Source organism: Euprymna scolopes, chromosome 14, assembly GCF_053919585.1.
Source record: "Euprymna scolopes isolate OS-2025 chromosome 14, ASM5391958v1, whole genome shotgun sequence".
NCBI lineage: Eukaryota > Metazoa > Mollusca > Cephalopoda > Sepiida > Sepiolidae > Euprymna > Euprymna scolopes.
In genome coordinates, this window is record NC_136495.1 from 5,607,984 (window position 1) to 5,680,072 (window position 72,089).

Below are 72,089 nucleotides of genomic sequence, written 5' to 3' on the forward strand. Positions count from 1 at the left end.
GAAAATGTTTTTTAAAATAATATATAAAGTAAAATTATTATAACGAAACTTTATTTGAAAATTCATTATTTAAAATCAAAATTAAATGTTCCGCAAGAACTTTTTTTTAAAACCTAATAGTGTTTTAGCTCCTTATATCAAGTGGCTTTTTGCTTTGTTTTGATTGATTTCCATTTAAAAAATACTATTTACGATTATTCTGTTAAGAAGCATCATTGTTCCTCGTCCTTTTATCATTTTACTAGGGGCCAACCAAACGAAATGATTGGCTGTGTTTTAATCTAGCACATAAAGTCACTTTGTAACAGTTTAAAAGTTTTACATAAATAGCGCTTGAGCAGACTATAAAATTTTGACATTGAATATGACAGTTTTTATGCTGTTGGTGCTGTAATAATGTAGTTTGTAAAAAGAAATATTTATCCCACTCGGACAACTGTTAATATGTAAACATTTTTCAATTATGAACTAAAGTTGTAAATCAACAAGGGGAATAACTACTATTTTTGTTTGAAGAATGTAAAAGACTTGTTTACTTTAAACGAAACGTATTTCATTTTTTTGTAAAATTTAAAGTTAAAAATTATGTGAAAATAAAAATGAAAACTAAATAATTTTACTGCATCCAAGCAACGCTGAGTCGATTTAATAGACGTTTACCTTTTTTCCTGACATGTTTAAGCTATTTTTTCTATTGGCAATGGTCTTTTTATCCACAAACGATCCTTGGACGATGACTATCAAAATCGCAGGAGAAAATATTCATTAAAGATATTCTATCTACCCATTCTTAATATAAACAACATTTAATTTTAATTTTAAACTCAATTTTTTAAAATAGAGCAAAACATTTTTCAAAACTCCCTCCCTGCTGGCCAAAACTTTGATACTTTTATTCCATTGGGTGTATGTCTACAAATATGTATATGCGCACGGATGTGTGCATATACTTGAAAGATGTTTTTGTGTATATATGTATGTGTGTGCATATACTTGAAAGATGTTTTATGTATATATGTATGTGTGTGCACGTATTTGAAAGATGTTTTTGTGTATATATGTATCTGTGTGTATATTTTGAAAGATGTTTTTGTGTATATATGTATGTGTGTGCATGTATTTGAAAGATGTTTTGTGTATATATGTATGTGTGTGCATGTATTTGAAAGATAGTTTTGTGTATATATGTATGTGTGTGCGTACATCTTCATTTTCATACAATTAAAAAGATTTACACTTTCAATTTCAACTAGTCTGATAAAATGTGGCAAACGGGTGGTCGCCGACAAAAGAAACAAAAAAAATGCACTATTATTCTACTTAAAACTAAACTTCTGAACAGTAAATAGTAATAATTTAATTTACTTGTTATATTTTTCTCTATATTCTGTGCTATCTACTCGTTTAAAACTGTTTCCAGATTTCTGTCTCTCGAGTCATAGATAAAACGTGTAACTATTTTCTATCATTAATTACTTTTGGAAAACGAATTTGAATGTTTTGAAATAGTATGAGAAATGAAATCAAAATTAAATACAAAAAAAAACTAACGTCAACTCTTGAAAAGTACGCACATGGCTCTTAAGGCATCCTACTCTTATACAGGGTGACCCAAAAAAAACAAAAGCTAAATGGAGGCCATCTAGAACATATGCTGTGGAACGGAGAAAAAAAGACCAAAGACCCTAGTGTTTTGATGTGATGTTTTGAATATAATAAATTAGTTATGACCAAAGTTTCATTTTATTCGGCCAAAACACTAAAAAACGGGGCCTAATTAGAGTTGGACCCGTTTTTTTGGGGGGGGTCACCCTGTATTACTGTTATAAATAGATAGAAATCTTTGCAGTCCAAATCATTCCACTTCGAGACACTGATGCTTTGTAATATCTTACATTGTCAGGTACTTATTAATATTTTATTATTTTATTCGAATATTAATTACTAAAAGATTTTCTTGTTAGCCATACTTAACGCACACACGGTGTCATAAGAGGATATATTTTCCTCTTACGATATGAAGAAATGATGATTTATTACACAAAAGATATTCATTTGTAAGTTTTGAAATAGTATGACAATGAAATCGAAACTTATTTTCCAAATTAAATACAAAAAAAAACTAACGTCAACTCTTGAAAAGAACGCAGATGGCCCTACTCTTATATTACTACTCTAAAATCCTTCTTCAATAAGAGAAAAATCCAGGTTGTCCTCGACGGTCGTACATCTAAACAATATGATATAAATGCGGGAGTGCCCCAGGGGTCTATCCTTGGACCTCTACTGTTCCTGATATTCATAAATGACCTCCCCGACAAAATTGCCTCTGAGATGGGTATATATGCTGATGACGCCACACTCTATAACAGGCACGACAGGAAAGCAAATGAACATATATCTAAAGAAATGGCAGAAACACTAGAGGAAGACCTCCAATCAGTAGTGGAATGGGGACAAAAATGGATGGTCACGTTCAATGCTGCCAAGACTAAACTAGTTTCATTCAATAATTACAAGAAACCCTCTCTACCACCTATAGCAATGACCAACGACTCTTTATCTGAGAGTACGTCTTTCAATCTCCTTGGCCTAACGTTCACAGGAAACATGAGCTGGAACAATTACATCGAGAGCATTGCCAGGAGCGCTGCAAGGAAGGTGGGCTCTCTCTACCGTGCTAGAAAACTACTAACACCCGAAAGTATCCTGTAGCTCTGTAAGGCAATCATTCGCCCATGTATGAAGTATTGCTGTCATATTTGGGCCGGTGCATCGGCTACTAGTCCCTCGCTCCTTGACAGGGTTCAAAAGAGAGTCGCAAATCTGATAGGCCCTGAACTGGCATCTAAGCTTCAGCCTCTGTCCCATCGACGAAACGTTGCATCCCTCTGCCTGTTCTACAAGTATTTTAATGGAGAATGCTGATGAACTGCAGACACTTGTGCCCCCACGATGTGAACACTCTCAACAAACACGACAGGCAGCTAAATCCCACCACCACACTGTAGAGATCCCTAGATGTAAAAGATCTTTCTACTCCAGTAGTTTCTTCCCCAGAACTGCTAGATTTTGGAATTCCATTCCAGGCCACTGCTTCCCCAACTGTACTGACATGCAGAAGTTCAAGTGCAACGTGAACCAACATCTTGCTGCACAAATCCCAACATAGTACCCCAGTAGTTGTTGCCCCTGATAGTAGCCCCTACACCAAAGTGGCAATGTGCCTTGTTTGGGGTGAAAATGTAATAAAAAATATTAAAAAAATAGATAGAAATCTTGGCAGCTCAAATCATTTCAGTTAGAGACACTGGTCTAATAGGTCTAATAGGTCTAATAGAAGCCCTCATTTTTGGGTCGATTGAATGGACAAGCAAGTTTAGTTCCGTGTTGTATGCAAATTATGTAAATCTTATCCCATTTCTTTTTATTTCTATGCTTTGTAATATCTTATTTTATTCACAAATTAATTACTAAAACAGATTTTCTTGTTAGCCATACTTAATACACACACGGTTTATTCTTAATATTAAATTAATCTTAATATTAAATACATCTATCTTTAATGTTAATCTTTCTTTTTAGAATAGAGCAAAACTCTATTTAAGCATGATACTTAATATTCTCATCCATGCGGGGTGCAGAAACACCTTGTGTAGAAAGCAGGCGCATGGTTACCCCTCTCGAAATGATCCACCCATAGAACTTCTCAGATCATCCATCTAGGAGAAAGAAAACTGATATTAAAACTGTGGGGGGCCTCCTTAGTTATGTTCGACTACCTTCCTTGAGCTGGTGACTCGAACAAATTCTCCGGTTTGCAAACCTTATTTTAAAACAAATTAATTACTAAAAGCATACTTGATACAATACACAGTTTCTGCTTAAGTTAGAGGAGAAAATCTATCTTTAATTTTAAGCTTATTTTTTAGAATAGAGCAAGTATGACACTTTATATTTTTATCCAGGCGGGAGCGTACAAATACTTGGTGTGTTAGTTTATTTAATGAAATTATATATCTATGGACAAATTGTTTAGTGTCTATTCAAAATGATAAAACCATTACTGTTATTTTTTATGCGCTTGGGATCACTAGGAATCAAATTAGTGCAAGGCGGCGGGGGAGGGATTTTCAGTTGAGGATAAATGGGTCGTATTTGGATTATTCAGATTACTTTTCCCAGTGTTAATATTATTTCACAAAATTACAACCAGAGAATAACTATAATTATTTGATAAAAAAAAGTTAAGGTTTTCAAAGTAAAAATTTGCTATTCGTAAAAATATCCGATAGAGGACTAATTAAAAGCATTCGCATCGCGCAATCAAGACAATAAGAGAACCGGATAAAACAGAGTGGGCGAAATGACCGAGTAACGAGTTTCATTTTAACCTGACACAGCATTCCTCCAATGTTTCGCTAATAATCGCACACCAATCCAACAAATTTTAAAAGATGTCCCAGATACCGCCAGACTCAAGTCCCGAAGGCCCTCAAACATCAAAAATTTCGATCCAGCCGAGACATGGAAAGAAGAAACAATACTCCCAACTTTGTGCTTCTTAGGTTTTACTACAAATAGTAGGAAGTAGTGGGTAGCCACAAACCAGATCTTAGCAAGACGCTGTAGGGCTGCAGTAAACAATCTGCCCAAAGTGCAAGGAAGTCCCCAGGATATAGACCACCTGATCCTATACTGTCCAATCATCCGACTGGAAGAAGACTATGCAACAGTCAGTCTACCTGAAGACAATTTCTCAGACTGGATAAAAAATAGCGGTATAGAGGTCTAACCTACTACTACGAATACCCACACACATACACACACATACACACACACACGCACACACACGCTTACAACGATATACACGATCGAATTCTGTTTTTGTGTACTTGCATCCATAAACAGAAAAACGAAAAACTGTTTTATTTAATTCGGTTTGTTTGTTCTTTTTTTATATTAAATTGTTTTGTCATTGCTATTGCTTGGTAAAACGTGCAGATTTTTGTCAAGAAAAATATAAAGGGCAGGGTGATACGAATGGTTCGTAAGATAAAAGAACTGGGAACTCTGCACGGTGTTTTCTTGATAATGTTGAGTGTAAACATTGCCAAGAAAAGGTCAGACACTCAATACAACGAATAATTTCTTGCAACCGTAAACGTTATATTTTGTTCGAGTTAAGAGAAGGATTTGGACTTAAAATTGAGATGAAATTTCGAATTCAATCCGGATATGAACAGGTGTTAAACTGTCATTATTTTATGCGAATACACAAACCATATAAATATATATATATATATATATATATATATATATATATATATATATATATGCATATAAATATATAAATATATATATAAATAAATATATATTTATATAAATATATATAAATTTATATATATATATTTATATATAAATATATTTATATATAAATATATATATAAATATATATATAAATATATATATAAATAGAAATATATATATAGAAATATATATAAATATATATATAAATATATATATAAATATATATATATAAATATATATATATAAATATATATATATAAACATAAATATATAAATATATATATATAAATATATATAATAAAATGAAATAAAAGAAAAGAAATTGTTAAATCCTACCCTCTGACGAGAAAGAAAGTATTTCTTCGAAACTCCGCGGATTAAGGACTATCCACTTATCAAGTATTTTTTTTTTTCAGATTAAATATGTTTTTAACTCTTTTTCAAAGTGTTTTTAACATGTTTTATTAACTGTTTTCTCGTATATAAATATATATATATATAAATATATATATATATATATAAATATATATATATATATACATGTATGTATACAGGGTGTCCACAAAGTCTGGCTACATTATGTAGCCAGACTTTGTGGAAACCCTATATATATATATATATATATATATATATATATATATATATATATATATATATATATATATATATATATATACTATTAATATTAACATTTTATTATTAATATTTACTATTAATACAAATATAATACAATAAAACAATAGGACTGTATAGTAACTTTACGGACACCCTGTATATATAAATATATATATATATAAATATATATATATATATATAAATATATATATATATAAATATATATATAAATATATATATGAATATATAAATATATATATAAATATATATAAATATATATATATAAATATATATATAAATATATATATAAATATATATATATATATAAATATATATATATATAAATATATATAAATATAAATATATATAAATATATATATATATAAATATAGATATATAAATATATATATATAAATATATATATAAATATATATTATAAGGTAAAATTAAAAGCCAAGAACAATGCGAGATTTTTTTTATATAGAGTAAAATTAAATGAAAACAAAAGAAATAAATTTCTTTTTTGTTTTGTTGTTTGTTTTTTTCTTTTTCACACAAATTTTAACTCTAAACAACAGTCTTTTTTTTTTGTTGTATTCAATGGTGTTATAAATCTCAATATATTTCAGACCTATTAGTCCTTTTTCAAGAGAAGACAGCGGAAGAGTGTTCAAAATTGGAAAAGCAGCCGCAGAATTTGCCACGTGATACCGCGAAATATAGAACAGAAAATGACGTTAAGAGAACGTTAAAATAAATCAGTTTGTGTTTGAAATACTTGTTGCGTTTGTGAATCAAGGGAGATGACTATTCAAGCAAGGTGTTTTTTGTTTGTTTTTTTATTATTATTTTAATTATTGTTTTTCTTATGTTTTAAACTTATATTATAAAAGCGGAGCTCAATTCCAGTCTATTGTTTAGTGTGGGAGTATTTTTTGAAATAATTAAAGATTCGAGGATACGAAGTTGACCTACGTTTCTTGAAGAAGCAAGAATGTTGATGTGAAAATCTGGTTCTGAATTAATGCAAGTGCGAATATGTTTATAGAACGACGAAGCAGTAGTGTTTAAGTGCTCTTTAATGCGGTGGTGAAGCAATCTGGTAGTGCTTCCGATGTAAGATGCACTGCATTTAGCGCATTGTAGGTCGTAAACAACGTGGTTCTTAAAGCATAAACCTGTGTGTGATATTGGGCAATTAGAGAGTGAACAAGGGGAAGGTGTATGCGATGGATGTTTTCGGTTGAGCTGTTGTCTTAAAGTAGATCCAGTGTGGATGAGTTGAATGTTGAGTCCCTCGCTGTGGATGGCTTTTCGGATTGAAGATGAGATTTTGTCACTGAGGAAGGGTAGTTTTAGAAAACAATTGTTAGAGAAGGGTCGGGTGTTGCGTTTTTTCTTTTTAAGTGAGGATAGGATCGTATTAGGGTAGCCGTTTAGTGAGAGGGTCTGTAGGAAATTGTTAGTGTGTGTATGTTTGTCGGAGATGTTAGTGCATTTGTCTTGTATGCGTGAGATTTCGGCATGTGCGTGGTTTAGTTTGTCCTTGAGAGGTAGTGCAGATTTGAAATGTACGAAGAGGCGTTTGCTGGCAGGTTTTCTGTAGAATTCAGTGCATATGGCACCATTTTTTTATTTGTATTTTAAAATCAAGTAGAGAAAGAGATTCAGAAGAGTCTGGGTGTTCTATAGTAAATTTTAAGTTTGGGTCGGCGTTATTGAATTTGTGGAAAATGTTAATAGCTTCTTCGCGGGAGTATGTGATAATTAAAATGTCATCGATATATCTAGTAAAAAGGAGATAAGAGTAGCAGGTACTAAGGGTATATATATGCTGGCCTTCCTGGATATACTCATAAAACGCACAGTGTGGGTTGAAGACATCTGTGTGTCGCAAGCCCACCTTCACCGGACAATACCAAAACTTCTCCCATCACCCATACAGTGTCGAATATGGAATCGCACGCTGTCTACAACACCAAGCACAGACAATAAGTAGCGTCAGGCGGTAGCAGCAGGGACGGCCTGACTGGAACGAGAACATGGTACTCCCGTAACAATAAAGGGTTGGCTTCGAAATTCCAAAAAGACAGTTCCCGAGTTCGAGATACACCTGAAGAAGGCCGAAGGAATATACGACCGAAACGTGGTGGAAAAAACCCTGAAGATGAGGTAGTGAGTCCGAAAAACGAAATACATAATGAAATCACCTCATCCCAGAAATATAGACAGTTAATATATATATATATATATATATATATATATATATATATATATATATATATATATATATATATATATATATATATTTAATGCCATTTTTTATAATATAAACGAATTCTCTTTTGTCTATAAACTCTTTAGATGTCGGATAAAATAATACCGATCTGGTGAAAATCCATGACCCATGTGGAAAGTTTTTGCGAGACATACAAACACACATACATACAAACAAACACACACACATACATACAAACACACATTTTAGCTTTTATATATGAGTTTGAATATCAATATTCAATTTTTTTCAAAGTTTTTAAAAAAATTCAATATCGCGTAATCTATCCATCTATCTATATATATATATATAGATAGATAGATAGATAGAAAGATAGATAGATAGATAGATAGATAGATAGATAGATAGATAGATTACGCGATATTGAATTTTTTTTTAAACTTTGAAAAAATTGAATATTGATATTCAAACTCAGACGCGCATCTGTTATGGTTTTTTTCACCTACAACATACAACCTCCATTACAGTGGACTTTTCTTTATATACGATTTGTTGTTCTTGCTTTCTTAATTTTGAACTCTGAACCAAATATATACTTATAGATCTCTTTGCGTGCTCTTATATATATATATATGTAAGTATATATATATATATATATATATATATATATATATATACTAACTGTACCCTACCACGCGTTGCTGTGGCTCAAATTGGCGCAATGGAAAAAGTTCCAAAATGAGAAAAAGCATGTTTCTTATAGGTTTAATTTTCCATTTTGCATGGGTACACCGTTTTTGTTGTTCCATTTTCTTAGCTGATATAGAGATTTTCCGGTTTGGTGACTCTTGAATACGTAATATAAATTGTCCATGTGAAAAAAACAGTCAGTGTGTAACTGTAAGGCCCACAATTGTCAAGATTGTTCCCTGTGCTTTGTTGATGGTTATTGCAAATGACAATAAAATTGGAAAGTGCAATTTCCTAAAGTGTAATGATGTAGCCGGTGGAATCATAGGAATGCATGGAATGAAGATATATTCATCTGTGAAAGGTCCTGTTAAGATTGTTGTTTCTATGATATTGTTTGTTAATTTTTTTTTACTGCAAGCTATGTGCCATTGCAAAGCTTGGATTGGTTTATATTTCACAACATGATAATTAGTACACCAAATTTCAGTTGCAATACATGCAGTGGCATCCCTGGCAAATATAGCTGTTGGATAATTAACCACTTTATCTGCTTTCACAACAGTGTCGATGGATTTGTATTTGACTACCTCACTTGGAATTTTACATTAAATAATAGCGTTAAGTTCATGGGCATCTTTGTATTGACCTGCAAGAATAGCTCATTCACTCAGTCAAATGGAATTCTTATAATTTGAATATCTGCAAAAACCTTTTAAACTAACTATTCTTTTGATGAAATAAAATTACAGAAATTACAGAAGTTAAAAGTCAAAGAATTTTGCCCTTAACTCTGATCAGCTGGCACGTTTTCGTACCCAATTTCCCACAAGTGATGCAAAAGTTTTTGTGCGGATCGAACAGTCGGCAACTGGACATGCATATTTTGAGTTAAGTTTAATGTCTTCACATGGAACAAAAAAGTAGAGTATTTGAGGCAAGCATTTATTTCATCTGCTGGTGTTGATTGAAGAATAACAGGTAACATTTGTCTGAAATCTCCTGCAAGCAATATTGCTGCATTCCCAAATGGTCTGACATTGCCACGCAAATCTTGTAAGGATCGACTAAGTGGCTCAAGTGATTTTTTGCGTACCATTGTGCATTCATCCTAAACAATAAGTTTGCATTTCTGCAATATTTTTCCCCATATTGGATGTTTTGGAGATGTCGAACATGAGATTTTTGGAAAATTGAATGTTTTAAAGTAGAATAAATAATTCTTCTACTTGGCAGCAAGGTCGCAGGTATTCCTCATGCAGCAAGGGCTAAGGCTATGTCATTTTGTTACCAAATGGCTGCCAAAATCAATTTAATTAGAAAGGTTTTACCAGTTACTTCTGGTGCTGTTCAAGGTAGCAGTAATTTCTAAATAACTTCTATTCTCACAGTCAGTAAATTAGGTGACTAAAATAGGATTTATCCATGTTTTGACAATGCCTTATTCACTGTAATTAATTTAGGAGACTAAAATAGGATGAGGGATTAGAGATGGACAGATAGAGAGGAAGATATATAGATAGGAAAGAGAAAGTGAGAGGAAAATAGAGAAAGAGAAGGAGATAGAGAGATAAAGGGATTGATAGATAAACAGAGAGAGGGGGCGAGTTAGAAACAGAGAGGGATGAGACAGATGAAAGGAGAGAGATAGAGGGAGTTAGAGAGAGAAAGGGACTCAGAGAGATGGAGAGGGTGATATAGAGAGAAAGATAGATTGAGAGAGGGAAAGGGAGAGATGGATAGAGAAAGATATTAAGAGAGGAAGAGAGAGGGGGAGACAAACAGAAGGTGAACTACACTTCACCGTTTGTTTCCTCGTTCAGTAGAGAAGAAATCTTTCGAGACTGAGGCAATTTTAATGTTTTGTTATTATCCAGAGTACCCCTTTTGGGGGGGCTAGATTTTCCTCACATTAGAAACTGAGCGGGTTATCTGTACTTTCACTTAACAAATTAATAAAAGAAAAACATATTGTAAAATTTGAATTTAACATGAAAATACTATTTTAAAAAATAGCACGATAACATAAGTGCATAAGTACCACTTTAGGTACTCCTTGGGCGTTGAGTTCCATGGCGACCAGCATAATTATTTAATGGTAGCTCCCTTAGCCCCCCCTAGCAAGGCTAATGCATGCGCACATAACATTTTTTTATTTACTGACGTTGGCTTAGTAACTAAACGATTTATTGATAATTTCGTAACCCTTAATCGCATGTCGGAAGATTTAAATTGGTCCATTATTGTTGTAATGAAAAAAAAAGTTTCATTCAACACAAAACCAAAAACACATATTAATGATAAATGATTTATTATTGTATTCATTGAAATTTACTAATTTTTAAATAAAAAAGTAAAAAAAAAGTTAATAAAAAATAGTTGCTTATGTGCGCATAAAAAACTTTTTTTTTAGATTAGGTCCACCTTGGAATCCCCCCCAACCTCCAAATCTTAAGAATAGTTTCCGGAATAAACACCCCTTTTGGAGGGGGGTATATTTGCAAAATTTAACTGATATTTGTTGTCAGCATACCCACCCGAAAATACTATTTAAAAAAAGGAGGGATTCAGTGCCCGTGGCAGAGAAGTAGATTTATTTATCAATAAAAGCTGCGGAGAAGTAAATTTATTTATCAATAAAAGTCGCCATTTAAAAAAGAAAATTGTGGAGGTGGGCAAAAAAAAAGTCGATAAAAGTCGTCATTTAAAAAGAAATTTAAAATCAGATGTTTGTAAAAGTGAGAAATTATTAATTTAATAATTATTAATAAATGTTTAGTAACATTTTTCGGTGCTAATGCAGAGAGTGATCCGCGCTATTTTTTAAATGGTGTTTTTTTTTTATTCCAACCAATCTTATATCGAAAAACAAAAAAAAACTCAAAAAGCAAGCGACAAACGTTTTTTGGGCCTCATATAATAAAGAAAAAATGTGTAAATTAAAAAATTTGGAAGATAAACAAATGAATTATGTTTTTTTTTGTTTTTGTTTTTTACTTACTAAACAGAAAATGAAATCTTTCGTCAATTCGTGGCTGTGAAATGAATCGAACCGGAAATTCAGTTTTATCAACAGAACAGATTCGCACCACAGTCAAAAAATATATTTATTTTATTTAATATTTTAATAATTCGCGAGGTAAATTTATTTTAATAACATAAAAACATGCCTCGACTCTAAAGATGGGTTGTCTGAAAATTTCAAATAAATTGGTAACGCAGAAATATGGTTTTATTCGTTTGGAACGAACCAAATTTACATTTTTATATATATAGATATATATATTTAATGCCATTTTTTTTTAATATAAAAGAATTCTCTTTTGTCATTATAAACTCTTTAGATGTCGGATTATGTAGGTGCAAAGGAGAATGTGCGTGAGGACATTTCTCAATTTAGGTATTCCACGAATTTCTAATCTACAGACTTGAAATTTTGTATATACGGTATGTAGACATGGAAAAAATTTTAATCGGTTTTCATCCGAAAAAAAAAATGACTGCTAAGGGGTCAAAATTGAAAATTTGATACTTGGGAGTCAATGATTTTTATGTTTATTAACTGTTTCATAAATGCGCATGATATCTTCTTTATGTTAAGAATAAGTAGGTTTGAAACCGTTATTTAAAGGATGTGTCAAGCTGACCTAATGGTTATCGCACTTGGCTAACTGTATTTTGGTTTGGTTTCGATCTCAGTGCGAGTATTTTTTTTTTACTTACAAGAAGTAAACTTTTTAGAAAAAACATAAAACTAGCATGCACATGTCTCAGTTTCTTTCCGTTTTTTTTTTTACTTCATTTTTAAGGAATTTAAAGTTAAGTTTCATACTTACGGTATTTCTGTTTATAATAAATAAGACATCTGCATTACAAGTGGACCCTATCAAAGCGGTTATTGAGGCTGAAGGCGGCTACATTGAACCGATGCCAACTCTACTAGATAATCAAGTTACCTGAATTGATTTTTTAATAAGTTTGAAGCTAAAGCTCTAGTGGGGTTTTCTTTAGGGCGGGAATTTTATCGTTCTATCCTTTAGTTCGTGATGCAACTCATAAGAATGATAAATAACAATTTTTTAAGATTTAATTCCAATCCTTGGTACCGACGACACTAAGAATACAAAAAAAATTAATACTTCTACCCGGTCCTGGCTGACGGAATGAGAGAAATTAATCGAATAAAATGAAAAAACAATAGTCCAAATAACCCAAATAATTTAACTTTATCATTCATTATCAAAAACATTTTTTAAATCCAGGTCCTTATCAAAATGTAAGCTCTTATATTTAATTTCATTCTGAAAATTAATTTGAATTTTCATAAAATGCTAATATTTTCGCCATAGCTTGCAGCATCTTCATTCTTGTCTTTACGGTCCAATCCTTGAAAAAGAGTTCCCTACACACATCGTACGCACACATCGGCAACAAAAGGCGACAAAACAGATTGGTTTAAAGAATATTCATTTATTAATAGTTTGTCTTCACAAACAACAACAAAATAAAATAAACATCAAATTTTATTAAGATTGGATATTCTTTGGTTTTTGTACATATTTTTTAAATCAGTTCAAGTTTCGATTTTTGATTGAACACAATACCTATCACTTTCATGCGCGTCCCTATATAAATCTATTAAGAAATTCCTCTTGCAGAACCAAAAACAATAAATCTCTGCCTTTTTATTACTTACACTCTTATATAAAAGTCACTTTGTGTGTGAAGTCCTTCCTCATAGGTTCCGAAACGGCTGAGCCTATCTTTTGCAAATTTCACACAAAACTAATGTATATGTCTGGCAGTCCTTAGATATGTTTTGTACAGAAATCCATCAGATAAGTATCGAAAATCAAAAAAATTCGATCTTAAAATTAGTCTTTTCTCTCTTATAGATAAAAAAAATTTTACATGGGAATATTTTATGTTAAACAATAAAATCTCAGCTAATTATTTCTTCTTAAAAAAAACGATTTGTTTGTCATCTGGAGATATACCTCAGTGTTAGAGTATTCGACTACAGATCGAATGATCTCCCTGTTCAAGCCTGGGTGTACCTCACCATTTTATTTTTTTCTTATTAATGAGTTCAATTGACAGTAAAAGAAGAGGTACCATTTAAAATCACCGCAAATCATTTCTTCGTTTGCATATTTTAAAACTAAACATTAATCAGAAATGACATTTCCAGGGCATTCATCGTCAAACCTAAATATCAGCTGACGTAATATTGTAAACAAACACAGACGGAATTTGATGGACGGCATTATCAGTGTGTGTGTGTGTGTGTGTGTGTGTGTGTGTGTGTGTGTGTGTGTGTGTGTGTGTGTGTGTGTGTGTGTGTGTGTGTGTGTGTGTGTGTGTGTGTGTGTGTGTGTGTGAATGTGAATTAGTCCACTGGACAAATTATTCCTCGTATAATCAATAGAGGATTTATTCTACAATAATACCTACGCAATCTGCATAAATTAAAATATCATATTTAAGCGTATTGTACGATCGGGCAACGCCGGGCGTCTAGCTAGTTCTTAAGATGAATATAGAAATAAATATGTCGAATGATTTTGTTCAAGACACAAAGTTCTCGTCGAAAGAGTCATTGATTCTATGTGAGATTGTAAGACAATCGCACAGACAAGTTATTCTCGTGCTTGTGTCATGATATCCTAACGTTGGCTAATGTGGCGTCAACAAATTTTGGGCCGTACACATGTGACACTAGCACTGATTAGATCCACGCTTGAAGAAATCATGTGAGGTTGAAATCTCTTCATTAACTGGACGTTAACTCTTTCCACGTTATGTTTGTTTAATTGGAAAATACGGTCAAACGTTGTTCGTGCGGTTCATCGAGGAAGGGAAGAATTATACACGTAGAAATATATAGGTAAGCAAAACACTTCGGGTATTAAAAACACGACAATATTCTTTATTGTAATTTAAAGAATATGCATTTCTCATGCATTGACTCTTTGACTGTTCTCTCAATGACTGAACTGATAAATTAGCGTTACGCAATGCTTTATATATTCAAGTAAGGTCACTCGGCATTGTCCGGGCGAATTATTTTTACAACTAGCGAGCAATGCTATTTATCAGTGTCTTGGAGCAGGATCTTCAGTATCTATCAGTAGCCTCGTTCTTGTTTGACCCAGATTTCTTCTATTCACTGCTCTCTCCTGATATCGACATCCGTCATTTTTAATAGCGAGAATATTGGGGCTCAACTTTGACCTCTCATTAGGGTCACGTCTGTGAGTTTATCAGAAACAAAATGTCGTCAGTACCAGAAATATTTTAACATCTTGATTCTCATAAAATCATGTGAAGATAATTTTAATTCTTTCGTCTTTTTTTTTTTTTTCGCCAATGCATACTAGCGATTTAATCACTCTTAATTGCTCAATAGGGTCCCGGTGCTTTGTCATAAAAATATAGTCAATTAATCAGAAGTTAACCTTACAATACAAAATCCATATTGTTTGTCACCTAATATAATACCTTTATGATGTTATTGTCAATTGTTTTATTTATCCCGGTTTAATCAACGCTATAATGTTGCAACAGAAATTGATCGATCTATATTGAGATGAATATTTTTAAATAGTAATTAGACCAATGACTTTTTTTTACGTGGAAGAGCATACCATTTTTATTTTAAGCGATAGCATACGTTTTGTAGATTTGAGTATATATTAGTTTATCTGTTTTGCCAATAACAAACTGTGTATATCAACTTGTCGGAAAGAATCTTAGTAGACAAAAATGTGTTTGGGTTTTTATGGTACACGCGAATTTTCGGCAGTGATTATTATTGTATATGTGATTGGTTTTTAAAAAATAAGCCACGGTGGGGGAATTCTGGAAATGACTTCGATTATAAAGTGTGGAAAATCACTTTACATTATTCATGTTAAGTCAAACTCTTTCTTTTCCATAAAAGATTGGAAAAGTTAGTTCAAAATTAATCATCATGTTGAAATAGATTGCTTTTCTAACTAACGATTCACCAAACGCCAGACAAGAATAAAACATGTTGGGTTTATTGAATGATAATAAATGTTATGAGAGGAAAACGATGATTAAGCTAAAAAAAAAATGATTACTTATGACGACGCTTTAGTTTTAGGGTTTTTGTTGACATTAGATTTGAAAGCGATTACTGTTGTAGTTTGCAGGGAGTATTCAAGAGATGGGAAATCCTTGGAAAGAAACTCTGTTCATTTAAATTCTACGTGACTCTAAACACATAAAGGATGAAAAGAAAGTTGTTTTCAGTTGTGGTAGGAAGCTCAATTCCTGTTAAATATATCTTACAAAAATAAACCAGAGATTGAAACTGAGTTTTTAAGCATCCATGGCAACTGATAAACTATTTGTTAAAACAACATGGTACTCCTCTTTGCAGTTGATTGTAACTGTGATTCGATTGTTTATTGGGGAGAGTTACTTGGTTTGTCGTGTAGAAATCTCTGCAACGATAGTTCCGTCCGGGAAAATAAACAATATCCCGATATCGAACGATAAGCACATGGACCATAGAAATATCAACGGGTCGATATGACGTCGCCTGTAACCGGGTGGTTGATCTCGTCTTAGGAACCGTTGGGCTGAAATTGAACGCTGTATATAATAAGGGAACAAGACATCATTTTTTATATAAAAATAAAATTATTTATTCTTAACAATTAAAAAAAGCATTTAACTTTGAAACACATTTTCGCTGACCGTCGTCGACCGGCGCAAAACTGCTATATGCGTCGCTAGCATGCGACCGTCTGCCTTCGACGAAGTCTAGCGTCGCAACTGCTCAAAACAGTACAATTATAATTCAATTCTACTTTCTTTCAATGAAACAAGTGAGAGTAAGAAAGTAAAATAAAGACACGGACAGAAATATACTTAACACTTGAACATTATTTAGTTTTTGTGGCCTGACGAGTTCTTTTAGGTTTCACTTTTCTGGAGGTCTTAGATCGTTTTTACATAACCGAGTTTTATAACAACTGTCAGGTAAACTTGGTTTATTTTTCCTGACATTTTAAAATTCACACATCTACATGACATACGCACGCTTCCCCATCAAGTACAGAGCTAGTTGTATTGAAGATTAATTAATTTTGAAGCCCCCATCTCCCCAAAAAGTAAGCTTCTTCATTATGCCACCTAACGAGGACAATGAATATTTTACTTACATTTTCTAATAAGAACAACGAAGCTAATTATTATGGTCGAAGCGGAAACGCCAATTACAAGACAAAGAATGATTTTTTTCGTCATCGCGTCAATCATCAGCTCCATAGATTTCTCTATTTTAACCTTTTCTGTTGTGATTCCCGCCGTTTTTGACACATGTTCCCTAGCCTTGGGCCAACGAGAACTGGAAATATTCCAGAAGGAAGAGATATTCGTGTTTGTAGCAGGAGTGGAGATTTTTGTTCTCTTAGGCATTTTTCTAATAGTGGGTTCAGTTGTTAGTGCTGACGTTGTTTTTCTCATAACGGTTTCCTTTCTTGTCCCGGTATATGCTATTTTTGTTGTTATTGGTATTGTCTTAGGAGAGGTTTTTCGGGTTTTCTGTTTAGAAAAAGAAGTAATTTTTGTTGCTGGATGTCTTGTTGTCTTTCCTTTTGTTAGCCTTGTCGTTGGTCTTTTTGTAGTTGTAATTTTTACAGACGCCGGTTTTGTCGTGGGTATCAAAGTTGTTGGTAGTAAAGGACAATGTTTTTGCACACTGCCCCCTCGTAAATCTGAAAAGACATTGTTTAGATAAATATATGAAGAAACCAAAATGATAAATATTATATATATATATATATATATATACATATATATATATATACATATATATATATATATATACACACACACACATATATATATATATATATATATATATATATATATATATATATATATATATATATATATATATATATATATATTGTGGCTGTACATATCCGGCGTTGCCAGGTAAGAAAACATTTCCGGCCGGAGGGTTAGTCACATACTATTTAAGATACACCAAATATTTTAACTTGTTAAGATTTTCCTGAAAAAGCTGACCATAGTTTGGATTTTTGAAAGCATAAAACAATCATCTTCATCTATGAAATTCAAACGGAGTAATAAAATCTCATAGCTTAAATGGAAATAACTCATAGACTACTCTCGTTTTTAAACGCAGCTAATGTTAATTATATTAATCATATATATATATATATATATATATATATATATATATATATATATATATATATATATATATATAGGTGATTAAATGACTTACTACCTAGATGGTTTTCTAATGAATGATAAAAAATATTTTTTGTATAGTTTTAAAGGTTAAAAACTTCCAAGACTATATATATATATATATATATATATATATATATATATATATATATATATATATATATATATATATATATATATAAGGCAAAATGGGCGCACGCGTTTGTGTATGTCCGCGACAAGGTTTTTGCGTCGGGTAGATTCCGGGAGAAGTTTTCGCATACTTCCCAGATCGTAATATCTAAAATTCGCAAACGGACATCCTTTCTTTCCTTTTCTCTTTTCTTTTCTTTTTGTTTCTTTTTTTTTTTTTTTTTTTTTTTTTTTTGAACATATAAAGTGAAACTAAACGCAAACGCTACCTCCTGGCCTTCGCCCGGGTTTTATCTGTTCTATAATCGAACCTTGGTCAATATAGAGAAAACCCTTCATATTGAGACGATTACTATTTATTTGGATACCCCCTTTTTAGGGGGGGGCTGGTTTTCCATAACATTATAAACGAATTTGATTTTTTGTGGGGAAACAAATAAATAAAACGATAGAAAGTGGAAGGCTTTACTGGCCTCCGGCCAGGTTTAAAGCAACGTTCAATTCTGCGCATGCATGACGATTCTTGAGTTAATTTCCAAGTCATCAAATTCAATCTCCGGTTTGGCCTAATAATTAGCGAGGAAGACTAATTACCCTACGTTTTCAAGTTCAATCCCACCTCTTTCTTTCTTTTTTTCATGTTCTTTTCCTACTTCGCTGTTCGGGTTCGGGCCTGTTTGCCTAACTACCACACAACCCGACAACGCCGGGCACCCAGGCTAATAATTATAAAATAACTTAAATGTAAATTAAATTAAGAATAAATTAAATACATCAACTTTATATAATATTTCTAAATAGAATACGTAAAGCAGTTCTATTATAAATTTCCATGAAAGATTTTTAGCTATGTTTTTTACAAAGGAATCACAACTTATCAAGACCCAGAGGCCATTCGAGGATAAGGGTTAAAGAATGTACAGAGGTCAAAAAGACAATACCATAGTATTTGTTAGAAATGTAAATTTGGTAAATTGGATTACTTCAAGGTAAGGGCTTATCAAGAACTTGTTTACGTTGGACTTGAAGACGGCTTAATTGTAGTCAGCTGGAGAGCAGGTAGCGGAAGAGAGTTCCAAATGTATGCAGTTCTTAAAAAGAAGCTTTGTTCATGGAATTTACGTTAAGGTTTAGGTACAGATAAAGAGTGGGGTAAATTATTTACAGACAAACGAATGTTTCTCGTGAATGTTTGGCGAGGGTCGACCAGATAAAGAACCTCAGACGAGCACTTGCCATGAAAATAACGATAAAACAGACACAGGCTCGCAACGTCTCTTCTGTGAGAAAGAGGTTGCAGGGAAGAGAAAAGGGCATCCCCCACTAGGCTACGAAGTCTATTCTGAACTCTGTCAAAGCAAGATAAGTCTTCCTAGCAGCTCCTGCCCAGATGTGACAGTAATACTCCATCTTTGGACGTACCTGGCTCTTATATAGGTAGAGAATTGCATCAGTAGGTAGATATCTACTGGATAGAAGAATCCCATCATTTTTCCAACGACCTTGACAACGGATTTGATGTATATATTCCATTTTAGATCAGGAGTAAAGGTCAAGCCCAGAGGCTTGTCAAAACATGGAGCCTCCCCAAGATAAAAGCCATTCATTCCAGTTGATGCCAGATGGGGACCAGAACGTTGATGATGCAAAGATAGAAGCTTGGTTTTAGATGCATTAAAAGTAACAAGCCACTTTTTCCTATTGTACGACATGCTTCAGATCAGAGGAGAGAGAATCAGAGAGAAAGTAACCAGAATTTTGATGCTCGTCGAGTTTGTCGGAAGTATTTACGTCGGGGGGGGGGACAAGGGCTTGTAGTTCGGCGGAGCACTTACTATTAAAATATTTGTCAAATGTGCAGAGGGATGCAACATTTTATCGATGGGACAACGGTTGAAGCTTAGCTGATAGTGTGGACCTGTTAGGTTGGTAACTCTTTTGAACTCTCTCTAAGAGGGAGAGACTAGTAGCAGATGCACCAGCCCAAATGTGGCAACAATACTTCATACATGTGCGAAAGGTGGCCTTGTAGAGGTACAGAATACTCTCAGATCACCTTTAATGCAGAAGTCTTAACAATAATCTTAATGTATCTGTTCCAACTCATGATTCCCGTGAACGTTAAGACGATAAATTTGAACGAAGTACCTTTAGGTAATGTAGCATTAACCATGGCTATTAGTGATTGAGCAGGTTTCTAGTAGTTATTGAAGGAAATAATAAAATAATAATGAAAATAATAAAAGATCATAATTAAAATTCAGATTGAAAAAATCAGATTGAATACTTTAATAAATATAAAAATGAGATGTAGTTTAATTCAAACGATTAAAAAATGGTCATTTTTAACTTTACTGAATATTGTTTTAAGATTTCTTTTCATTATGGAAAATTTGAAATTGTTTTGAGAATAGAGTAAAATATTATAAAATAAAACAAATGAACAAATATTTAAAGAAATGGCAAAAACACTAGAGGATGACCTCCAATCTGTAGTGGAACGGAGACATAAATGGATGATCACATCCAATGCTGCAAAGACTGAACTGGTTTCCTTCAATAATTACAAGAAACCTTCTCTGCCACACATTAGCAATGACCAAGGACTCTTTATCTGAGAGTACATCTTACAAACTGCTTGGCCTAACGTTCACAGGAAACATGAGTTGGAACAATTACATTGAAAGCGTTGCCAGGGCCGCTGCGAAGAAGGTAGGCTCTCTCTCCCGTGCTAAAAAACTACTGACATCTGAAAGTATCTTGTACCTCTATGAGGCCACCATTCGCTCCATGTATGGAATATTGCTGTCACATTTGGGCTGATGCATCTGCTACTAGTCTCTCGCTCCTAGACAAGGTTCAAAAGAGAATCACCAATCTGATAGGCCCTGAACTGGCATCTAAGCTTCAACCTCTGTCCAATCGACGAAATGTTGCATCCCTCTGCCTGTTCTACAAGTATTTTAATGGTGAATGCTCTGGCGAACTGCAGACACTTGTGCCCCCACGACGTAGACACCCTCGACAAACACGACAGGCAGCTAAATCCCACCCCACCCCCACACAGTAGAGATCCCTAAATGTAAAAGATCTTTCTACTCCAGTAGTTTCTTCCCCAGAACCACTAAACTCTGGAATTCCATTCCAGGCCACTGCTTCCCCAACTGTACTGACATGCAGAAGTTCAAGTGTAACGTGAATGACATCTTACTGCCCAAATCCCAACATAGTACCCCAGTAGTTGTTGCCCCTGATAGTAGCCCCCTACACCAAAGTGGAAAGGTGCCTTGTTTGGGGTGAAAATATAATTTTAAAAAATTGGAAAGATCAGTTTATAAAGATCAATAATGTAGCTGGATTTTTATTATTTAGAAATAACGCTTTGTTGAAACTAACTTACCTAATATCTGGAAGATGGCCTCTGTGTACCTGCGTACAAAAACTTTGGTGAAAGGACTGACCCATAGCCTATCAGTCTCCTCACCCTCTTTGCTAAAATCTTTTCGACCTTAATCAATCACGCACTAGTTCACCAGCTGCTTTCCTTTACCAATTACAAGACGCCTCTCCAACCACTGATATAACACTCTATCTGAGAATTCTTCCTCCTCGACTTAACATTCATGGCCAATATGAACTGGAACAAATACATTGAGGACATTGCGAAGGCTGCTGCAAAGAAGGTGGGTTCCCTCTATCGAGCTAGAAGACTACTCACACCTGAAAATATCTTGTACCTCTACAAGGCCACCATTCGCCCATGCATGGCTCATTGTTGCCGTATCTAGGCTGGTGCATCTATCACTTGTCTTTCCCTTTTGGATAGGATTTAAAAAAGTTTTCAATCTAATAGGTTCCCCTTTGTCAACTAAGCGCCAACCCCTGTCCCATCGCAGCAATGTTGCATCTCTGTGCCTATTTTACAAGTATTTTCATGGAATGTGCTCTGATGAACTAGTTGCACTTGTGTCCCCTTGACGTACATATCCCTGATAAACTCGCTCAACAATAAAATCACGCACCTTCACTGTTAAGGTCCCCAAATCATAGTTTCTTCCCTTGCACAAAAAGACTTTGGAATGTCCTTCCTGCTACCTGTTTCCCTGACTGTACTGATATGCAAAAGTTTAAATGTAACGTAAACCAACAGCTTGTTAATCTTTCTTTGACTTTTTTCTAGTGATATGCCTTGATAGAGATGAACGTGATTTAAAAAACTCTTCTAATAAAAATGGTATTAAAATTTTAGAAATTATTTGACGAAATATCAAGAGAATATGATTTCTATATTAATATATACAAGGGACGTTCCAAATATATTTTAATTCTACCCGAATGGATCAGAGAAGATTGCAAATTGTTATTGATTGTTATGATGACTTATGCATTCATGACCTGAAAAGTTTCATCTCTCTATTGCAGATACTGACAGTGTGAGACCACCCTCTGTCATGAGCGTCCGTCAGAAGCAGAAATGTGTCATTGTATTCCTTGATGCAAAAAAAATTGAACTGATCAGCATTCCTTGGCACCTATTGAACGTTTACAAAGCCGATGTAGTTGATTTCCACCGAGTTAGATGGGTTCGTTGATTTCAGAGGGGTGACATATGCTAATGACAAAGCATGCTCCGGAGTTGTACAATCGAGACATTAAAAGAAACGGGCAAAATGCATTGATAATGGTGATAACTATGTAGAAAAATAAAGTTCCGAACCAAAAGCTCGCTCATTTTAATGGTACCACTCCCATCTTCGTAGCTCTTTAACATTTTAGCCAGATCGTCCTAATACATAGGAGGACTTACTTTTGGAACCATCCATCTATTTGATTTAGTATCTGTTTCACTCCATGTTTAAAAGGGAAGTGTCCTCTATAGTATCAGATCTGACCGAATGGTTAATTGTAGGCATAGACCAATTCATACCATCTAAAAAATTCAAACAAAGACCTAACAGTCAGCCATGGTTCTCCCCAGAATATGCTGCTGCTATCGTGCACAGAAATCACTTTTTCCATAGCTACCAACGTAATAGATGCACTGAGATTAAAGTTGCTTTCAGGACTGCCAGCAACCACTGTAAAAGAGTAATAAAAAATGCAAGAGAGCTATATGCCCAGTCTGTTAAATCCAAGGTAGCTGATCAGCGGCTTGGTTCCCACCAATTTTGGCAAATAACAAATAGGATCCTGAATAGAAGTGTGCGTTCTATCCCAACCATTATCAATGGACCAGAGGTTATCTCGTCAGCATCAGACAAGGCCAAACTATTTTCCAAGAACTTTGCAGCTAATTCTACCCTATGCGATGAAGGCCATCAACTCCCCATATTTCCTCCTATAACACAGAACATGCTAGGTAACATACAAATATCCGTGCATGAGGTCGTCAAGCTAATCAAGAACCTTGATTCCAGTAAAGCAACTGGCCCTGACGGCATCCCAATTATAGTGTTAAAAAAGCTTCAACCAGAACTTGCTCCCATACTTAGAAAACTGTTTAAGCGTTGCCTTAAGGAGAAGTGCTCTCCAACACCCTGGAAAACCTCATCAGTATGCCCTGTATTTAAGAATTCAGGTGATAAGTCATCTCCCTCTCAGTACAGACCAATAAGTCTCCTGTGTGTTATGAGTAAGTTGCTGGAATCCATATTAAATAGAGAAATAGTCAACCACCTCAGCAGAAACAACCTTCTTAGTGACACACAATATGATTTCCGCTCTGCAAGATCTACCGTAGATGCGCTGATGGTTATATCTCACAGGATTAGTGAATCTCTTGACAAAGGCTTCCTTTCTAGAGCAATTGCTCTTGACATATCAAAAGCCTTCGACAAGGTATGGCATAAGGGTCTACTTCACAAGATTTCCAGCTACGGTATAACTGGAAATGTTTTCTCAATCATTAAATCATTTCTCTCCGATAGGCTAAGAGTAGTGTTCGATGGACAAAAATCAGAGGCCTGTAGTATTAATGCTGGAGTCCCTCAGGGGTCAATCCTGTGCCCAACTCTCTTTCTGATCTACGTCAATGACCTCACTAAACACATACTTAAATCATTCGCTGACATCTATGCTGATGACACGACCATCTACGGCAACACATCAAAGGCTGAAAATGACAAAGTTCTCTCTGATTCTCTCTCCTCTGATCTCGAGCGCGTGGTTCAGTGGGGGAAGACGTGGCTGGTTACCTTTAATGCATCTAAAACCAAACTCCTATCCTTACATCATGAACGCTCTGATCTCCATCTGGCATCAATTGAAAAGGATGGCTCTCATCTGGGAGAGGCCCTGTGTTTTGACAAGCTTCTGGGTTTGATCTTTACTCCTGATCTGAAATGGAACACGTACATCAAGTCTGTTGCCAAGGTCGCTGGAAAGATGGTGGGATCCTTCTACCGCTCCAGAAGATATCTCACTACTGATGCAATTCTCTATCTGTATAAAAGCCAAGTACGTCCAAGGATGGAATACTGCTGCCATATCTGGGCAGGAGCTGCTAAAAACAGCCTATCCTGCCTTGACAGAGTACAAAATAGACTTCGTGACTTAGTGGGGGGTGCCCTTTTCTCTACCTTGCAACCTCTCTCCCACAGAAGAGACGTTGCGAGCCTTTCCTTGTTTTACCGTTATTTCCATGGCAGGTGCTCGTCTGAACTCCAATCTCTGGTCCCCCCTCGCCAATCTTTCACGAAAAACACCCGTCTAGCCGAATCCGCTGTGAAAAATTTCCCCCACTCTTTATCTGTGCCTAAATCAAAACCTGGATTCCATGAACAAAGCTTCTTTCTTATAAGTGCACGCCTGTGGAACTCTGTTCCGTCTACCTGCTTCCCACCTGACTACAACTTGGATGTCTTCAAGTCCAACGTTAACAAATTCCTAATGAGCTGCCCCTTAAGTAAACACTTCATCAAATCTCCACACTAACGTAATGTACTTGCAATAACCCTTATCCCTGAGTGGCTTCCGGGCCTTGATAAGTGGTGACCACTGTGTAAAAAAAAACTATATTATTTGATTCGATTAAATGGTAACATCGTTATATCTTTTAATGTTCATTTATATAATATCCAATTAAATTGATTACACTGTTTTAGTCTAATTATACTATCTATATATTTATATGTCTACTATTATATAAAAATCACTTTATGTGTGTAAGTTGCGAAACGGCTGAGCCAATCTTTCGCAAATTTCACACAAAGCCTAATTCATATGTCTGGCAGTGTTCTTAGATATGTTTTGTACAGAAGTTTATCCCATAAGTATTGAAAATCAAATGAATCCGATCTTAAAAACAGTCTTTCTCTTTTATAGATAAAAAGAAAATTTTTTACAGGGGAATATGTTACGGTACATCGGCCAAGGAGAAATAATAAAATCTCAGAAAATCATTTCTTTTTAAAAAAAAAAACACCATCTGGAGTTATAGCTCAGTAGTAAAGCATACAACAACAGCTCGAATGATCCCCCCTGTTCAAGCCCGGGAGTACCTTACTATTTTTTTTCTTATTAATGAGTTCAATTTACGATTAACATGCTATTTAAAATCGCCGCAAATCATTTCTTTGTTTGCATATTTTGAAACAAAACATTAATCAAAAGTGACTTTTCTAGGGCATTGATCGTCAAGCCCAAATATTAGCTGACGATATTGTAAACAAACACAGGCGGGATTTGATGAACGACATATATTATTATTTTTTTATTTATTTATTTATATTTGATATTTATTCATTTATTTAGATTGTAGTTTGCTTGAAGCATTGTTGAAGAAAATTATAAGGTAAAATTAAAAGCCAAGAACAATGCGAGATTTTTTTTATAGAGTAAAATTAAATGAAAACAAAAAGAAATAAATTTATTTTTTTTTGTTGTTTGTTTTTTTCTTTTTAGCACAAATTTTAACTCTAAACAACAGTAATTTTTTTTCTGTTGTATTCAATGGTGTTATAAATCTCAATATATTTCAGACCTATTAGTCCTTTTTCAAGAGAAGACAGCGGAAGAGTGTTCAAAATTGGAAAAGCAGCTATAGAGTTTGCCACGTGATACCGTGAAATATAGAACAAAAAAATGACGTTAGGAGAACGTTAAAATAAATCAGTTGGTGTTTAAAATACTTGTTGCGTCTGTGAATCAAGGAGATGACTATTCAATCAAGGTTGAAGGGAAGCAACTCTGTGAGATTTTATTAATCTTTTAATTATTTTAAAACAATATTTTTTTTTTTTCTTTCTTTTTTATTATTTTAATTATTGTTTTTCTTATGTTTTAAACTTATATTATAAAAGCGGAGCTCAATTCCAGTCAATTGTTTAGTGTGGAAGTATTTTTTGAAATAATTAAAGATTCGAGAATACGAAGTTGACCTACGTTTCTTGAAGAAGCAAGAATGTTGATGTGAAAATCCGGTTCTGAATTAATGCAAGTGCGAATATGTTTATAGAACGACGAAGCAGTAGTGTTTAAATGCTCTTTAATGCGGTGGTGAAGCAATCTGGTAGTGCTTCCAATGTAAGATGCACTGCATTTAGCGCATTGTAGGTCGTAAACAACGTGGTTCTTAAAGCATAAACCTGAGTGTGATATTGAGCAATTAGAGAGTGAACAAGGGGAAGGTGTATGCGATGGATGTTTTCGGTTGAGATGTTGTCTTAAAGTAAATCCAGTGTGGATGAGTTGAATGTTGAGTCCCTCGCTGCGGATGGCTTTTCGGATTGGAGATGAGATTTTGTCACTGAGGAAGGGTAGTTTTAGAAAACAATTGTTAGAGAAGGGTCGGGTGTTGCGTTTTTTTCTTTTTAAGTGAGGATAGGATCGTATTAGGGTAGCCGTTTAGTGAGAGGGTCTGTAGGAAATTGTTAGTGTGTGTATGTTTGTCGGAGATGTTAGTGCATTTGTCTTGTATGCGTGAGATTTCGGCATGTGCGTAGTTTAGTTTGTCCTTGAGAGGTAGTGCAGATTTGAAATGTACGAAGAGGCGTTTGCTGGCAGGTTTTCTGTAGAATTCAGTGCATATGGCACCATTTTTTTTATTTGTATTTTAAAATCAAGTCGAGAAAGAGATTCAGAAGAGTCTGGGTATTCTATAGTAAATTTTAAGTTTGGGTCGGCGTTATTGAATTTGTGGAAAATGTTAATAGCTTCTTCGCGGGAGTATGTGATAATTAAAATGTCATCGATATATCTAGTAAAAAGGAGATAAGAGTAGCAGGTACCAAGGGTGTGTCTTTCGAGTTTGTCCATATAAGCAATGGCAAGAATACCGGATAGACTTGAGCCTATGGGTAGTCCAGATACTTGTTTGAACGTGTTTTGTAAGAAAGTAAAGTAAGTGTTGTCTAGTATAATACGGAGGAGTTGTAAGAGATCTCCTGGAGTAATTCCGAAGCATTGTGGGTTTTTAGATGTTATAATGTCTGCCATGAGATTGATGGCTGGATGTGCAGGAATGGAGGTGTATAAAGAAACGACGTCTAGGCTAAATGGGTATCTGTATAGTTTGAGTAGATGGTGTGGTAGATCGTTGAGTCTGTTATTTACTTGGATCCTATCCTCACTTAAAAAGAAAAAACGCAACACCCGACCCTTCTCTATCAATTGTTTTCTAAAACTACCCTTCCTCAGTGACAAAATCTCATCTTCAATCCGAAAAGCCATCCGCAGCGAGGGACTCAACATTCAACTCATCCACACTGTATCTACTTTAAGACAACATCTCAACCAAAAACATCCATCGCATACACCTTCCCCTTGTTCACTCTCTAATTGCCCAATATCACACACAGGTTTATGCTTTAAGAACCACGTTGTTTACGACCTACAATGCGCTAAATGTAGTGCATCTTATATTGGAAGCACTACCAGATTGCTTCACCACCGCATTAAAGAGCATTTAAACACTACTGCTTCGTCGTTCTATAAACATATTCGCACTTGCATTAATTCAGAACCGGATTTTCACATCAACATTCTTGCTTCTTCAAGAAACGTAGGTCAACTTCGTATTCTCGAATCTTTAATTATTTCAAAAAATACTTCCACACTAAACAATGGACTGGAATTGAGCTCCGCTTTTATAATATAAGTTTAAAACATAAGAAAAACAATAATTAAAATAATAAAAAGAAAGAAGAAAAAAAAATTATTGTTTTAAAATAATTAAAAGATTAATAAAATCTCACAGAGTTGCTTCCCTTCAACCCTTGATTGAATAGTCATCTCCCTTGATTCACAGACGCAACAAGTATTTTAAACACCAACTGATTTATTTTAACGTTCTCCTAACGTCATTTTTTGTTCTATATTTCACGGTATCACGTGGCAAACTCTATAGCTGCTTTTCCAATTTTGAACACTCTTCCGCTGTCTTCTCTTGAAAAAGGACTAATAGGTCTGAAATATATTGAGATTTATAACACCATTGAATACAACAGAAAAAAAAATTTACTGTTGTTTAGAGTTAAAATTTGTGTGAAAAAGAAAAAACAAACAACAAAAAAAGAAATTTATTTCTTTTGTTTTCATTTAATTTTACTCTATATAAAAAAAAATCTCGCATTGTTCTTGGCTTTTAATTTTACCTTATAATATTCATTTATTTATTTATATTTTTTTTTCGAATTAGTTCACCGAGTAAATTATTCCTTGTAATATATAATAATAAATAAATATTCTATGATAATACATACGAAATCTACATAAATTAAAATATCATGTTCAAGCGTATTTCTCGGAAACCAGATAGTTTTTTTTTTTGTTTTTATAATCCAATCAAAAGACGCGGCTTCTATTGTGTTATTACTGTATTTTGGTGATAGTTCGTCTGTGGAAATGCCACAAACAGTTCTAATGATGGATCTTTTTTTTTATCTTTTCCTGTGTACAATGATCGATTCAGTCGTTATAATGCCCCTTTATATTAATTATCAAATATTTTTGATCTTAGAGGGAGATTAGTTTGCAAACATGAACTAGGATGCATGTTTTAATGGTGCATATGAATGGCAGTCGTTGTAGGTGATGGTGCAAGATTTGCTACTCGCGCATGACGTCGACATTCCCCGGAATAACAAAAATGCATACTTACCATCCCATATTTGAGTAATGATTATCTGAGAACCTTTTGCAACTTTACCAAGAATATGAAGGTAATCCTGCAAAAGAAACCAAGAGCCTTCATTATTTTATTTTAAAAAAATATTTAAATTTTATTCAAATTGTACAAAAATTGAAAATAAAATATTACATTTAATGTAATTCATTTATTTATTGGCAACTTATTGACGTTGCTCGGAATGTAATGAAGTTATTTTAGGTTTAAATTTTAATTTCCTTGAAAATATTTTCAATTTATACAGGAAAAGTTGTAAGGGAGAGTTATCTGTCCTGCTTGTTTTCACTTTTCGATCATGATAAAAATATTTCTATTTTTTTTTTATTTTTATTCGCTTCAAACAATAAGAGTGGAGCGTAAGTGACTAATGCGTAGGGATCAAAATTATAAGGGGTGGGGGGAATTAAATGAGGAGGTTTATTCGCATTAGACTTAATTTTTTGCGTGTTAATACTGTTTGGGTAATGAGGGCAGGTAGGGAGTAACAAATGCAAGCTATTTCAGAAAAGAAACTATCAGTATAAAAATTCTTCCGGTATCTAAGGATCTTAACAGCAAATGGGTGGGATTTGGCAGCTAGTCGGGTGTGTCGAGGGTATTACCAGTTCTCTGGGTTGTACTATATTATTTAAAATGTAGGAAAATATGTTACTATAGTCCCAATAATATGGTAGGACAGTAAAAAAGGAGATTTTGATATGTCAGTTTAAATGCTATTTAAGTCTAACTTTTAAAATTTCATACACGGATTTTATATGTTGGATTTTCTAAATTGATTAATTTTATAGAATTTCGTACAGAAAAAAGCAAAAAAAACACATGCATTCATTCCAGAGAATGGATGAAGTCTGATATAATGCTGACCATAGCTCTGTATTATTAAAAAGACTTATTACTTAATCTTCAGTAAAAACAACACGTTAGTTTGTTTTGAAATAAAATCCACAAATGATTACAAGAGAATAATATTCTTACCGTCTTTCCGGGGAGGAAAACACGAGCCATTCTTTTTATTGAATTCCTCGGTTGAATTTCGCATGACCAGATTTCGCCTAATTTATAGGTAGAAACTTTCAGTGTGAATGGTCCGGGCCCAATTACATAATATTCAATTGTGAAATACTCATCGCTCCAACCGTCAAACATACCAAAAGTCTTGGTTAAATTTGCTGTACAATCATCTGTACCATTCAAATATAAATAACCTGTAAATAAAATAAATGTAAAAAGTCATTTTACAATTATTCATTTTAACATGGAAGCAAAGTTCTTATTTCTTGATTGTATTTTTTTTTTAAATATTTTTGTTCTTATTTTTTAGCGATAAACTTTATTGGTGTCGTTTGCCCTACTGGAAGTTTTTGGTGAGTTTTCGTTCCTTATAGCTCCATGTGCCCGTGCATAGCTTTTATATCTCTCTCTCTCTCTCTCTCTCTCTCTTTCTTCTCTCCCTCCCCCCTCTGTCTCTCTCTCTCTCTCTATCTCTCTCAATATATATATATATTAACTAGCAAAGATACTCGCGTTTCAGTAAGTGGATGTTGTAAGAGCAACTATTGCTTTAGATGTTTACTTTTTACTTAAGGTGTTTAACATTTTTTACTTAAGGTGTTTAACATTTTTTACTTAAGATGTTTAACATTTTTTACTTAAGATGTTTAACATTTTTTACTTAAGGTGTTTAACATTTTTTTACTACCTCCAGAAGTTGCTGAAATCTAACTATGAACTTTAAAGTAAATAGGTTATATTAAAGTTGACACCTGTACATGATAAAAATTCTTTATGTTACATGATTAAAATTTAAACAATTACAAGGAATCACAATGTTTTACATTTGTTTTACATCACAAACTCATTTTAATCAAAGATAAGGTTACTTTATTATACCACATATTACATTTTATTTGCAAGTAAATTCAAACTCATTGATTAAATTTTGTCTAACACATTCAATACTTAAAACTGACCACAATCAATATAATATCATTTTTTTTCATCGTATCTTTTTCTAGAACATCTTATTGAAGGGCTTCGTGGTAGACTACATTTCTACTGCTTTGATTTGGAACCAGAATGTAGAGTTTTTCTGAACTTCCTGTCCGGCGGGTGAAGACGTAGAATATACTGTGACTGAATCATTCTGATGTCAAGTCTACGCCAATGGTTTTAAATATTTGATCTTGACTTTTATTGATCTTCATTGCAGAACTATAAGGGTACATTAACGGGTACATTAACGGGTACATTAAAGTATCGTAGAGAGGATGTAGTTCAGAGATCCTTTTCAATGCATTATTTTTAAAATGCAAGACAATATCTCGGTTTGCTGTCGGTTCGTTCGCCATTAATATTCCAATCTCATGTGTTGTTGTTGCTCACCTAACAGGGAAGTACAACCGCACAATAATACTGTCTGAAGATTCCGTAAAATAAAAATAGTCTTCATACTACACCAAAACAAATGTTGATGGGATACACACAAAACAAATTGCTTAAACTGTTCCTGCCAGTATCAGATTGGTGTTGATGAGTTAGACAGAATAACTCTGCAAAATCCTAATCACCCAGTATCTACCCATCACTTCAGTCAATTCCATTTTGATGGCCAGTCGATTTGTTGCAAACTCCTTACACATTAAGCAACTTATCCAAGATACTGGTCTATCCTCTGAACAGCACATACTCCACTGATTATATTATGACGTCATACTATCCCAGCCTGCACTTTATAAACCACATGCAAAATTGTTAGCAGTTAATCATAACTTTCTCAATCCAATGCTCATGTACATGCTTAATAAACAGGTGTTTATTTATTTACACACGTAAATGTGCAAAAATTAATTAAACATATTAACTAAATTCCACTTACATGAGAAACTAACGATTCCTTCTTAATGTTTTCGATTTTTTTACTTTATGTTCTTTACCAATCCTTCATTTCATTTCAATTTATTTGATAAAATTAAATTTCTCGAAAAGTTAAATAATTTATATTGTGACACGATTCTGATAAACACTAAAAAGCAAATGAGACAAATAGCTACCCTCTTTCTTTTACTAAATATTGTAATAGTCGATTGAAATTCGGGAAAAATATGGAATGTTAGCTAAATATTTAACTTTGGAAAATAAGATTTAGTTAACAATAACAAAAGAATTGGTTAGGTGGAAAATATCAGATGAGTATTCTTTGTGCTACGTTGATATAATTACATAACCACGTAGGCAGAAGCAGCTGGGGTTTCGGGGAGTGGAGTCTTAGTTGGCGACGAGTTAGCACGGAAAAACTTTCTCCGTGCTCGGAAAGCTTTGGATAAACGCGCCCTTAGCAAAATGTAGTCAAATAAAGTTATAAAGATGTGACCTATTGTATGTGCTGCACACCCACACACATTGCACACATAGACACTTACCACACACATTGACCATGATAGACACTTTTGATGATACACACACGCAAGGACACAATCACACACTTAATACACATATCGAGTTTTGGAATATATACACGCGTCATTGCACATAAATAATCATATAGACACGCGTTATAAACACGTATACAACATTTTTTACTGATGCATAAAAGACTATTTCCTGTCTAGTAACAAATCTGCACAACATGAACTCAAAATCTTTTTGACTAGAAACAAAGTGTAGTATCTGTCCTGCGGTTGCACTTTGGCTTTTCTATCCTCATTCAGGGAAAGAGAAATTCTTCTAGACTGAGATTTTATTTCCATTCAGAGTGTCCTATTTTCTCACATCAAAACACATTAAAAATCAATCTTGTATCTCACTTTGCTCTCGCGAGAAAACAAGTACACGGTAACAAAGACAAGTAAATAGTAATAGTTCGACTTGAATAGCATTTAAACTGACATATTGTAACGTAGTTATTACGTGTAAACACTCGGGACCGACACGTTGTATGCAGATAGTCGCAACGAAACAAAGACAAAGAAAGGCTCCGACTCACTTTTTTTCAGTTGAATTAACTGACATTTATTTACAGGTACTTCAAGAATAACACCTTGTCTTTTGTTCAAAAGTCTTTTCGTAATCCAATGTGCTTAACAAGACTTACCGTTTCGAACACATGGTACTCTGTCTTTGCCCGTCCATGTTTAGAACATGTCTTACTCTGTCGCTCTTGAGCCGCATATGTAACGCGTATATTTCTTTTTTATAATCTTTTTCTTTCATTCTTCCTCGCTTCAAAAAAATACAAATGGCAAGGGAGATAACTAATAGTGTTGTTTGAAGAAATATAAAAACAGTTGTCTTCTTTGCAACCAAGCTTTTATTTCTTTGTATGAGGATAGAAAATATGTACAAATGAAAATTAAAAGCTAAAATTATTTCGCTGCATCCCGGACAACGCTGGTTTGGTACAGGTACTTAATTTAATAAAAATTAACCTTTTTTTTCTGTTGTTTCTAAGCTGTTGTTTTCACCTGCAATGATTGATGTTAAAAAAAATTTTTTTTTTTAATCTTTAAAAAAAAATGTTAATGAACTTAGATTGAACGTAATAACAAGAATATGTAAGTGGGGAAATTTCAAATGAATTTTAATGAATAAAAAACTTACCCTTTTTACTGTAATGTCTTAACTTTTGTGTCCATTGGCAATAATATCCTGGCTCCACATACCAGCCACATAAGTTTTCATAAGATCTGTCAAAATTGCATGCCGTATACTTGTAACCTATGTATTAATAAATAAATAAATATATATTATTCCATTGATATAGAAATAGGTTATTCATCTCCATAGCTCAGACTAGTATATTTCAATAAACATGCAGTGGTAAGAATAGCTTGGCTTCAAATTCCATTCACATGCTCTGGATAAATGCTGTCAAAATTGCATGCAATATATTTGTAACCTACATTAAATTAAGTATTCCCTCTATTTAGTATTTAAAGAAAAGTTTAATTTTCTGCCTTTTTTAATTATTGCATTTTCACCTCAAACAAAGCACAGTGCCACTTTGATGTAGGAGGCTACTATCTGGGACATACTTTGCAGAGATACTAATTTAGGGAGTTGAGCAGCAAGATGTATGTTTACATTACACTTAAACTTCTGCATGTCAGGACAGTGAAGAAAGCATGAACCGGAAGGGAATTCCAAATCTAGTAGTCCCAGGGAAGAAAATATTAGAGTAGAAAGCTTCCTTACATCTATGAATTGCTACTGTGCTCCGATGAATTACAAGCCTTTGTGCCCCCCTCTAAGTAAATATTCTCAACAAACCCGACAAGCAGCAAAATTCCACCCCTACACGGTAGAAATTCCTAGATATTATTATTTTACTCACTAGGAGTTCTCATAGAGGTTATTATCAGTAATTACTCGCTGACAAAGATAGTTTGTTTTCCCTGGTAATTTCAAACTTTCCAATACTTTGTACTCTTCCAGTAGAAGTCTGGTTAGTGCTATCCTTCCTCAATATTCCACCCTCATTCGCAATTATGTATAAATCAACCAAGGCCGGTGCTTTGGTGTGGGGTTTGGGGGGTATGTGGGTTGGGTTCCGCGTTTGAGGATTTTCTTTAAGATTTTAGCTTCTCTTATCATTTACTTCGTTGTATAGTCTCAGACTTCCCTTTGATTCAAATTTTTACTTATTTTTTCGAGCCTCTTCTTTAAATTATTATTTATACTCGCTAGGAGAAATATATAATATATACTTCCCCAGATTTGTCTCGTATGTAATCTTGTTTGTAATATATTAATAATAGTTAGCAATATGTATAGATACAATAGAAAATTGGAAATACGCATCTCTTTTCTAAAATTCATCACTTTTGAAAAATGAGTTTGTATGTTTTAAATTATTAATACAGAAATCGAAAATTATACCGTTTCAATTAAATAAAAGAAAGAAGTATTAAAATCAGAGCCCACATTTTGCTCTTGGACGGATCCCCCATCTCTCCCGCTTACTGTTCTCAAATAAACGCAGATCTTTGCACCCCAATTCATTCCACATGGAGATCTTTTAGTTGACCAACAGGGGTCACTCGAAGAACAACAAGTTAAGTGCATCTATTTATCCGTGCTATGTGTAGTCTTTCTATGTAAATCTAGTCCCACTATTTCTTTTTTTTTCTTTGCTTTATATTCTCTTACATATGCAAGCAATTAATATTCTATTCATTCAAGTTAATAAAAATTAGTTGCTAGAGCAGATAGGTTTTCTCACAGCAGTTGAAAGATACAGTTTCTTGCAAATGTTAGATGGGAGTCCATCACCAATCCTCCGCTTATTTATGTAGAAAGAGAAAAATTTTAAAGTAAGATACTCAATATCTTCATCCATGCAGGGACGCAGAAATACCTGGTGTTGAAACCAGGCGCATAGTTACCCCTCTCGGTGTGATGGACCTGTAGATCTTGTCAGATCATCCATCTAAGAGAAAGAAAACTGTGATAATAAAACTGGGGGAGGGAAGCCTCTTCAGTCATGGATGACAACCTTCCTAGAGCTGGTGACAAACAAATTCCCGGTTTGCAAACCTAACTTGCTTAAGGAGTATATAGGCCCTGCCTATCGGCGGCTTTCACGCTTTTACTTTGTCTATTAGCCAAACGCAGAGGTACAATACCAGGGACTCAACTGAACCACCCTGTGCTTGGCCTTGTTTCCTGACTAGGACATTGAACGCCGTTCCCCTATTCCCTATTTAAAATTTCTCTCTTTCACTCAGAAACTGAGCAAATTGGGTTTGCTTGCATGCCCCTTGTGCTCACTCGACTTGTTTGGGCCGGTCTTGTTTGAGAGGTTGTCGGTACCTGATTGACGGTTTTTCTGGCTGCTGTTTCCGACTGACAGTACAGGAACCCTAACTCTCAACATTAACGTACTATACACGCAATAACCCTTATCCCAGAGTGGCTTCCGGGCCTTGATAAGTGGTGACCACCTTGTAAAAAAAAACAATTCGCCTTCACTCATGAGGCTCGCTTTCACAAATATCCGTGGGTTTTGAGATAATCTAGATGATGTAGAGTCTTACCTTTTAGTAAACTCCCCGGATATCTTAGCATTACGTGAAACAAGCTTACACTCTTCAATCCCCTTTAACTACCTTAACATGACCAGATACCTCCCACTTTACCGTAAGGACTCGTATAGATATATGCACGGGCTTGGAGTCTATATCTGTACCCCACTCCCTTTAACTAGAGAGAAAAGTCTTGCATCGGATTACCAGACTTTGATGTGCTTTCGACTAACATTTCATCACTGCCTTATTTACCTATATTTTCTCTACCGTTCTCCCTCAAGTCAGGATTGTACCATAATCGATCATGCCTCTGCGTTTGGTAACTTTAATGTCCACCATAAAAATTTGTTTGGTTTCTCAGGTTACACAAATGCAGCTGGATGCTCTACTTAAAACTTCTCTATAGACCATTCCCTCACACAGACAGTCATGCTCTTAACCCACCTACCAGATCGTGAACCTCAGCAGGCTTCACTTCTAGACTTATTTTTCACCACAGTACCTGAGGATTGTGTGACTAATGCCAACAGTTCACTTGGAAACGCAGACTACCTACTGGTATCAGTTGACATCACATTTAAATCCCAACCTTAATGTGAGGAACCTTTGTTCAAAACAACAATCTACTACAACAGGGCTGACTGAGAAGCCATTAGAGAAGTCATTCAAGATGCCCCATGGACTAATTTCTTCTCCCTTCCTACTGAACAGTGTGCCAATAGAACAACTGAATGGTGCAAAGCGGGTATTGAAGCACAGAAGTATTATAGCAGGCCTCACTCACCCCCATGGTTCACTGCAGATTGTGCAGCTTCCATTGCATAAAGACAGTATGCATTCCACCAGTTTGTACGTCAGAAGTCAAATACAAATAGGCAAACATTCATAGATGTAAGAGAGAAATAGTGACAGCCAAAAGAAAGCATGCTGAAATAGGAACGCATAGAATCGCAAAAGATAGGAACTCGTGATTTCTGAAAAATCTATAATAGTGTAGTGAATAAAGGGCAATCAGTAATTCCTCAACTGAGCAACAACCAGAAGGTTGCATGCACGGCAATGGAGAAGGTGGAACTGCTTGCCTGGCGATTCGCCTCCAACTCCACCTTAGAGCCAACAAACAATTCCCTTCCAAATGTCCCTATGTGGATTGAAGCCACATTAGATGATGTAAAAATCACCTCTTCTCATGTCCGCAATATCATAAAAATTTTAGATCCCTGCATAACTAATTAAGAAATGTTCAGCCGAGCTAGCCCCCATACTTTGCAAGCTCTACAATGCCTTGCTGAATCTTTCTTCCCTAATAGCTGAAATATTGCCTCTGTGGTACCAGTGAACAAGAATTCAGGTGAAAGAACAGACCCTCTCAATTATCACCCCATTAGTCTCCTCTCCCTCTTCGCTAAAATCTTTGAGATCCTTATTAATAAAACATTAGATCACCACCTCGCAAAAGCAAATCTTCTCTCTGGACTCAGGCAATGTCGTTCTACTGCAGCTATTTTAACATCTCTGAACGCATTTACCATGTTCTAGATGAGGTGCGCGAAGCCAGAGCTGTAGCCCTTGATATATCCAAGACCTTTCACAAAGTCTGGCACAAATGGTTGCTCATGAAAATTGAAATCGTATGGTATAACCGGACGTATACTATATATAATTAGATCCTTCTTAGACAATAGAAGCATACAGGTTGTCATTGACAAACGTACATCCAAGCAGCATAACATTAATGCAGGAGTTCCTCAGGGGTTGATCCTTGGACCATTATTATTCCTGGTATTCATAAAAAACCTCTCTGATAATATTGTGTCCAAGATGGGTATATTTCCTGATGTCACAATGCTCTATAATATGCATGAGGGAAGAACAGATGTACATAAATCCAAGACTATCGCAGAATCGTTAGAAAATGACTTCCAGACTATAGTGAAATTGGGCCGCAAATGGATAGTAACATTTAATGTTAGTAAAACTAAGCTGCTCTCCTTTAACAATTACAAAGCGCCTCTCCAACCGCCTAAATCCTTGACAAATAGCACCCTACCGGAGTATTCTACCTTCAGACTCCTCGGCCTAACATTTGCGAGCAATATGAAATGTCACATAAACAAGCATCTTGTTAATTTTTCCCAGACATGGCCCCAAATAGTAGCCCCTTACGTCCAAGTGGCGATATGCTTTGTAACATGTGTTAAAAAAAAAACAAGGAGTTCTCATACAAGTCATCATCAGAGATTACTCACTGACATCTGTGGTGTATTCTGCAGTCTGAGTGACAACAATCCTCAGATATCCAATACTCGTCACCTCTTTCGATAACCTGTCAGGGAGTTTCTCTGTCTCCTACAAATAGCTGCGCATTTTGCAATTAGCCTTAGCTCACAGCGGTGGCTCCATCCGCATCCTTACACTATGCAAGGAGTGCATCCTTCGCTCTCCCCTAGTCACAGCTACAATTAGCATTTTCCAGCCCATAACCCAGAGAAAGAAAACGGGTTTCTATAATTGAAAGTGGTCCTATATTCCTTTTTAAGTTGACAAACATGTGACCAAAAGAAAATCAAAAACAAAAAATAAAAGAAAACCCTTTTAGCGAATGACTCCTTGAAAATAATCATATAATTTGCCGCCACGTAACAGAACCCCATTATAACCTAGCCCTAAATTATACGCTGACCTTCAATTTCTCTTACTCTGTTTTTATTTAATAAGCATATAGCATACAGCTCTCAAAAACAAATAGATGCATGTTAAGACATCACAAAATTACATTTACAATTTTAATTTTACTTTTATATAGATTACAATTATTGTTTCTAGACATTTCAATCCAATCGGAAATTAATAATACTGTTATGTAGTAGCTCTAACAAAAGAAAGTATTTGGAAGTTATTTATCTATGTGTATTATCGATATATCCTTCGATGTAGTTATCTATCCATTTCTATATCTGTAACCCCTCCAGTGCAGCTCAGCTCAGGTGCATAGGCTCGTGATTGAAATGCACATGTAGCCGATACCTGTGGCGTTACCCGTGGTTTCGTCTAGTGGTCGAATTCGTCTTCGGCTCGTCGTCGGTCTCACTCCGGTTCTGCTTTCAAATCAGCTTCCAACCGTCACCTGGGCTATCGGAGAAATATATTGCATTCACAACGGCGTTCCAATCAAAGAAAAGAAAGTCAAAACTTAATTGGTTTTCTTAGTATAGAATTGATTATTGCCTTTGACTTTACAAATAATAGTTACACACTGGCCTAGTCATGCAACTTAGGGGGCTGGCAGTTTTTGTTTCTTTTACCAAGTTCTCCGTTCTTCATCTACCGTCAGTCCACGGGAAGGGATCAGCGAAAAAGGACACCAATTAGCCAAGTGTCTTGTTTTTATCAAATCAGTAATTCCTCCTCCCACCTTTTTGGAGTCACTCTTTCTCTCTTTCCTTTCCTCTTTTGAATTTCATCCCTCCCTCTTTTTCCCTGATTTCTACTCCTCCTTTCGGCTTTATCTATCCCCATTTTTAACCCTCATTGCACTGAGGTGTTCCTTATCATGTAATTAGGAGCTATTAGTCATTCCCAGGTCGACAATGCCTGGCGGCGACCCCTCACCCCCGATTCCCACCCCAAGCTGTCAGCTTAAGAATCTGAATTTCTTCATATCGCTCAACAGAGGACCTAAAACAACCTTTTCGTTGTCAACGGATTTCCAACAATAAGATAAGAACAATTATTTGGGGTTTTTTTTCTCTGACAAAATCCCATAGACATTTCTGTTTAAACAACATCAAACCATCATCATCATCATCATTAAAATTCAGCCGTGCGAATTTCTCTGAATTCGTGTCGACTAGCAAGGTCACTCGGCATCGCTCGGTCTGCATCATGTCACATCTCTATCCATCTCGATCTATTTATCTATCTATCTGAAGAGATAGACAAGTGATGGATATAAAGAATGTTTATAAAAGCTGTCAAAATATAATAAAACCATATCATAGACAAGTTTACCGGAAGCATCTGATCAGCTGACCGGATCTACATATATGTTACCACGTGATCAGGTTAGCTGGACATCATATTGGAGTTGGAACTTAGAATTGAAACAGAGTGGTTTGGTTTAACGGTTGTCGCTTCCCTACTCCCCATTGGGAGGAAAATGACGTGTCTCAAAAATGGAAGGACCCATCATGGCAAAAAGAACTCACTTTCCATATTCATCTGCGTCGACATTCTGGAAATTGAACTAAAGATAATATAAAATACAATCAGCGTTATTGGAGTGAATGCATATTCGTTCAAACAAGTCCCAGCCTCCTTTCCAAAAACAAGATAAATTCCAGATGGACCAAGATGAACGACACATAAAAATAAGGTATGTTGAAAATGCATGTATAACACATACACCCGCATATGAACAATTAGACGATCATAGCATTGCAACATAAATAGACTGCAACAACATAACTTAGGGGTAAGAGTGTGACGTCACAAGTACATATAATAATCAAGGAGCTTGAACGAAGTGCTCTCAGGTAAAGTATCTCTAGCAATAGCTATTGATGGTTGGTAAGGTTTCATGTAATTATTAAAGGAAACGAGATTTGTCTTTACAGCGTTGAACGTTACCATCTATTTTTGAACCCATTTCACTACAGACTGAAGGTCTTCCTCTAGATTTTTGGCCATTACCTTAGATATGTGCTCATTAGTTTTCCCTGCGTGCCTGCTATAGATCGTGGTGTCGTCGGCAAATATACCCATCTCAGAGACAATTTTATCAGGCAAGTCATTTATGAATATCAGAAATAACAAAGGTCCAAGAATCGATTCCTGAGGCACACCCGTATTTATATCAAATCTTTTGGACATACGGCCATCGAGGACAACCTGGATTCTTCTCTCATTTAAGAAGGATCTAATTATGCTAAGCATTCGTCCAGTAATATCATAGGGTTTTGTTTTCATCAGAAGACCACCGTGACATACCTTGTCAAAAGCCTTAGATATATCAAGGGATACTGCTCTCCCCTCCCCTGCCTTATAAAGTATATGTATATATGTAGTCCTATCGCTCCCCGGGAGGGTTACTTGGTTGATGAACGTTTTGGGAATGCAACCAGCTCCCCCGGGGTATGAACGATATCCAAACGATAGGCACATGCTGGGAACATCAACGAAAACGTCGACTATAACTGTTTGGTACGGGTCGCATTATGTGTGGTCATTGCAGGCATCTTCCCATCGTCGCTTGTTGCGTGTTCATTGCAGCTCTCTGTCGTCGGCATTAATGGTATGCTGAAATCGAACACTTGAATGAAAACAGCGACAAAATACATTTTTATAAAAATATAATTTATTAAACAGTTAACAAGTTAGGAAACATATTTAGTCGACCCATCGCGTACAGCGAGCAAACCTCAACTGTCTTTACAACAATCAAATTATATTTCATTTCTCTCTTTCGTCATTGAAAGAGAGAGGAAGAGAGTCAAAGACAGAAATAGAGAAAGAGAGAGAGAGAATGAGAGAACGATGCGTTTCACGCAATTATTTGTTTTTCAATTTATAATGTCAGCATTGTTTTTTACTTTTATTATGTACTGAATTATAAACATAATTCAACCTGGCTTAAGTCGTCACAGTACATTTTCAAAATCACAAGCACCTGTTTTACACAATTGCACCGCACAAGTTAGGCACAAGGTTCATTAATGTAGAAGCCGTTAGCTCCCTTAAAAGGGGCTACGTCATTGTGCCATACCCTCCCCTGCTTTATCCAGTGCTTGGTATAAACGTTCAGAGATTACAGTTAGGATATCTGCAGTAGAACGGGCTTGCCTAAATCCATATTTTCCTTTTTACTTATCCATGGTTACCTAGGTTACTTTCTATATATATAAAGTAGTTGCGTTCGTGTGTGTGTGTCTGTGTGTACAACTCACCTATAACTCAAACCGCTGGATCGACTATGACCAAACCTGGCATTATGATGAGCCTTCCAATAAGAATGGTGCACACAATTTTTAAAGGTGAAGGTCAAAGGTTACCTAGGTTACTGTGTATTCATATTAGAATAAAATTAGTCACGGCGTCCAAATCTACGAACATGTAGTGTGTGTGTGTGTGTGTGTGTGTGTGTGTGTGTGTGTGTGTGTGTGTGTGTGTGTGTGTGTGTGTGTTTGGTAACACGTATGTTGTGGGTTCATTAAGCCCCTATGTGACAATGCACGGCACCAAATCGAATATCTAATTTTTTTTTTTTTTTTTACACAGTGATCACCACTTATCAAGGCCCGGAAGCCACTCAGGGATAAGGGTTATTGCAAGTACATTACGTTAGTGTGGAGATTTGATGAAGTGTTTAATTAAGGGGGCGATTCATTAGGAATTTGGTAACATTGGACTTGAAGACATCCAAGTTGTAGTCCGGAGGGAAGCAGGCAGACGGAACAGAGTTCCACAGGCGTGCAGTTCTAAGAAAGAAGCTTTGTTCATGGAATCCGCGTTTTGATTTAGGCACAGATATAGAGTGGGGGAAATTTTTTCCAGTGGATTCAGCTAGACGGGTGTTTTTTGTGAAAGATTGGCGAGGGGGGGGCAGAGATTGGAGTTCAGACGAGCACCTGCCATGGAAATAACGATAAAACAAGGATAGGCTCGCAATGTCTCTTCTGTGGGAGAGAGGTTGCAGGGTACAGAAAAGGGCATCCCCCACTAAGCCACGAAGTCTATTTTGTACTCTGTCAAGGCAGGATAGGCTGTTTTTTAGCAGCTCCTTCCCAGATATGGCAACAGTATTCCATCCTTGGACGTACTTGGCTTGAATATTGTCAGGATATATATATATATATATATATATATATATATATATATATATATATATATATATATATATATATATATATATCTGGCATTGAATCATTCCTTATTCAATCGCAGTTGCGGTGGGCTGGTCACGTATTGAGGATGCCCGATGACAGAATTCCAAAAATTGCGATGTACAGTCAATTTGAAGGTGGTAAAAGATTGTCGGACGTCCTTGGCTTAGGTACAAGGACAAGTTGAAGAGTAACTTGTCTGCAGTGAACATACCATACAGGAGTCTTGAAGATGAGGTGAATGACCGAAAAGGATGGAGATCAAGGTGTTTTGAAAGTCTCCAGAGGTTTCAATCTGAAAGCTTAAGGCAACTGAAAGAAGACAGAGTAAGAGCAAAACGACTAGCAGCCGCACCAATATCATTCATGTTCTATTTGTGGCCTTGTTTGCAAGTCCCTTGTTGGACTAAAAAGTCATCAGAGGCAAAAGCATGAATGAGTTTTATAAATATGGGTTGTCCGAACCTCATACGTCGAAATCGACGGGAGAGTCCATCATATATATATATATATATATATATATATATATATATATATATATATATATATAGTAATTTATAAAGTATATATGGCGATTAAGCTACACTGAATATTCTGCGTTTCATCCAACTATAGGATTCGTCAGGCTTATGCGCATAAGCCTGACGAATCCTATAGTTGGATGAAACGCAGAATATTCAGTGTAGCTTAATCGCCATATATACTTTATAAATTACTAACTAGCTCTACCTACGTATTGAGCACTTTTGAAGTAAATACTTAAAGTTTACGCATAAATCTATACTTTCGTATAGTAAATTTATGTGAATAAATGAAATAGTTATATATATATATATATATATATATATATATATATATATATATAAACGAGTGTATATTATTTACGCGTTTTCTAGTGGTTAGCTTGTATGAATGTACATATTTGTGTCGCAATCATCTATTTAAGGCGTGTATATGATGTGTTCTGTATATTTATACGGGTTTGAATTCGTATATCATCTAGTGACATAACAAGGAGGGGAGTTGTATATATGATATGTTTATTGACGAGTACATATATTTGATCGTCTACATATTAATAAACAGGACATATAACAATTATAATATTAAGAGATAAATAACAGTCTCTGGAGTTTTACATCGACTAATAGAGAAAAATACCTGGTTCATTTTTCGTCTTTAGCTGACAAATCCTCAGAAAAGAAGATTCGTACAACTTGAAGTCTTAGTGGTATTTACAGCAGCTTTATTTATTAGAAAATTGACACTATTCTTACTATCAACATTTTCCCCTACGCGGAGCCTTAGCTATCCACGACCGTCTTTAATCGCCTGACTCTGACTGAGTCTGCTAACTCACTGACTCTCAACTCTTGACTTATTGATACGTGAATTTCCAAGCTTTCTCCTTAGATCCACGTCGTCTTAAGTGATATCTATGTCAGCCTACGCCAAACTCTAGAGTTCAAACCTATTTTTCAATTATTGCTTGCGCTAGTTATGAAAAATAACATTCCTTTATATTAAAACATCAATCATTTTATATGTAAATATTTATTTCGCTATGTTAAAATTATTTCTGACATTCTATTTTAACAAATATTATTGACGATCATAAAAACCGTTGACCATCACATTGCCTGGTCAATATCTAACACGAGGAGGGTTTATATTAGCATTACGTCTTAGATTCATTAAAAGGAAATTTACCAGCAAAGTATTTAGAATCTCGTTGACGGATGGAATCAGATTATATCGAGCAAAAGTCGTTATTGTTATGAATAAAGACTTTCAAAATCACAAGGGTTTTTAATATTTTAAATATGAAATTTTTAATCAGAAAAATCTTTTGCACCGACCTGCTATCTGATCTCCAGAACTAGTGCTAACGGATTGTTGAAAGAATCGTTTTAGAAAATTCTGAAGAAAAATATTAGTTAAGATTGATCACCTTACAATTAAGAAAAAACAGATTTGTCGACATGACAAAATGCCACCAAACGTTTGAAATGATACATGAGAAGAATAAAGATCGGGTTGACCAATGAATATTGAACTGAAGCATTTACGTTTTGCCCGCCAAACATACTAAATAAAATCTTCAAAATGAGAAGAAACCAATAGTATTAAAGAAATAATAAATACGATTGGCTACAATATGAGAAGTAGTTAACAAATGAGAATAGAATGAGAGGAAATAACCGCCTCTCATACCAATCGTGCTTCACGTTAATTCGGAGTAAGTCTCCATATAATTTCAGGATGTTTAGGCCTCCTGGTAGACAAATGGTTCACTTTTATTATCGAATACAGAGCTGTGAGTAGATGAGTTTTATTTAGCGCCTATATTTAACTGGTCATTATAGAAATTATATATATATATATATATATATATATATATATAGGGTGACCCAAAAAAACGGGCCCCAACTCTAATTAGGCCCCGTTTCTTAGTGTTTTGTTCGAATGAAATGAAACTTTAGTCATAACTAGTTTATTATATTCAAAACATCACATCAAAACACCAGGGTCTTTGGCCTTTTTCCTCCGTTCTACATCATGTGTTCTAGATGGCCTCCATTTAGCTTTTTTTTTAGGGGGGGGGGTCACCCGGTATATATATGTGTGTGTGTGTATGTGTGTGTGTGTGTGTGTGTGTGTGTATGTGTGTGTGTTACAATTCCGCAATAACCAAGACAACAATATACCACATGTGTTTCTTTAGTGTTACAAATATTTGGACAAACTTAAACATTGTTTCGTTAAAAGATATTACAAAATGGCTAATCTTCAGACAAAAAATACAATTGTAATGCATATACAAAACCATACACCATTTCTTATTTACTAAAACTCGCCTTTTCATCTTTCATATTATCGGTGCATATTGAATTATGTATTCAACTTACTTTAATATTTCTTATTTCAATTATTTTTATTATAATTAATTAATATTATATACATATATTATATATACTAGTGTATATCTCCTGTCAAAAATAACGGATAAAATATGCTTCGTAACTGTTCGCTAGTTATCTAGAGAAAGGATTAAACTATTTATATAAGAGAATAGAATTACGCCATTAATTTTATTTTTCATATATAAGTGTATATTATTTTCCACTTTTAGCAATGACAAAGGTATGAATTCCCACCATACATAATCGATGAAATGTGTCTAACATAGGGAAAAGCAAGCTTATATAACCCAGCTTAGAAGATCACGTTTATATAATGTTACACAAACATTCCCAACACCTCTACGGACACGTTTTTACAACGTTACATAGAAACTGCTTCAACGTACTCATAGATTACATACAATACGACACAGATATTCCTGTAACGTTCTAGAGGCACTACTTGTTCGTTACATAGACATTTTTATAAGTTACATAGATGTTGCCTACAAAATTACATGGAAATCGACTACAAATTAGTAAAACATTCCGTAGACATAGTTACAACTGCACATAAACTTAGATAACAACATTAAATAGACATTGCTATAATGTTAAATTGACATAAGAATATGGAGAACTTATCTAACCTAGATGAATAAAATCATGGTGTTACAACGTTACAGATAGATTTTTATCTGAAATGTTACATAGGCATTGCTAAAAAGTTACATGTACATTGCCACGACAGGGTTAAATATACATTGGCTACGGCGGAAGATAGGCAGTGAATACAACTTCCTAAGACACTTCCTACATGGTTACATAGGCATTTTATGGGCAACATTTTTGGTTATGTGTTATAGGTTAGATGACCGTGTTCTGGTTGAAGACCATCATATTCTGGTCTATTCATGTCGGATTGTTTTGTTTTTTGCTTGTTTCATAAAAGGACATAACGAACGAACTGTCTAACCTAATGATATGGTGATTATTAAAAGTATCAGAGTAAAAACGATCATTTTCTTATTGTTCAATGCTGCATTTGTTGCAAGCAAAATAACACGATATGAGATATGCGCTATTTATTCGGTATTTATCATTTGTGAAATTCAGGATTTGAGAAACTGTTTGATTTCAACTGCTTTATCATGAGGAACAGATGTTTTAAATTACAACTTATCTCAAACACTTATTTAATAATACAACTGATAATTATATTTTTGTTTGTTTGTTTGTTTGTTTGTTTTCCCGCTTGAAACAATTGTTATATTATCAGATTGTATCTAAAAAAAATGCAAGACGTTATGGCGTTTAGAAAATCTATGGCAAAACTCTGAGATTGGGTTCGATATAGTAAAGGAATATCTACGTCAGGGTTGCTTTTCTAATAGCACTTCTTGAATACTATAACTGATAAGTATATTTTTGATTGTTTTACTTGTTTGAAGCAAATGCACATTATCATATTGTTGTGCAGAATGCTTGAAAAAGCAACAGCATCAATCATGTTCAAGATGAAGGGGGAAAGGGTGCGCTTAAGTGCACTTAAACGATTCTAATCGATTTTCCTAATAAATTCACTAAACGCAATTTGTTTTAATTCATAATTTGTTTTAATTCATAATTTGTTTTAATTCAAAACGCGCCTGAAGATGTCTAATAGGAGTTGAAAGCGTTTGCGGCTGTGGCGAATTTTTTACAAACAAAACAAAACATTCGAACACTGAAAAATGGAAAAGACAGAACAATCAGGAAGTATACATAAATGTATATATAAACGTATTTATAAATGTATATATAAATGTATATATAAATGTATATATAAACGTGTATATAAATGTATATATAAACGTATTTATAAATGTATATATAAATGGATATATAAATGTATATATGAACGTATTTATAAATGTATATATAAATGTATATATAAATGTATATATAAGTGTATATATAAATGTATATATAAACGTGTATATAAATGTATATATAAACGTATTTATAAATGTATATATAAATGTATATAGAAATGTGTATATAAATGTATATATAAACGTATATATAAACGTATATACCAATGTATATATAAACGTATTTATAAATGTATATAAATGTATATATAAATGTATATATAAATGTATATATAAACGTATTTATAAATGTATATATAAACGTATATATAATTGTATATATAAACGTATATATAAATGCATATATAAATGTATATATAAATGTATATATAAACATATATATAAATGTATATATAAATGTATATATGAACGTATTTATAAATGTATATATAAACGTATATATAAACGTATATATAAATGTATATATAAATGTATATATAAACGAATTTATAAATGTATATATAAACGTATATATAAACGTATATATAAATGTATATATAAACGTATATATAAATGTATATATAAACGTATATACAAATGTATATATCAATGTATATATAAACGTATATATAAATGTATATATAAATGTATATATAAACGTATATATAAATGTATATATAAATGTATATATAAAAGTATTTATAAATGTATATATAAACGTATACTTAAACGTATATATAAATGTATATATAAACGTATATATAAATGTATATATAAATGTATATATTAACCTGTATATAAACGTATATATAAATGTATATATAAATGTATATATAAACGTATATATAAATGTATATATAAATGTATATATATACGTATATATAAACGTATATATAAATGTACATATAAATGTATATATAAATGTATACATAAACGTGTATATAAACGTATATATAAACGTATACATAAACGCATATATAAATGTATATATAAACGTATATATAAATGAATATATAAACGTATATATAAATGGATATATAAACATATATATAAACGTATATACAAATGTATATACAAACGTATATATAAACGTGTATATAAATATATATATACATAAAAACGTATGTATAAATGTATATACAAACGTATATATAAACATATATATAAACGTATATATAAATGTATATATAAACGTGTATGTAAACGTATATATAAATGTATATATTAACGTATATATGAATGTATACATAAATGTATATATAAACGCGTATATAAACGTATATATAAATGTATATGTAAACGTATATATGAATGTATATATAAATGTATATATAAACGTATATATAAACGTATATATTAATGTATATATAAACGTATATATAAATGTATATATAAACGTATATATAAGTGTATACATAAATGTATATATAAGCGTATATATAAACGTATATATACATGTATATATAAACGTATATATAAATGTATATATAAATGTATATATAAACGTAAATATAAACGTGTATATAAACGTATATATAAATGTATATATAAACGTAAATATAAACATGTATATAAATATATATATATACAGACGTATATATAAACGTATATAAAAATGTATATATAAACGTGTATATAAACGTATATATAAACGTATAAATAAATGTATATATAAACATGTATATAAACGTATATATAAATGTATATATAAACGTGTATATAAACGTATATATAAATTTATATAAAAACGTATATATAAACGTATATATAAATGTATATATAAACGTATATATAAACGTATATATAAATGTATATATAAACGTATATATAAACGTATATATTAATGTATATATAAACGTGTATATAAACGTATATATAAACGTGTATAGAAATATATATATATAAACGTATATATAAACATATATATAAACGTATGTATAAGTGTATGTATATACATATATATATAAACGTATATATAAACGTGTATATAAACGTATATATAAACGTGTATATAAACGTATATATGTATGTATATATAAACGTATATATAAATGTATATATAAACGTATATATAAATGTATATATAAATGTATATATAAATGTATATATAAACGTAGATATAAATTTATATATAAACGTATATATAAACGTGTATATAAACGTATATATAAATGTATATATAAACGTGTATATAAACGTATATATAAATGTATATATAAACGTATATATAAACGTGTATATAAACGTATATATAAACGTATATATAAATGTATATAAACGTGTATATAAATCTATATATAAACGTATATATAAATGTATATATAAACGTATATATAAACGTATATATAAATGTATATATAAACGTATATATAAATGTATATATAAACGTATATATAAACGTATATATAAATGTATATATAAACGTATATATAAATGTATATGTAAACGTATATATAAATGTATATATAAACGTATATATAAATTTGTATATAAATAGATATATATATAAACGTATATATAAATGTATATATAAATGTATATATAAACGTATATATAAACGTATATATAAATGTATATATAAATGTATATAAACGTATATATAAATGTATATATAAACGTATATATAAATGTATATATAAATGTATATATAAACGTGTATATAAACGTATATATAAACGTATATATAAATGTATATATAAATGTATATATAAACGTATATATACATGTATAAATAAACGTATATATAAACGTATATATAAACTTATATATAAACGTATATATAAATGTATGTATAAACGTGTATATAAACGTATATATAAACGTATATATAAATGTATATATAAACGTATATATAAATATATATATAAACGTATATATAAATCTATATATAAACGTATATATAAATGTATATATAAACGTGTATATATATATATATATAAACGCATATATAAATGTATATATAAATGTATATATAAACGTATATATAAACGTATATATAAATGTATATACAAACGTGTATATAAATGTATATTTAAACGTATATATGAATGTATATAAACGTATATATAAATGTATGTATAAATGTATATATAAACGTTTATATAAATGTATATATAACTGTATATATGAACATATATATAAACGTATATATAGACGTATATATAACTGTATATATGAACATATATATAAACGTATATATACATGTATATAAACGTATATATAAACGTATATATACATGTATAAATAAACGTATATATAAACGTATATATAAACGTATATATAAATGTATGTATAAACGTGTATATAAACGTATATATAAACGTATATATAAATGGGTATAGAAACGTATATATAAATATATATATAAACGTATATATAAATCTATATATAAACGTATATATAAATGTATATATAAATGTGTATATAAATATATATATATATATATATATAAACGCATATATAAATGTATATATAAATGTATATCCCTCTTGAATGACCATCCCTCTTGAAGAAGCCCGCATAAATCGGGCGAAACGTTGAGTATCCAGGTCCTTCCACCTCCATTTTATTTCATAAATGTATATGTAAACGTATATATAAACGTATATATAAATGTATATACAAACGTGTATATAAATGTATATTTAAACGTATATATAAATGTATATATAAACGTATATATAAATGTATGTATAAATATATATATAAACGTTTATATAAATGTATATATAACTGTATATATGAACATATATATAAACGTATATATAGACGTATATATATATAACTGTATATATGAACATATATATAAATTTATACATAAATGTATATAAACGTATATATAAACGTATATATAAATGTATATATAAACGTATATATAAATGCATATAGAAATGTATATATAAACGTATATATAAATGTATATATAAATGTAAATATAAACGTATATATAAACTTATGTATAAATGTATATATAAATGTATATATAAATGTATATATAAACGTATATATAAATGTATATATAATACTAGGAAAAAAGACCTAACGTTGCCCGGGATTAAATGTAGATCAACGAATGATACACACTTTTAGTACTATCATTGCCATCGAAATCGCATATTTTTGGCATATTTAGTTTGTTTACAGTGTTACAAAGATATTACCTTTAACGTTACATAGACACTAACTATATAGGTTTATAGGCATTTCTACAACGTTACATAGAAATTGCCTACGACGTTGCATAGACTTTGTTTACGACATTACATAAAAATTGATTACAACTTACATCGACATTGTCAGAATTTTACATATATATTGCTATTGTCTACAACGTTACATAGACATTACCTCAAGCATTACATAGATGGTATATACAACGTTTAATTGTTACAGCGTTAGACGAAACGCTGAAGTTTCTAATTCTCGCTTTTGAGCATTTCGAACATTTTGAGTTACGTGTTCTAAACATATTCTGGTAAATTATTGTCAAACCTTTTTTGCTTGTTTTTTATGAAAAGAAATAACGAGAGAATTTTTTTTTTTTTTACATGGAGTTCACCACTTATCAAGGCCTAATGGCCACTCAGGGATAAGGGTTATTGTGTGTACAGTAATCAAAGGGATAGTGTAGCAATAGTATTGGAGAAATTGTGAGGTGTCATTACTTGGGGGGGCGGTTCATCAGGAATTTGTTTGTGTTGGACTTGAAGACATCCAGGTTGAAGTCGGGGGGAAAACAGCCAAGCGGAACAGAGTTCTACAGGCGTGCAGTTCTAAGAAAGAAGCTTTGTTCATGGAATCTACGTTTTGATTTAGGCACAGATAGGGAGTGGGGAAAACTATTGACGGTGGTTTCAGCTAGTCGGGTGTTTTTTGAAAAAGATTGGCGGGGGGGACAGAGAATGGAGCTCAGACGAGCACTTGCCATGGAAATAACGATAGAACGATGACAGGCTCGCTACGTCTCTTCTGTGGGAAAGAGGTTGCAGGGTAGAGAAAAAGGCATCCCTCACCAAGCCATTGTCTTACCTGATGCCAAGGTGATTGTTAAAAATGACAGAATAAAAACGAACATTTTTTGTTCAATGTTGCACTCGTTGTAAGCAAAATAACACGACATGAGCTGTGCGCTTTTTATTCGGTATTTATGGTTGCAAATCATTTGTGAAATTCCGGATTTGAGAACCTGTTTGGTTGCAATCGCTTTATCATGAGGAACAGATGTTTTAAATTACAACTTATCTCAAACAGTTATTTAATGATACAACTGATAAGTATATTTTTGTTGGTTTGTTTGTTTGTTTGTTTGTTGGTTTGTTTACTCATTTGAGCAAATGTATTATTAGATTGTTGTGCGGGATGCTTGTAAAATCTGTTTCTGTTCTTTTATGTTAAGATGGAAGCTTTATAAAGAATTTAATTAATGAATCATGAATAAAACTGCATTACAAAAAAAAACAAAAATTCAGTCACATTTGCAAATCTAGTGAATTCAAATGAAATTTCGTTTGGTTTTTATAATAATTGCATCGTTTCACCAAAGAACATGAAAGATTTCGTAAAAAGATAAACAAAGACGGTATTGAGATTTATAATTGTATGGAATCCAGTATTTGCAATAATATTTTGGTTTATGTTGTGCAACTGTTTATGGAAGACTGATTTTGTACTAGTTCATGCATATAGAAAAATCGTATACGTCTATTTATTGTAGTTGTGGATATCCATATGTGCTTACGGCAATATCGTTAACCCGAGAATGTTATTTTTCCTCGAGATGTATTGAATCTATAAATACATCATTTAGTTATTTACTTTTCGTAACGATAAAGAAATCTGTAGGAACCGATGTTGTAATTCTCCATGTGTATGGTATGTTATTTTCAAAAAGTTATTTTTAATAATGCGTTCCAGTATTGGAGAACATGTTGAATACGATTGGAGGTATTCTTTAACTCATTCCACTATTTCTGAAGAATTATGAAAGTATTAGTAATAGAAAAGTTAAGTACTTGAAATTGAGCAATATTTTAATCCGTTATTCTTTGAATACAATCGAGAATCAAGGCAAAATGCAATTTAATTGGAGAGATGGCGTATTGTTTGTTCAATATCCGGTGTAGTATGTTATCAATAGTAAAATGTTTGAAATGAATAATAACAGATGCATTATACATATTTTTTTAAAAAGTTGCACGGTAATGTGATTGCAGTAAGAGGACGTAATGGATACATTAAGTTTGCTTAAGTGGATACATGTAGTTTGCGACACTTTAGATGAGGAGCACGAATTTGAGAGAGGCATTTTGTTCAGAATAAATGTAATAATTTTTAAATGGGTATGAAATTTATGCACAATTTCGCAAAACGTGCTTTAGAACGTGCTAAAAGTGTCGAGATTGAAACATGTGTTTAGGAAGTGTTCGATTATTTTCTATCGAAAATGATGTGGCCAGAGAAAAATCGTGATAATTTTCTATACTATGACATTATGGGGAATTAATACGATTTGGATGTCCGCTTCTTATTCAGTGTTCATGGTTGGAAATCATTTGTGAAATTCCGGATTTGAGAAACTGTTTGATTTCAACTGCTTTATCATGAGGAACAGATGTTTTAAATTACAACTTATCTCAAACACTTATTTAATGATACAACTGATAATTATCTTTTAATGTTTTTTGTTCGTTTTTTTTTTTTAGTTTTTTGTCTGTTTTTACTTGTTGAACAAACATTATCAGATTGTATATACAAAAAACGAGATGATATGTAGAATGTTTGTAAAATCGATGGTATAACTTCGATAGCATGTTCTACTATCAGGGATATCAGCGTTGCCTGTGAGGAGGAGTAATTTATATTTACCAATAGTAATCGGCGTCCTATTATTGTCATATGCGAGGTGAATATTAGTGTAAAAACAAATCAAGGAAAAACTTGTCATAAAAACAAGTTGAATCTTAGTTAACGAGCAAATACACGAATAAGGTTTTACGAAAAAAGAAACGCGCAGTGAGTTTTACTAAAAAAAAAACTAATATTCTCTCTCGCTCACTTTCTCACTCTCTCGCTCTCTCGCTTTCTCTCCTGAAAATAAAATAAAGTCTATATGTTCCAGCACATTCAGTCTTATTTTAGTCACAAACATATTAACCAGAGGTGCGCACAGTATTGTTATGAAGTCTATGACATGAATAGCGCAGTTTTGTTATGAAGTCTATAACATGAATAGCACAGTTTTGTTATGAAGTCTATGACATGAATAGCGCTGTTAATGCGGTACTGAGTGAACGTAACTTACTGAGCCAGGAAGTGCAAAGAGGTCAACAAAGGTTACCGATGACATAGATCAAACCCAGAACTTCCGTTGACAGATCGTGCACCTGCGTTGCGAGACAGGTCAGTGGGGGTATGTTTGGGTGCGAGCGGTTAACGAGAATTATAGCCCCACACATATAATTATAGCCCCACACATATAATTATAGCTTCACACATATACCCTAATATAAATAGAAATACACATGGGGACTTTTTAGTCAGTAAGTCAGTTGAGAATTGAGTTCAAGTTTCGAGTCTGACAAACGAAGTCGTCGGATTGAGCATCTCGTGAAGCGACGAGAGGCAGCTATGTATGGAAGATGAATCAATAGAGAAATTCCCACTCTCCTTCTAAGGATAGGCAGACAACAGGGGTGCGCCATTCAACCCTGAAACCAATAAAGTCCCAATTACCCAGAAAATGATCCCTGCGTTGCTGTTATGAGCTTTTTGTTCTAGACGATCTGACACGGTCAAGAGATGCGATGAAAATATAAAAAGGTATGTTTCTGCTTTTATTTCATAAATTTCCCAAAAAGGGGTGATGTGCCGTAAATATGAACATTGACTCGAAATAAGCAGACATCATCTTATCTTTTACTCGCACCTTTCCCCCAGAGACTTAACACTTTTTCAGCATGAGAGCTACTCATGACATGATTAAATCTAAATGACCTACCACCTACTAAAAATGCAAAACAAATTATTTATAAATATATTGTAAATTATTTTTATATGTACAGTATATGCAGGTGTACGTTGCATTGTTACATCAACCCATGTTGCACAGTACAGCTCTGTACATTTTTTGTCATTACCTTACTCTGATGACTTGCATTAGATGGAATCAGTCAGGGATGCTTGTCTGGATAGTGCCTGCTAATAGATAGCCTCAAACAGACACGGATGCTAATCAGTCATGATAGAACAGTATTTGGACTTAATAATCCTCGTATGAGAAAAGGCTGACTCACATAAATAAGTGAAACCAAATAATGCAGTCAAGAATGTATTACATTTAACGATGTTGGGTCCTTTGTGAATAAGTTCCAGAATTGTCCATAAACTGAATGTCGGTTTATAGTGTCAGAATCTTATCCTTCACTCCAGAAGAGTTCAGGTGAAACGGTGTTGTATTTTTCGATACGAGTGAAACAACCTCAGAATCTTCCTGGAAAGGGAAGCACATATAAGTAACGATTGGCTCGAGTAAAGCAAAGTCTTGAAAGCAGTTGTCGAATTCTGACAGACTGAGAGTCAATTTGTTTTATTTAGCGTACGCTCGCAAGCTGCGCACATGACTGCTCGTGTCTCTAGCTCTTCCGCGAGGTTATGAAAGTTTCCCAGCGCCAAAGTTTGTTTTTTTTCAATACCATGCAATCTACCCAAAATGTGTCTGCGATCGACCAGTCGATCACGATCGACGTAATAGTCACTCGATCGGCTGTGAATAGTGTCCCTTATCATTTTATGTAACAGAATACGTTCGATCAAACATATTAGTAAATATAACCCGCACAACCAAATATTAGGCTGACGAAGAAATGACACACAAAGAAAATTAGCCTAGTGTAACGTCGTCGTTACTTTTTTTATTGTGTCGTGTCACTTCAAACCTTCCAGACCTACACGTTGTATGGTACCGCCGCAAAGGAACAAACAAAGAAAAGAAAAAAAAATCCGATTCAGCATTTTTTTGAAAAAATGCTAATGAAATGCATTTATTCGTGGTTCTCCCAAAACAACGCATTTCATTATATTTCAAAAGTCTTTTCACACACACGTGTGCTTTTTAAAAGTCTCTGTCTCCTTGTCAGCGCTTTTTTTTTTTTTTTTTTTTGCTCTCGTATTTACACGTCTATTTCCCCGGTCGCATTTTTCTTCTCTCTCGACCACATGGAGTGTTTTTCTCTCTTTTTCTTGCAACATAAGCTCACTCACACTTGTTAATTTGTATACGTGCTTTAACGACTGCTGCTGTTAGTATTTTCGCCAGCCAGCTATTCTTTGGCTCTTGCTGATATTTTCACACGCGCCCATACACGCTCTGTTATACTAGCAATGGTACACTATTGCAAAAGCAAAGAAGTTCCTTTAAACATATAGAATATGATCCCGTAGTTATGCCATCGATTTTCCAGACACCTTGTTTGTGTGTGCATGTGCGCGCGTGTGTATACGCATGTGTGTGCGTGTGTGTGTGTGTGTGTGTGTGTGTGTGTGTGTGTGTGTGTGTGTGTGTGTGTGTGTGTGTGTGTGTGTGTGTGTGTTTTGAATGAAAATCTGTCTATTACAAATTACTAACAGTAAAATGTTGAAATTGTCCGTCTTCGTCTTATGGATTATGATAAATCTTTTTTTCATAATGAGGAAGACGATTACTAGTTATGTTCGCTGGTCCCTGGTGTGTCCACATAGCGAGATGCGCTGCGTATGACGTCCAGAATACATGAACCACTGCAATTAGGAATGCAAATGTTATGATCATTGTTTCGGTGGCGGACTTTACAGCCAATGTAATAAAAATCCAAGGACCATTATGAGCATGATGCTGATCAGCTTCTCATGTTGGCAATCAAAGAATTCCTTGATGATTATGTCGCTCATATATCTCTTTTGATCCCCACGACTTTTTATATTTGTTTGGTATCATTTTTTATGCTTTTATTCGTGTGCGTAGCAACACCAAGACCAGTCTTATTTTACCCATGAGCCTGTCACAGAAATAGTCATTATCTATCAATATAACAAAGAACAGTGCCATAGCAAAAATGTTATATTATCCGATTGTGTGCACCAAATCCAACATGCTATATAAATTGTTTGCAATATCGATGTCATAACTTCGAGATTATGTTTTTTGTAGCAAGGCTACCCGCCATTGCCCTGGCAAATAGCACGTGTTTTTATCCATAGCAATTGTAAACCTTACTGTAAAAAGCTAAACAACTCATCAACATAAATCTGAGAATTGTCCATCCAAAGTAAATCTTTTCGCAGCTAGAAAGACGATTACCGGTGATGTTTGTCGGTCTCTGGTGTGTGTGCATATAGCGAGACTCATGAACCACTGTAATTTGGTGTGTAAATGTCGCGATCACTGTTCCTGTGGCGAACTCCACAACCAATATATTTCATCCTTCCAAAAAAGTACAGCATCCTCATCACTATTTACGAGTGATAGAACAGGTTGCACTGTTATTATTCACATTACAACCGATACCTGCACGTGTCTGGGTTTTTTTTTTGGGGGGGGGGTCGTATTATTTATTGACATTTTCATTGAGTCGATGTAAACCATTACTACTACTGTCTGTTACAGTTTATATTATTTTTAAAAAATACAAACGGAAGATTTGAAATCTGATTAACATAAAACTTACTGGTGCAATATCGATGTCATAACATCCGTGTTTTGACAAGCTTCTGGGTTTGACCTTTACTCCTGATCTGAAATGGAACACGTACATCAAGTCTGTTGCCAAGGTCACTGGAAAGATGGTGGGATCCTTCTACTGCTCCAGAAGATATCTCACTACTGATGCAATTCTCTATCTATATAAACGCCAAGTACGTCCAAGGATGGAATACTGCTGCCATATCTGGGCAGGAGCTGCTAAAAACAGCCTATCCTGCCTTGACAGAGTACAACATAGACTTCGTGGCTTAGTGGGGATGCCCTTTTCTCTACCCTGCAACCTCTCTCCCACAGAAGAGACGTTGCGAGCCTATCCTTGTTTTATCCTTATTTCCATGGCAGGTGCTCGTCTGAACTCCAATCTCTGGTCCCCCCCCTCGCCAATCTTTCACGAAAAACACCCGTCTAGCCGAATCCATTGTGAAAAATTTCCCCCAGTCTTTATCTGTGCCTAAATCAAAACGTGGATTCCATGAACAAAGCTTCTTTCTTAGAACTGCACGCCTGTGGAACTCTGTTCCATCTGCCTGCTTCCCACCTGACTACAACTTGGATGTGTTCAATTCCAACGTTAACAAATTCCTAATGAACCGCCCCCTTAAGTAAACACTTCATCAAATCTCCACACTAACGTAATGTACTTGCAATAGCCCTTATCCCTGAGTGGCTTCCGGGCCTTGATAAGTGGTGACCACTGTGTAAAAAAAAATGATAGCTTTTAAGTTGTGTTATTTGGATTCTTCAGACTACTGTTCACATTTTAAGTTTTATTTGCACAATGCTTCGGTCGATGTAACCGCCAACCTTTTCCATTTGTTTCTTGTCGAACTCGGGAATCTGTACAGAATTTGGAACGGAACCCTTTTTTTATCCAGGGGGGTAGCATACTCTCGTTCCGTCAGGAGTTTGGGGGTTTATTTTGTAGCTCGACCTTACAGTGTGAATGACAAAGTATTGTAGTTAAGTTACTCTGGGTGATATGCATGTGGGACAACCCTAGTTGTGCATTCTGAAGCGTTCCGGTTTGGATATTCGAAATGATCGTTCACTTCTCTCCATGGCTGCTGTAGGGGCGTTGTCAGTACGAAGGCAAAGATGCGATGCTTAGTTTGGAGTCTCGTCTATCCGAGGTTAAGAGATATATCTAGGAGAGGTATGGAGTTTTTTTTTTAGGTATCCAGAGCTTCAGAATCTGAGCGAGTTGTTATGATAGAACAGTTACTTTGTGTAATGATGAGGGGGGGCTGACCACTTGAGACATTGTAAGTAAGGGTTTCTGTTTTAATCCTCTTATGAGCTATGGGTGTAAAAATTTTATTGTGATCGGTTGTTCATAGTAAGCCAAAGATCGTTTCGGCGGAGATTTTTTTGTCATTCGTGCTTTACTGTTATTCTTACGTTTTTTTATTATAGTCTATACATCTATGTCTATATATATGTGTGTGTGTGTGTGTGCGTGCGCACCATGTGCAGCCGTGATTGTCTGTCTATGTATGTATGTCTATCAATGTCATCTACGTAGATGTTTATCGATATCTACGTATGTATATCTATGAATGTGGTTGTGCCTCCTCTAGTGTGTGCATATGCATTGCGATAAAGACACCAAACATTTTTTGGTCTTCTCTGATCAATTCTTCCCGTCACTGGTCGATGCCGAAAAGGAACATCTGACGAAAACATTATCTTCTGGCATGGATTCTTTATTCGTCTAACGAGTGAACGGGGGAGAAGCCATCGCAATGTCGACTTAAACTTTCTTGCGTTTTCTTCGACGCATCTTCGTATCTAATCCGGCACGTCCGTTTTTCCCAAAATCAGAAGCTAGACTGCACTTGCATGCGAACGAAAAGATATCTTTTCTCTCTTTCTTTTTGTACATCGGTTTCTTTTACATAAACGTTGACCCTAAGTACCGCGTTTGATATCCGTCAACCCCTGGAACTCTTTTTACACAAAACAACCTATGAAGCAACTCACAATTTCCAACTTGCCGGCGTAGCCCGGGATAGATAATATATCAGTATGTCGACGCCCATGAGAGAAGAGTAATTCGCTGATGAAAAGAAAGTTTGTCAGAAAGTTGGAAAGTTATTTGGGATATTTTGTGGCAAAAGTGGGAGGAGGAAATGGCTGTACAGAAAAGCCGACAATGTGGTTTGACTCACATACTTGGGTAATGCCTGGGAGGGGCTGTAGAAAATTCCAACCTATAATGGAGATTGGTCGATAACTGACCAAATTTGAAGAATAGGGTCTGACATTTTCTTTGGCCGGTAGTGTATAAAAACAATCCTGGGGTTATTTATTTATTTTGAGAAGAGAGAGGGGCATTATATAATGTGACCCTACGTTAGCAAACTAGCAGCTTTGGCTAGTAAATAGATTTTAGAAACTAGTTCCAGTTTAAGAAGTCACTGAGTCCAAAACGTGTCGTGAAAAAAAGCCGCAGCTGATTTGACAGGAAAGGGATCACAGAGTCACACTATGAAGGTTAACGAGAGCAGACACCTGAAGCGGAAGTTCCATTTTGTGGAAACGAGATGTGGCAAGATTTAATGAGAGTTTTGACAAGATCACGTTCTAGTGCGAGATTTAGAAAAAAAGAATTTGCTCTTGGAGGCAAGAAAACATACACGTGGCTTAAGATGTAGTCAGCGAAATGAAGACCCCCCTTCTTAAGATAAAAGTCTAGTAAAGGATTTGGCTATGCGTTTCCAAACTTCTATATTGTTGAATATCCTGGAAAGCACTGGATAGCGTAATTGAAGTGGAAGTGGTTGCGATTGTCAATGTTATGAAATAAGAAATATTCAACCGTTGGAAAAATAAAACAATTAGAATAAATGTGTACAACATGACAGTTGAAGTTTAATGTCAACAAAATATGACAAGATTTGTTTATATATTGAAGATTAGAATTTGGGTTTTAGCAAAAGAAAAGTTAACTTTTTAACTTTTACTGAAACAGTGATAGGATAGGCCTGTGGCGTCAATTTGAAAATAAAGGAGAGATTTTTAATATGCATGTAAGAGTTAGAGATTAGCTGTCAGTCATAGGGGCATTTCGACTAGCTACCTAGAAACAACGCCATACACTAGATAAATGCTTTAAAACTCCGGAGGAGACAACAGGAATGTAAATAAATGTTTATATATGTAGAGAAATATAAGTTAGCGTCATGGTGTTTTCTTTTGGAGGAAGAATTATTTTTGCAGCGTAGCACCTATGAAAAAACTATGAAAGAGAAAAGAAGAAATAGAAAAAGGTATGACGTCATTCGTCGTGTGTTATTGTCCGATCATGAACTCTACTTGATTGTATATATCACAGCCCTCTGTAATAATAATAATAATAATAATAATAATAATAATAATAATAAGATTAAGAAGACCTAGGAGCTAAAGTCATGTAACCTGCTGACGTCATTGAATTTGGACTATTGATCACGTGCCCCAAGAAACAACCAGAAGTAGATAAGGTGAATATTAGTGCAAAAAACGAATTAAGGTAAAACTTGTCAAAAAACAAAGTTGAGTCTTAGTTTACGAGAAAATACACGAATAAGGTTTTATGAAAAATAACGCGCAGTGAGGTTTACTAAAAAAAACTAATTCTCTCTCTCTCTCTCTCTCTCTCTCTCTCTCTCTCTCTCTCTCTCTCTCTCTCTCTCTCTCTCTCTCTCTCTCTCACTCGAAAGATAGGTAACTGTTTTCAGGGATTTAGCAGAAAAGCCATTTTAGTTAATAATGAAGACAATGAAATGAAGTTTCATTTTAACAATTAATAAACAAACTTTGTTATCTTCGTTAGTAGCTTTGGTAGAAGAGAGAAACGTATTAGTATGAGAGTTCATTGAAAGAGAGAGAAAAGTGTTCCATGTGTTTAAAGATAGATTTAATATCATGCCGGCTGGTTGAAGAAGAGAATAGTTCAGTGTTCGTGTGTGAACGTGTTTATAGCTAGTAGTCACCAGAGCAAAAGAAAAAGAAAGGACAAAGACTTCACTGCGTGTTGACGTGTTGTCGTGGGTGGGTGTGAGTTGTATGTTCTTTAGCATGACACAGAACGTTCGTTTGGGTACAGCATGTGAACGCAAGTAGTAGTTTGAAGAGAAGCTTGTTTTATACTCACGTTCGGCCTGTGGCGAAAGCCCCAAGCTAATGTGTGCTGCCAGCTGAAGCCAGGCGGAAAAGAGAATTAAAGGTTCGTGATTTCACCTTTTATATACACGGTCACGTGATTGTGAGCTGGCTTGTGATTGGACAAGCCAGGGAGAAATGGATTTCAAATCTCGAAGTCGTGAGAAGTAGTCTCTGCCTGTTTGTTGTGGCTGCTACACCAACAAGCGAAAAAAAGGTCAAAACTTCAAATATATAACAAATGAATATTATCAAAGGCAACATAAGTTACTTTTCTACCTACTTAGATAAATTTGTGTGCGTTTAACGGAATCTAAAGTTTTTTTTTCGGTTCGAAAAAAGAACTTGTATCGAGCCGATAAAGTAAACAGGCAATTGAAACAAAAGCACGCTGACTTCGGAGCGTCAAAAATGGTTCAAAATTCGAAAAAATAAACAAAATACTGATAGAAATCCAGGAAATGTCAGGAAGTGACAATTATTGGGTGAATTTCTATTAGTATTTTTTGAAATTTTGAACCATTTTTGATGCTCTGAAGACAGCGTGTTTTCGTCGGCCGTTATATTTGGATGCATGCATTTAAAAAATAGAATTTCTTGTCAAGTAGAAAATAGGAAAGTAAGATTTTATGAGTTTTATTATTAGTAAAATTTGAAATTTCATAAGGATATTTGAAAAAATCCCATCTTATGTTTAGGAGGAAACTGTTTTACTAATAGATTATGTTTAATTAAGAATACAACACGAAATGAACAACAAACTTCTTTTCAACAATAACAACATAGAAGGATATTTATTTGCAGCAAAAGTTGAAGGTCGAACTGAGAGGAAGAAGGGATAGAAAGTCTGTGTATTTCTTGTGTCGTCCCCAGTTAATAGCAGTTGTCTCCAGTGGAGACCGTCGATGCTAGGGTAAAAGTGCCCGGTGGCCAAGAGACAAGATAGGAGAGGTGTTGCTTGGCTAAAGGTCCAGTCCTGACTGACTGGCGTTCTCTCAAGTCTTTAGGGAGCAAATGAATCAATGCGCCCTCTTAGCTAATAGGTCAGCCTGTGCTCGAAGAACTCAGAAGGGGGGGGGCATTGATTCACTAGAGAAAATAGTTCTTTGTAACTGCTGCATATTAATTATTTATCAAAGAAATCGTTAAATGTGTTTATATTATTAGAGTTTAATATTATTTTTCTTTGACTGTATGTTTGTTAGTGTCAAAAAAGTGACAGAAAACAGTTGAAAAGGAAACAGGTTAGTCGTGGAAAGGGTTTCTATGTGGAGATGTGGATTAAAGATTAGTCAGACCTGTTGAAAGAGACAGAGTTCATGTATGTTCGTGTCTAAAGTAGTTGTGAAAACGTGCGTCACAAATGATTAGAGACAGTAGTGTAGGACGAAAATTGGAGTCATGTTGACTTGTTTGTATTCGTGTCTTAGCCGAACCCTGAGCCCAAAGGCCGAGTGAGTTCTGTCGAGTCCCAAAAGAGAAGTTGGGGCACAAACAGGTCGGTTCCACATAGAGCTGTTGTCAGTCCAAGATCTAAGAAGAAAGAGATGACTCGGCTTCTGATTGAACAAGCCAAGAAGGAAGTGTATTCAAAATCTCCAGCCGCGAGAATTCGCTCCTGCTTGTGTTCGTTGCAATTTCGCCTGCTACAAGATCCCGTTTACAGAAAGAGACAGCGAATTAAGGTGAGTTCACATGCAATCATATTTATAATGAACATTGTTAGGTGTAAAAATGCCACTCATATAAGAAACATTATTTTGATACGATTCAAGAAATGTAGACTCACCAATGGAGTATTGTTGTCACATTTGGGCTGGTGCATCTGCTACTAGTCTCTCACTCCTGGACAGGGTCCAAACAAAGAGTCACCAACTTAATAGGTCTTGAACTGTCATCTAAGCTTCAACCTCTGTCCCATCAACGAAATGCTGCATCCCTCTGCCTGTTTTACAAGGATTTTAATGGTGCATGCTCTGGTGAACAACAAGCACTTGTATCCCCTCGACGTAAATACCCCGACAAACCTGACAAGCAGCAAAGTCCCACCCCTACACAGTAGAGATCCCTGGATGTAAGAAAGCCTTTTACTCTAATAGTTTCTTTCTCAAAACTGTTAGACTTTAGAATTCCCTTTCGGGTTCCTGCTTCCCCAACTGTAGTGACACACAGAAGTTCAAGTGTAATGTGAACAGATATCTTGCTGCTCAACTCCCTACATAGTACCCCTGCAACTTATGTCCTGCTAGCAGCCCCTACATCAAAGTGTCCTATTTGGGGTGAAATTAAAAAAAAAAACTTTTGTACACACGTTTGTGTAAAACCAATACTTGATATACCATAACGTGAATGAAGTAAAGAACCTTTTATAGATAATTATAAAACAATTCAAGTTTGGCAGAATGCGCTTACAGAAGGTCGGAGGTTACATCGGCCGAAATGTTCTGTGAATAACATCCAAGATTATAATAATAGTCCGAATAATACAAATTATCAATCCTCATCTAAAAAATTCCGAAACTATTTATTTTATTTATTTCATCTAATATTAAAATTTTATTTGAATCCTAACAAACTTGGTTAATATTTTCGTATTTTGTATCATGGCATCTTCGTTATGTTTTATGGTTTTACTAGCTGGACGCCCGGCATTGCCTGGTCGTACATTACGCTTAAACATATTTTGATCTATGTAGATTGTCTATGTATTATTATAGAATTAATCCTCTATTGAATATTATATATTGCGAGAAATAATTTGCTTGGTGGACTAATTCGCAAAAAAAAAAAGAATCTATATATCTATAAAACTGAACGTGTCTGTCTGTCTGTCTGTCTGTCTGTGTGTCTGTGTACATTTCCCTACGCAATAACTCTGTCAATTATTAGTCTATAGACTCGAAATTTGAAATACCGGGTACTGAGATTTGACAAAATCGATGTGACGGGTGTCAGCCAGAAATTTGGCTGTTAAGGGGTCAAATTTCAACGATTTGACCTTTAAGAACTCTACCAAACTCCTCCGACAATTTTGGGTCTAGACACTTGAAATTTTAGATATAGGTTCCTTGAACCTGGATCTAACTTAATAAAGTGATTTGAGCCCGAAACTATAAATTTTAAGGGGTCATAATAGGGGTCAAAGTTTTAAAAAATTAACCATTTTTTTTGTTTTTTTTGCTTTTTTTGCACAGCATACACCTCCAAACACCCGAGCAACGCCGGGCACCCCTGCTAGTAATAAATAAAATAAAATGGTGGCAGAAAAAAGTGTTACCGTGACATTTATTTGGTGGGTTTCTACCACCATTTTGTTGAATTTCTTATTTTAAAGTGATTATCGAGTCTTCATAGACATCGCAGCCATCTTTTCTTGTTCTCCAGCAGCGTACAACATTACTCGTTTTTCGAACCAAATAAACATTTTACATTAAATAAAAACACTAAAAAACTTATTCGGTTAGGTAGAAAAGTAACTTATCTTGCCTTTAATAACATTTGTTATATATATGCATTTGGATAACTTTTTCGCACCTCTGTGGATTGCAAAACAAACCCGAGTTTTATATAAAGATAGAGACAGAGATTTTTTGCAACAAATGTGAAGAGAGGGTGAGAAGAGGACATTTGGAGATAACAAACGTGAATATCAAATATTCTCATTTGTTTATGATAAGCAACATGTTTAAATTCGATGCTTGTTAAGATAACAATCGATTAAATATATCGTTGTAAACAAAAACAATATTACGTTCCGTATTTTCATGTCGAAAATAGTAATATATCCAAAGATTATGAAAATTCATCAAGTAGAACAACTGCTTTTATGTTTTTAGTAACAAAAAAACAAAAGAAAAGTCTATCGCTATAGACAACAAATTTTGCAGCCATGGCACAAATAATCTAAAATATTTGTTTCGGAGTTATGTCCCCTGCATATAGCCTTCTCGTCGGCAACAAAAGATGACAAAAAAAGTTGATTTAAAAAATATCGAGCACTTCTGCATTACCCGGACGGCGCCATTGTTAGGGAGCGATAACTCCAATTTCTTCTTGTTCAAATAGCACAGCAAATAAATAACATTTTTTCCAAACACAAAAATATTTGAAAACCAAAACGTTTATTGTATAAATATGTATCAATATATAATTGTAAAAACATTTATTGTATAAATATGTATCAATATATAATTGTAAAAACATTTATTGTATAAATATGTATCAATATATAATTGTAAAAACATTTATTGTATAAATATGTATCAATATATAATTGTAAAAACGTTTATTGTATAAATATGTATCAATATATAATTGTAAAAACGTTTATTGTATAAATATGTATCAATATATAATTGTAAAAACGTTTATTGTATAAATATGTATCAATATATAATTGTAAAAACGTTTATTGTATAAATATGTATCAATATATAATTGTAAAAACGTTTATTGTATAAATATGTATCAATATATAATTGTAAAAACGTTTATTGTATAAATATGTATCAATATATAATTGTAAAAACGTTTATTGTATAAATATGTATCAATATATAATTGTAAAAACGTTTATTGTATAAATATGTATCAATATATAATTGTAAAAACGTTTATTGTATAAATATGTATCAATATATAATTGTAAAAACGTTTATTGTATAAATATGTATCAATATATAATTGTAAAAACGTTTATTGTATAAATATGTATCAATATATAATTGTAAAAACGTTTATTGTATAAATATGTATCAATATATAATTGTAAAAACGTTTATTGTATAAATATGTATCAATATATAATTGTAAAAACGTTTATTGTATAAATATGTATCAATATATAATTGTAAAAACGTTTATTGTATAAATATGTATCAATATATAATTGTAAAAACGTTTATTGTATAAATATGTATCAATATATAATTGTAAAAACGTTTATTGTATAAATATGTATCAATATATAATTGTAAAAACGTTTATTGTATAAATATGTATCAATATATAATTGTAAAAACATTTATTGTATAAATATGTATCAATATATAATTGTAAAAACGTTTATTGAAAAAAGTCTGCATAAGAAAATATAATTTTAATAAAACATTTTTTGAATTAAAGCAATGTTGGATTTTTTTTCCGAAACATTTTTTGAATTAAAGCAATGTTGGCTTTTTTACCGAACAATTTGTATCGCATATCCTTCCATATTTCCATAGAGTAAACACAAAATCAGCAGGAGCAGTGATAGTGACAACAATAGCGGCGCTAAGACTAACCCCGTTTGTCGACACAAACTAAACAGACTTACTAAATGCACATGAGATGTCAAGGTCTATTTTTTCTGTGTCTACATCAACGGCATAATTCGCAAGTCATCCCAGCAAAGAAAACCACTAGAGGGAACCATTCATCATAAAAAGAGTCAAACTTGAACATCACAGCCGACACATAATAACCCATGGAACATTATAAAAGAACAATTCTTACTTGAATACATCCATGACTTATCATCTTCAATCTGATATGGACACGTGAGCAGATGTATGTTAAGACGTGAAAACTAACACAAATCTAAAACGAAAATGACGCATCAATGCCGGGAGCCAATCATGTCTTCAACTATGTCTGCAGGCCAAGTATAAATACAGCTTGTTTTGCAATAACCAGGCAGACACCACACCCAAGTTAAATTGTTCAATGGAGGGGGAAACGTTTCTATACTAAAATAGTTTTCTTGTTGCACACTGCCAGAGTGCCCCCTTTTGGGAGAGCTGGTTTTCTCCCACATTTAAAACGATCGTGTGTCACATTTTGTTTTCGTGGGGAAGCAAATAAATACCAAGAACAGGCTAGATTGCCGAGCAGTGAGGTTCGTGAGGTTCGTCCCGACAGCAGCTCAAGCCACAGCACCAGACGCAGTCAGCCATTGCTGATATCACCTAAAACAACAACAGCAGCAGCCCTGGTTACAACATCAGCAGCAGCCCTGGCTACAGCATCAGCAGCAGTCAGCCATGGCTGACATTACTTAAGACATCAGCAGCAGCCCTGGCGACACCATCAGCAGCAGCCAGCCACCGCCAACATCACCACGATATCAGCAGCAGCCCTAGCTACAGCATCAGTAGCAGCCAGCTGCCGCTGACCTCACCTAACACCAACGGCATCGCAAGTCACCACATCAGCAGTAGCCAATCGTCATCAACCTCATGCAATGTAGCATTTTAATATCATGACTGAATCTGTCTAAAATGGTGTTTGAAAACTACATAAAGTAGTGGCTATTAGCCTAGATGTATTGAATTTGTATGTGGCATCTGTTGTTGCAAGCATACGATACTTTGGTTCAGAGGGGAAATACTGGAATCATTTTATTATATATAGGAGATAAAACAAATATTTTTTAATTATTTGAATACTTCAGCTTTATGAAATGAGGCAATTTTTATGGACTCAAATTTATTTTGTTTAGTTTTCGTAACATTAAATATGGAGAAAGGGTAGAACACATAAAACAATTTTTCCTCATATATTTAATGAAACCTATTTTGAATACGTAAATTCAATTAAAATGAATAAGTATCAAAAATTTCATGAAAATCTGACCATTAGTTGATTTTTGCTAGATTTGTTAAACATAAGTATGTTTACGGCTTCAAAACGATCACTACATAGGAACGTTGTTTTTAAGGCATCGATAATGTAAACACGATTTTAGTCTCGCATTTTCGTTATTTTCATCCGATGTAACAAAATTGTTTTAAATATTAGTTTATTTGAAGCTTCTTTTAAAATGATAAAAAATTTAGGATGATAATATTTAATTAAATTACAGTTACATCGTGTTACATAGGGGGGGGGGGTAATTCTGTAGCATGCGTTGGAGGTACCTATTGTACATATCGTTGAGAAATGTTGCAAAATTGGAACAATATCATAAGGAAATACAAATGAGGTAATAATTATTATTATTATGCTCCATCAGTGTTTGCTTGTTGACAACCAGTAAGTGTGAATAGAAATAGGAAGAAAGTTTAATCCTCGGACCTCGTGATTCCACGAGAGCGAAGACGAGGTCCCAAATTCTCGCAAGATTTAGGGTCTCCCTGACACTTCTCTCCCAAGAGTAAAACTCTAAACACAAAATCTATTCGTTTTAAAGGGAGATAACTTAGTCATCTCTACCCATCTATAGACGTGTAGCAATCATAAATATAGACTTGTTTCTCTTGTGAAGAAACATACCTGCAAGGCGATTTGGTTATATGTTGACCAATCAGCTTCCAAGATCCCCTGAAGAAGTATGTCAACTCCTTCATTTATTGGATATTCTCTTTCTATCAGGATAAGTAGTGTGTGTTTAGGGAATATGGATGGAAAAGGTAATTCTTCCAAAAGAGCAATAAAACATATTGAAACGAAATCATAAAAGGATATCACACCTGGGACCCACCCTTGGCAAAATACTTATGACTTTTCATAAACATTTAAAAGAACTCATAAATCAATAAGTGTGAAAACAAAAACACTGCATCCTTAAGATTATATTGACTGATGAACTGGAACAAATATACTGAGCACATTGCAAAGGCTCCTGCAAAGGTGGGTTCCCTCTATCGTGCTAGAAGACTACTCACACCTTAATGTATCCTGTACCTCTACAAAGCCACCATTTGCACATGCATAGAGTATTGTTACCACATTTGGACTCGCGCATCTACGACTACTCTCTCCCTCTGGGATAGGGTCTAAAAGAGTCTTCAATCTAATAGGTCCCATTTTGTCAACTAAGCCCAACACCTGTCCCATCGCCGCAATTTTGCATCTTTGTGCCAGTTTTACTAGTACTTTATTGGAATGTGCTCTGATGAACTTGTTGCACTTGTGCCCCCTCACCATACATATCCCTAACAAACCTGCTTAGCAACAAAATCACACCCCTTCGATGTTGAGCTCCTAAATGCCAGAAAGCTTTCTACTCTAATAGTTTCTGCCCTCCAACTTTGCAATCCACTTCCTGCTACCTGCTTTCCCGACTGTACTGATATGCAGAAGTTTAAATGTAATGTTTTTTTTTACATTTTCACCCCAAACAAGGCACATTGCCACTTTGGTGTAGGGGGCTACTATCAGGGGCAGCAACTACTGGGGTACTATGCAGGGATTTGGGCAGCAAAATGCCGGTTCATGTTGCACTTGAACTTCTGTATGTCAGTACAGTTAGGGAAGCAGGAACCTGGAATGGAATTCCAGAGTCTAGCGGTTGTGGGGAAGAAACTACTGGAGTAGAAAAATCTTTTACATCTTGGGATCTCTACTGTGTGGGGGTGGGATTTAGCTGCCTGTCGGGTTTGTCGAGGGTGTCTACGTCGTGGGGGCACAAGTGTCTGCAGTTCGTCAGAGCATTCACCATTAAAATACTTGTAGAACAGGCAGAGGGATGCAACATTTCGTCGATGGGACAGAGGCTGAAGCCTAGATGCCAGTTCAGGGCCTATCAGATTGGCGACTCTTTTTTTAACCTTGTCTAGGAGCGAGAGACTAGTAGCAGATGCACCGGCCCAAATGTGACAACAATACTCCATACATGGGCGAATGGTGGCCTTATAGAGGTACAGGATACTTTCAGGTGTCAGTAGTTTTCTAGCACAGTAGAGAAAGCCTACCTTTTTCGCAGCGGCCCTGGCAATGTTTTCAATATAATTGTTCCAACTCATGTTTCCTGTGAACGTTAGGCTAATTAGTTTGAAAGATGTTCTCTCGGACAGGGAGTCACTGGCCATTGCTATAGGTGGTAGAGAGGGTTTCTTGTAATTATTGAAGGAAACCAGTTTAGTCTTGGCAGTAAACCAACATCTTGTTAATCTTTCCTACCCATGGTCCCAAATAGTAGCCCTTTATGTCCAAGTGGTGATGTGCCCTGTTGAGGATGAACATGATTAAAAAAACAAAAGTAAAATTATTATTTAGCAAATATTTCAAAACAATGTAATTAAACAACATACCAGAGGCTAATTTGTGCCTAAATATCACCAAAATAAACAATATGGTTATGGTTATAAAAAGAATACTTCATAAGAGATAATTATTAATGACCTGTTCACAAAATAGCACAACAAACAAACCCAGAAAATGGTAGTGCAGTGGTAATGGTTGAAATAGCCCTAAACTTTAGAGCCA

At 34.0% G+C, this 72,089-nt stretch overlaps 1 protein-coding gene across 1 annotated transcript; it reads right to left on the bottom strand.

The window, feature by feature from the left end:
- Nucleotides 1-16,511: 16,511 nt before the first annotated feature.
- On the bottom strand, nt 16,512-53,144 carry LOC145293331 (uncharacterized). Its single transcript, XM_080139974.1, has 5 exons — nt 53,054-53,144; nt 33,963-34,079; nt 30,342-30,571; nt 29,340-29,406; nt 16,512-17,604 (listed from the first exon to the last, which is right to left on the bottom strand). The coding sequence occupies exons 1-5, from the start codon at nt 53,142-53,144 to the stop codon at nt 17,042-17,044; spliced, it is 1,068 nt and encodes a 355-aa protein (XP_079996100.1). The 3' UTR covers nt 16,512-17,041.
- Nucleotides 53,145-72,089: the final 18,945 nt, after the last annotated feature.

Coding starts and splice junctions, on each gene's coding strand:
- LOC145293331 (XM_080139974.1), bottom strand. CDS start 53,144: ATGTCGTGTTATTTTGCTTACAACGAGTGCAACATTGAACAAAAAATG. Junction 29,407..30,341: donor TTTTCCTCCCCGGAAAGACG/GTAAGAATATTA, acceptor TTTCTTTTGCAG/GATTACCTTCATATTCTTGG. Junction 17,605..29,339: donor CATTACTCAAATATGGGATG/GTAAGTATGCAT, acceptor ATGTCTTTTCAG/ATTTACGAGGGGGCAGTGTG.